The sequence below is a fragment of the Gopherus evgoodei genome, chromosome 4 (genome assembly GCF_007399415.2).
Source record: "Gopherus evgoodei ecotype Sinaloan lineage chromosome 4, rGopEvg1_v1.p, whole genome shotgun sequence".
In the NCBI taxonomy this organism is placed as follows: Eukaryota; Metazoa; Chordata; order Testudines; family Testudinidae; genus Gopherus; species Gopherus evgoodei.
This window is the reverse complement of record NC_044325.1, coordinates 92990954-93063042: the sequence shown is the minus strand read 5'-3', so window position 1 is coordinate 93063042 and position 72089 is coordinate 92990954. Positions and strand designations below refer to the sequence as shown.

Here is a 72089-nt window from a genome sequence, read left to right as displayed (position 1 = left end):
TAAACCAGTGGGGGTTTTGCATGTGAAAGGATTGTGCCCTTAGCAGACAATGACAAGACAGAGATAAAGCCCATTTTGCTTTTTTTACCCTCTCCTACCTTATGCAAATATGCTGATCTGCAGTGCACTAAAACTGGGATCTTTGTTAACACTGCCTCTCCTTGCTTGCAGATTTCAGATTGCTGCTCTCACACTTTATGAGGTGTAAGCATCTGAAAATGAGCATTTCTTGTACTGCTGGTGAGTCAATATTATAAGATGATGATTTCAGTCATTATATAATATTATAACTCTTGTCATGTTGCCTTTTCACAGTGTGAAGTTTTTTAAAGTTACTGGTATTATTTTTTAGTCATCTAAGGCAGGAGAATGTCTCTGTTGTTCTTGAGTCAGATTGGTGTGTGCTGGGGCAGTGCAGGTATGACCATTCCTCCCTCCCAGTCTTTGACTTGGTGGGCTTTTCTCATAGAACCACAACTCCTCCTCCCAGAGCAGCAAATCCAGACTTGATGGACTCCTATCAGTGCAAACATTACTGTCCTCTCCACTGATGCCATCAACACCACTGAGCATCCCATCCCCACCTCTTGTTCGAGGCTCCCTGACCAGAAAACACAGGAGCCAAAGGGAAGCCACTCATGCCCTGCTTTCCACTCCAACAGCAAACTGGAAACTGTGGGAAGCACTGGAGGCTAGTGACAGCTGAAAGTAAACCTGACACCCATGAATGATTCACTTCTAGATAGGACAAAACTGGAATATCTCGTCTGGATCACACCCTGACATTCTGAAGCAGGGTGGGAGTGGAGGGTGGAGCCAGACTAGAGCCCAAGATTTTAATCTGTTCCAGGGAATTGGGGTTTTCTTTGGAAACCAAACCTAGAGACCTGATTCTGCCTACAGGTCAGCTGGGAGCGTAGGTATTATGAGATCTGTTGTTCTTCCCAAAATATTTACATAACATCAAGAAGTGAGGCAGCTGGCTGGCTTGTCACTAGGTGGGCTCAGGAAGTGGCCTGCCCCTGCCCCCATTCACGAGGAAGGAGGAAAATAAAAAGGCTCCTTTCCACAGCTGCCAGAATGAGCCTCCAAGACAAGTAGTGCCTCTTTGTGCTTGGTGAATGGATGTTAAGACATGCTAGCCAATTCCAGTTCATTTCAGGGACTGCTCCCTTTGAACACTGCATAGGTATTTGCCCTGGGAAAAAGTAACTTGAACCCTTATATTTCTGAATTTGTTTATACATTGTTATGGTGCATTCCATTAAAGAGAAATGTGAAATAAAACTTGACACATCATATTTATTTGCTGTGTGTTACAGAAAGTGTGTACCTCTCAGCCACCCCTAGATTTCAGGGCTGGCTGATTTTTTTTTCATCAAAATTCTTCTGTATTACATATTACTAGCTTTTTGTATTAGTGTAATTATATAACATGGAATAATCCTTAATACCTGCTTTGCATAGTGTAAGTCCTTTATAGCAATAAAAATTATTTGGAGACAAAAATAGTTCCTTACCTTCATTGAAATTGTAGATATTCTTTATCAATTTAGACAAGTAAATATTAGAGTGATCAGACAGAAGTGGGAGGGGAGGCTGTTAACAGGACCAAAAAACACAAGACAGGACATGCAGACTGGGGCAAATCAGCATAGTTCCACTAAAGTCAATGGAGCTATGTCGATTGACAACAACTAAGGATCTGGCCAGCACATTTTCAACCCTTATTAATACGGTGATAGGAAGTTTTATGTTGTTAATTAATTAAACCATTTTCTCTGTATCATTTCATCCTACCACTATTTTCCCTGGCTTTGCATTACTCTTATAGAAAATTCTCAAAATCCATGCATAAAAAATGTTTTTAAAAGTAGCTGAGTAATAAAGGAAAGTTTCAGGATAAATTAAGGCAATCTCATAAACTGCTGTTTTGTTTAAGGTCGCTGAAAAGTACCAATAGTCTATTGCTTTCTTCTTTTGGCTTCTCCCCCCACCCCTTTTCCCTCCACAGTATGCCACTCCTTTTAGACTTTTGTCCCAGATGTTTACATCACAGGCTCAATCTTGCACTCTGAAATTAGTCTGAATACAGGATGCAGATTCAATCCTTGTAGAAGTGAGAGAAAGGTAGAGTAAGTGAAATTTGAGACATCTTCACTGCAACTGTATCTTTACTGGTAACAATCAAATAAATTGAAAGCCAGGGAAAACTTAGACCCAGTTACCTTTCAGTCTCCTGTAATTCCACAGCACCGCAGAGATGATTATTATTAATAACCACCTTAATAATCTGCTGCATTTTCCTGTCAAACATTCCTGAAAGATGTTATCTAACTCTTTATACCACACCCATCACAATAGCACCTGGGTTACCTTTAATTGCATGTAAACCAGATAATACAAAGAAAGGTAATAAATAAAATACAAAAAAATTATTGGCCCATTATCTGCATACCAAGCTCGTACATTGTCACAGTTGCCAAGTTATTAAAAAGGCAAGCCCTGCAGCATGCCCTGTTATGCTGGTGGTCTGGCAAAATATCAGGAGAAAGTTCCACAGGTACAGGGTTGCTCCTTGTCACGAATCCTAAATAGTTCAGTTCAAGGAACCAAGAGCAGCACAGTCTACATCACAAATTTGCAGCGCTGGTGAGGGGGTTACAGCGCTGCAACTTAGGAGGTGTACACATCTGCAGGGCATCACCAGCGCTGCAACTCCCTGTTTGCAGCGCTGGCCGTACTCCCGTTTTGTCTCGGGTGTAGAGGATCCAGCGCTGGTGATCCAGCGCTGGTAATCAAGTGTAGACACTTACCAGCGCTTTTCTTGATCTCCGTGGAATAAGCAGGTATCCCAGCATACCTGAGGAAGCGTCTGGTAATCAAGCAGGTCTCCTTCCCCGGTTTGCAGGGGGGTTCGGGGAACGCGAGAGCAAACCGCGGCGAAGCTGGTCTCCTTTCCCGGTTTGCTCTCGCGTTCCCCGAACCCCCGTGCAAGCAGGTCTCCTTCCCTGCGGTTTGCAGTGGGGTTCGGGGAACGCGAGAGCAAACCGCGGCGAAGCTGGTCTCCTTTCCCAGTTTGCTCTCGCATTCCCCGAACCCCCGTGCAAGCAGGTCTCCTTCCCTGCGGTTTGCAGGGGGGTTCGGGGAACGCGAGAGCAAACCGCGGCGAAGCTGGTCTCCTTTCCCAGTTTGCTCTCGCGTTCCCCGAACCCCCGTGCAAGCAGGTCTCCTCCCCTGTGGTTTGCAGGGGGGTTCGGGGAATGCGAGAGCAAACCGCGGCGAAGCTGGTCTCCTTCCCCGGTTTGCTCTCGCGTTCCCCGAACCCCCCTTGAAGCCGCCCAACAGCGCTGCAGTATGGCCACATCTAACACCACTTGCAGCGCTGGTTGCTGTAAGTGTGGCCACTCTGCAGCGCTGGCCCTATACAGCTGTACTAATACAGCTGTAACAACCAGCGCTGCAAAATTGTAGATGTAGACATACCCTCAGCAGATCTTAACATGGCAGTATGTTGGGAGATATGTCAGTCTGTCAGTTAACTACTTAACTACTGTAGATTATGGTAATCAACACCTTGAAATGTGCTCAGATGTGAACAAGGAACAGGCATGGAGCATCACTGTAGTATGCTTGTAGCAATCCACCCACCACTATATCTTCTGCTAGCACCAGAACTGACTTGTCTGTGTGAACTGACTTTAGAATGATATAAAATTAACATGGCACACATTAAATGGTTTAAAAACTGGCTAACTGATAGCTCTCAAAATATAACTATAAATGGGGAATCATCATTGAGTGGATCTATTTCCAGTGGTTCTTGGCCCTGTGCTATTTAACACTTTTATCAATGAGCTGGAAGAAAACAAAAAATCATCACTGATAAAGTTTGCTGATGGCACAAAAACTAGGGGACTGGTAAATAATGAAAAGGACTGGTCACTGATTCACAGGGATCTGGATCACTTGGTAAACTTGGTGCAAGCATCACTATATGTTTTAATATGGCTAAATGTAAATGTATATATCTAGGAACATAGATTGTAGGTCATGCTTACATGATGGGGGACTCTGTCCTGAGAAGCGGTGACTCTGGGAAATATTTGGGGTTCGCCATGGATAATCAGGGGAACATGAGCTCCCAGCGTGGCATCATGGCCAAAAGAGCTAATGCGATCTTACGATACATGAACAGGGGACTCTTGAACAGGACCAGAGAGGATATTGTACCTCTGTATTTCGCACTGGTGAGACCACTGCTGGAATACTGGGCTCAGTTCTGGTGCCTACAATTCAAAAGGGATGTTGATAAATTGGAGATGGTTCAGAGAAGAGGCACAAGAATGGCTAAAGGACTAGAAAACATGCCTTACAAGGATAGACTCAAGAAGCCCAATCTATTTAGCTTAACAAAGAGAGGGTTAAGTGGTGACTTGATTACAGTCTGTAAGTATCTACATGGGAACAAATATTTAATAATGGGCTCTTCAGTCTAGCAGAGAAAAGTATAACGTGCTCCAGTGGCTGGAAATTAAAGCTACACAAATTTAGAGTGGGAATAAGGTATACATTTTTAATGATAAGTACTTAACAAGTGTCATGGTGGATTCTCTACCACCAAACATTTTAAAATCAAGATTGGATGTTTTTCTAAAAGAGATGCTCTAGGAGTTTTTTGGGGAAGTTCTTTGGCTTGTGTTATACAGGAGGTTGGATTAGATTATCATAAGAGCCCCTTCTGGCCTTAGATTCATAGATTCATTCATAGATTCTATGTTCAGTTCTACGCTAATAGGCAGAGGAGAGAAAAGTCAGCCTTGCCTGGTTCCCCCTAGGCAACAAAAAGTGTCTGTCTTCTACATGCTAACCTAAATTCTTCTGTTAGGTATGTTGCTGTCAGGGCTGCACACATGGGAAATGCCTGATAGCCAGTAATGTGAATTGAGTTTTGAGACTGATAGTGACGTGTAGGTAAATATTAACCATTCTACAGATAATATGTCTCAGTCTCATATTGTCTAAGGGCTGGAAGACCTGGCTCAGTCCCCTTCTCTAACCATTAGCCCAGAGACATCTGATTTTCCTAACTCATTTGCTCTGGAGTGTTAGCTGAATAACTAAGGCATTGAATCAAGAATATCAACAATTCCGTAATATCAATGTTTTTATGGATTATATGAACAAGCACTAATAAAAACTCACACTCTGAGCTGTTGTAAATATTTTAAAACATGTTCTTTACTCAATTCCAAAATAATAATATAGTTTCTTATGCTCTCCATGTATTTCTCAACATAATAGTTAACTCACCGAGTGTAGAAGATGGAGTGTTGTCTAGTGATTAGAAAAAGGAGTCAGGACTGTGTCAAATTCTGGTGCAGGTATTGTGGAGTTGTATGACTTTAGGTAAATTGCTTATGGTCCAGTCCTGAAACACTGAATTCATTATGGGTTTTGTCATTGGCTTTAATGGGAATAAGAGAGGAGTAATCTCCCTCTGCCTCAATTTCTCTCCCTATAAAATGGGCATAAAAATAGAAGTACTTCATAGAGAAGGTGGGAGAGCTGATTAATGTTTGTAAAGGGTTTGAGATCTTTGCATGACATGTACTATCCATATTGAAAGTGTCATTACTGTATCACTGAGGGATATATGCAATGTATAACTAAGGAGTTTGCAATTTATAGTGTTATGGAATTAGGCTGACCAGCATAGTTTTCTACGAGTGATCAGAATGGAAAACTGATCCAAGGCACAATTGAGCACGTACTAGGAGTGGCTGGCATGTCACAGTTAAATCAGGTTGGTTTATTTTCACCATAAAAGGTAAGTGTTCCCAACAGTGTATTAAAATCTCTGAGATACTGAGAAAAAATATTGGAATTCAATCTTGGATACTGATGTCAAAATATTTAAATTAGGGCTGTCAAGTGATTAAAATATTAATTGTGATTAATAGCACTGTTTAACAATAATAGAATACTATTTATTTAAATATTTTTGGATGTTTTCTACATTTTCAAATATATTGATTTCAATTACAACACAGAATATGAAGTGTACAGTGCTCACTTTATTTTTTATTATAAACATTTGCACTGTAAAAACCACAAGAAATAGTATATTTTTATTCACCTAATTCAAATACTGTAGTGCAATCTCTTTATCATGAAAGTTGAATTTACAAATTTAGAATTATATACAAAAAAAACCTACATTCAAAAATTAAACAATGTAAAACTTTAGAACCTACAAGTCCACTCAGAGCTACTTCAGCCAATCACTCAGACAAACAAGTTTGGTTACAATTTGCAGGCGATAATGCTGCCCATGTCTTCTTTACAATGTCACCTGAAAGTGAGAACAGGTGTTCGCATGGCATTGCTGTAGCCAGCTTTGCAAGATATTTACCTGCCAGATGCGCTAAAGATTCATATGTCCCTTCATGCTTCAATTACCATTCCAGAATATATGCGTCCATGATGTTGATGGGTTCTACTCGATAACGATCCAAAGCAGAGTGGACTGATTCATGTTCATTTTCATCATCTGAGTCAGATGCCAGCAACAGAAGGCTGATTTTCTTTTTTAGTGGTTCGGGTTCTGTAGTTTCCACATCGGAGTGTTGCTCTTTTAAGATATTTGAAAGCATTCTCCACACCTCATCCCTCTCAGATTTTGGAAGGCACTTCAGATTCTTACTTTGGGTCAAGTGCTGTATCCAGGGCCGGCTCTAACTTTTTTGCCACCCTAAGCGAACAAAAAAGAGCACTGCCCCGCTGTAACACTCTGCCAAGTGCCATGCCGCCAAAGCCCCCGCCTCCCCCGAGCATCATGCAGCACCGCTGAAGCACCCACCCTCCTCGAGCACTGTGCCACCCAAGCCCCTGCCCCCCGAGTGCCATACCACCCAAGCCCCCACCCCCCCCAAGCACCGCACCGCCAAAACACCACCCTCCCCGAGTGCTGCCTGGCTGAAACAAAAACAAACAAACAGAAAAAACCCTCCAGCGCCGCCCCGCTGAACCAAAAAAAACAAACCCCGAGCACTGCCCCCCCCAAGGTGCCTCCCCAAGCACGTGCTTGGTCGGCTGGTGCCTGGAGCCAGCCTGGCTGTATCTATCCTTAGAAATCTCACATCGGTACCTCCTTTGCGTTTTGGCAAGTTTACTGTGAAAGTGTTCTTAAAACTAACATGTGCTGGGTCATCATCTGAGACTGCTATAACATGAAATATATGGCAGAATGCAGGTAAAACAGAAGAGGAGACATACAATTCTCCCCCAAGGAGTTCAGTCACAAATTTAATTAATTCATTATGTTTTTAATGAGCATCATCAGCATGGAATCATTTCCTCTGAAATGGTGGCCGAAGCGTGAAAGGGCATATGAATGATTAGTATATCAGGCACATAAGTACCTTGCAACACTGGCTACAAAAGTGCCATGCAAACACTTGTTCTCACTTTTAAGTGATATAAATAAGAAGCAGTCAGCAGTATCTCCCGTAAATTTAAACAAACTTGTTTGTCTTAGCAATTGGCTGAACAAGAAGTAGGACTGAGTGGACTTGTAAGCTCTAAAGTTTTACATTATTTTTTTTTAAGTGCAGTTATGAAACAAAAAAAATCTACATTTGTAAGTTACATTTTCACAATAAAGAGATTGCACTTCAGTACTCGTATGAGGTGAACTGAAAAAATCTATTTCTTTTATAATTTTTACAGTGAAAATATTTGTAATAAAAAATAATAATATAAAGTGAGCACTGTACAATTTGTATTCTGTGTTGTAAAAGAAATCAATATATTAGAAAATGTAGAAAAACATCCAAAAATATTTAATAAATTTCAATTGGTATTCTATTGTTTAATAGTGTGATTAATTGTGATTCATTCTTTTAATTGCAGTTAATTTTTTTGAGTTAATTGCTTGAGTTAACAGTGATTAATCAACAGCCCTAATTTAAATACACCATAAAATGTACAGATCTAGCCCGGTTCACTGAAGAGTCCTTTATGTTGTGAACATACTTGCAGTTCAATCGGAGACATAAAGGTAGCCATACAGTACACACTGTTCACTGTTAATAGCACTTCTTGTTATAGCCATTCAAGTGTATACTGAATGACGCTTTGGTCACAAACAAAAGTTACATGAAAAGTCATTAGAAGTGTGTCATAGAAGCAAAAGAAAAGGAAAAGTGGGTAGATTATGTTTAACTCAAATCAGATAGCTGATAATATACAAAAAAGACTTAGTGGGATTCACAATGCAATGTCTTCACACTTAAAAGATTCATACTTACTTTGCAGGTGTAGATGATGCTGAGTCATAGAGCCCATGGTGAAGAACACAGCAGTGTTCAATATAGGCAAGCTTAGTTAAGGTGGAAATAAAATGAATATAATCAGGTTTCCTTGCCATACTAGCATTTAACCTTGGAAAAACAAAACCCAGTTTTATAATCTTTGGAATGAAGGAATCACTGATTGCTGCTCAGTGATGAGTTTGGTAAAAATGTATCTTTCTGACCTAATACTTACAGTCTATCTGGTAGCGCAATACTGGAAACTCATTGCACAGATAGGGAAACTGAGGCAAAAAGTTTCATAGCTCTTAAATGGAAATAAGTACATGCTTAAAGTCATGCTTTACTGGATAGTGCAATAAACTCTACAAAATAATGACATTCTTTCTATCCATGGTAAATTATTCATGCTCTGTCAGAAAGGTCTAGTGCTAGGAGTCTGGAACTTCTGACATCTCATCTCTGACCCTGATTACTTCTGTGTTCTTGAGCAGCCCATTTATAAAGCTCTTTGCCTCAGTTTCCTCATCTGTATAATGGGATTCCAGTATTTTGATTATCACTTAGTGAGTTACTTGGATCACGAGTGTTGTGAGGATTATTTAGTGAATGTTTATAAAGTGTCTTGATACTGATGGACCTGATACAGAAATTTTTACCCATTCAGCACTGGACCTGAAAAGTGCTAGATTATAATTACCTGATGGATGTGTCTACCTGTTTCAGAGAGACTGTTTAGTTGGGAAAAGAGTGACACAAAACAGTGTGTGGAAATACTGGTCAAGTATTAGTAAAAAATGGTGGGTTTGGGGGGTTATTTGTGCTGGGCAATTTATTATTATTGTTATTATTTTGTTATCCTTAGTTCAGTATTTGCATCAGAACAACTTTTTCAGATATCTATTTTCTTTTATCTTGTATTTCTTCTTAAATTTTTCTTTTCTCTTTTCTGTCCTCCTCTGTTTTCCATCTTCCTCCTTAGCATAGGAGAGTCAAACAGAAAGTGGATATATTTGGAAGATTATATCACTTGAATACAAAGAAAAAGTAAAGGCTTGAGGTTCTAATAATCTTTTTCTGGTTTTCCTTAATAGCTCTTATATATATACCCCTGCTGTCTATAGCTCTCTGCTGTGTTAGGCTTGGTAGGCACTTAAAACTTATATAGGCACAGCTATGTCAGGCCTTGTTTACGCTATAAAGTTAGGTCAATGTAAGACATCTTGCATTGACTTAGTTGTGCATGTGTCTACACTTACATTTGTCTGGCACCAATGTAAGTACTCCATTACAGTGACACAGTACCAACAACTCCCCAAGCAGCACTGAGCCATAGGTGATGTACAGAGGTCAATGGAGCATGAGTTTAGAAGCTGTGTTATTTTTGTCAACTCTTACAGTCCCACAATGTCTGATACTGACCGCTCTGGTCAGAGTTGTGAACTCCACTGACCACAGGTCACAGATACCAGAAGGCCCCCCTGTACTTTAAAGCTCCTCAAATTTTTGAAATGCCTTTTCCTAATTGTCCAGCTTGGTGAACACACCTAGCAACTCTCCACTCTTGAGTGAAAGTGCCCAGAAGACCATGCCAAATACACACTCCAGACACAAACTTTGACTTGGTATAGACAGGAGATACCTGATATCCTAGCCCTGTGGGGAGAAGAAGCTGTGCAAGCTGTAGAAATGTGGACATCTATGAGAAGACTGCATGAGGGATACAGGAGAGTGGGTATGACACGGACCGGTAGCAGTACCATGTGAAAGCAAAGGAACTGTATCAGGCATATCAGAAGGCCGGGGAAGCCAACAGTCAAGCCAGTGCCAAGTCACAGACCTGCTGCTTTTACAAAGAGCTGCATGCAATAGATTGTGGATACCACCATCTCACACACCAGCCTGGATACCTCTGAGAAACCTGAGACACAGGCTTCTTGTGTGAACATCAAGGATAAAGAGCAGGTGCAGGAGGAAAAGAAGGAGGATGGCCATCACCTATACCATGAGCAAGAACCTATTTGAGACTCCACTACAGTCCAGTCAGTCCTGGCAGTTGAGCTTGGGTGAGCCCGGTGCAGGGGAAGGAACCTCAGGTAAGTGTGTAATTTTCTTCCCATTACCATGATGTACTGATGGTGCCCCCAACTTAACAGGACAAAGCTATCAGCTATTCATTATCTTACTTGTACTAGAAGAGGTTGAAGTACAACCAGAATAACATTGTTATCTGCTTTTCATTCCCCCTCTAGAGTTAGGCAAGAAGGTCCTTGTGGAGCAGTTTGTGTAAGTACACCGGGGTGTCCCTTGAATCCTTCTGAGAGATCTCAATGAAAATGCAGGGCCACTCAGAGGGGGGGCAAGTGGGGCAATTTGCCCCAGGCCCCGGGTCCCGCAGGGGCCCCCACAAGAATATAGTATTCTACAGTATTGCAACTTTTTTTAATGGAAGGGCCCCCAAAGTTGCTTTGCCCCAAGCCCCCTGAAACCTCTGGACAGCCCTGTGAAAATGTCATGGAGATACTGTATAATCCTCTCCCAAAGGTTTTTAGGGATGGCAGCTTTATTTCTTCCTCCATAGTAGGACACTCCCTCATGACAGTTGGTGATAAATTCACCAGGTATCACTGCAGTACATGGGCTAGCAGCATAGGGGCCTGGGCAGCTTTGGGATGCTAGCAACAGCTATGCTCTCTGTGCCTTTGTTACGCTGAGGAGTGAGATATCATCTAAAATCACCATCACTTGTGGTAAATGGTGCTAGAATTCAGTGCCATTGCCCTATTCTCAAAGTTTCATGCAACCCAGCAATTGACTACAGATTTCCCTCACCTCTAGCTGGCCATACTCACCATATCTAGACCTGTGAGTCGTTCCATGCACAAGCACTCTGAAGCAGAAGTGTCAATAAGTGTGTCTTGTTTAAAACTTCAGGGGAGCTAGAAAGACAATTCTGAATCTTAAATTTCATTTTCTGTTGTGACTATGTTGACAATGATATCTTTGTGTGTTGTATCTGCAGTTTCCGCTGTTGTGGCCTTGGGGGGGGGTCCCCTTCCACAGCCACAGAATGCCCAAGCCAGATAAGGAGGAGAAAAAAGAGGACTCAGGATGACATGTTCAGTGAGAGTCTGCAAGCCAGTGCTGGAAGGTGAACATTGTAAACAGCCTGAAAAAGGAAAGAGCAGACAGGAGAAAGACCCAGTAGGAAAAGAAGAGGGAGATTCACCAGGATATAATGGAGTTTCTTTGGCAACAAACACAGATGCTACAGACTCTTGTGGATCTACAGGTTCAACAGTCATGGGCTTGGCTTCCTTTGCAGTACATGGAAAACTCCATTACAGCACCTCCCTATGCCTCCCCATAATTTTCCACTTGGTATGTGGGGATGCAGCTTTACCCCTACCATTCCACCCTTGAGAACATTAAGGACAACCACAGCTTCACGTACACTGACATATTTCTTCCCCTTATTAAGTTCTGTTCCATTAATTTATTAAGGTTTTAATGTATTTGCTTTTAAATGGCAGTTTTCTTTGCACTGATTTTGTTACTTTATAAAATTCCGTCATTTGGAAAATAATTCACTGTTATTAATTCCCAGCATGCTGCTGGATGCTGAAAGTACCCACTTACTTGTTGTTGTCCAGTGCAACAACTCTTAGGATCGCTGACAAATACAGTGCATTAAAAATAAATTTACAGCAAAATTAAGAGGTGCATTGACAGTGTCATATTCACTGACATACACCAAGCACCATACAATTCCTGAAGGCCCCAAAACAGCACAAGTAGAGCACAGTATGCTACAACGCATTACCATGACTCACTGTTAAGTGCTTTTTCAAAACCTTCCTGAGCGGTATAGCTCCACATTGAGGTCTTCTAATAGCCCTTGTGTCTGGCTGTTCAAACTCAGCAGATAGCGACTCCACCCTCCATCATAGTGGCAACTTTCCATGCTTTGCTTCACATATGTTATGCAGGACACAGCAGGCAATTATAACCCTAGTGATGGTCTTTTTTCACAGAGATCCAATCTTGTGAGTAAACAATGCCAGTGTCCCTCCATTCTACCAAAAGCACATTCAACTTTGATTCTGCACCCGCTAAGCCAGTAGTTGAATCTTTCCTTGGTGCTGTTGAGGTGTCCAGTGTACAGCTTCATGAGCCAGGGGAGCAAGGAGGAGATAGGATCACTATGATATTTCAATATCTTCAATGGTAATCCACCTGTCAGTAACGAAAGTCGCTGCTTGTAGGTTTCTGAACAGTCTGGTATTCTTAAAGATATGAGCATCATGCACCCTCCCTGGCCAGCCAACAGTGACGTTGGCGAAGCATCCCTAGTGACCCACCAACACATGAATAACAGTAGAAAAATAGGCCTTTCTGCTGATGTACTCTGTGGCAAGGTGGTCTGGTGCCAAAATAGGGATGTGCATGTTGTCTATTGCTCCAGCGCAGTTCAGAAATCTCATTGCGGCAAATCTATCCACTATGTTTTGCACATTGCTGAGAGTCACAGTCCTGCATAGCAGCTGATGATTAATGGCCCTGCGCACTTGCATGACAATGGCCCTCACAGTGGATTTTCTAACTCCAAAATGATTTCCCACTGACTGGTAGGAATCTGGTATTGGAAGTTTCCACAATGCAATCGCCACTCACATCTCCATGGTCAGTGGAGCTCTCATTTTGATTTCTCTGCTCTGGAGGGCTAGCACAAGCTCAGCACACAGATCCAGGAAGATGGTCTTGCACAGCAGAAATTGCTGAAGCCACTGCTTGTTATCGCAAGCCTATATTACAATGCAATCCCACCAGTCAGTGCTCATTTCTCAGGCCCAGTGTAGCAGCACTCCATCATCTGCAGCTGCTCTGTGAATGCCACCAACAACCTTGAACTGGTTCTTGCTGTGTCCCACAGCAATCTGTCCTCCAAGAAACTATCATGTTCCCCACTGATTCGGTTCTTCTTACAACGCTGCAAATACTAGGGGATCATGCATCCCGTGCTTGCAATGCTTACGACGATAGTGCAGAACTGTGCACATTCTATGCTTCCATCAGACCTCATGGACAGTGAGGAAGGTTCATGGTATTTTTAAAAAGATGACATTATGGGATGGAGATAGTTGCACACTGGGAAGTTGCTCCCACTCACCCCTGTGTGATTCATTTCTGCCCCACTGTGCATTTCCAAAACTTCCAAAAAGACAGTGTGCAGGATGGTGGCCAGTTGCACACTAGGATACCCACCTATAATACACTGCATTGTGCACTCCTGGAGAGTGTGTGCAGCACCCACATGAGCCAAGAATGCATACACACAAGTGATACTAATGGTGGTGGCTTTATGCTGATGTAACTTACATGATCGAAAATGTGTAGTGTAGACAGGGCCGGCTCCAGGCACCAGCGTAGCAAGCAGGTGCTTGGGGCGGCACTCCATCCGGTATCGGGGTGGCACATCCGGGTCCTCAGCAGGAATTCAGCAGTGGGTCCCTCATTCCCTCTCTTCCTCTTTGAGTTGCTGCCAAATTGCCACTGAAGAGGAAGAGAGGGAGGACGCGCCACTGAACTGCCGCAGAAGAAGTGGAGTGCAGTTGAGCTGCTGCTGAAGTGCAGCAGCTCATCTTTTCTTTTTTTTTTTCCCTGCTTGGGGCGGCAGAAAAGCTGGAGCCAGCCCTGAGCATAGACATGGCCTCAGTCAAGGATATGAAGAAAAGCATGTTCCTGACTGACACAGGTATGCCAACAAAACTCCCAGTATAGATGCAGCTATGCCAACAGAAGAGTGCTTGTGTCAGCATAGTTAAGTCACTCAGGGAGATGATGTTCCTACAGTGACAGAAAAACTCCTATCAGTGTATGCTGTGTCTACGGTAAGAGGCTACGCCATCATAGCTGTGCCGACGTAGACTCTGTAATGTAGACATACCTTGACTGTATATCTTCCTTAATGGATATATTTATTCCCAGGTACCACATGCTTCTTTTCTCCCTAATTAAGGGCCCAAACCTACAGTTGTTACTCACTCCGCACTCCCATTGAAGTCAGAGGGGCACTTGACTGTAGGTAGATAGTAGAATCAGGCTGTGTATATCTTCTCTTTTAGACACCAATTCAGCAAAGAACTAAAGCATGTGCTTAACTTTTATGAACATGAATAGTTCCATTGACTTCAATAAGACAACATATGCTTAAAGTTAGCATGTACAGAAATTCTTTACTGAACCAGGGCCTTGCTGAACACTCCTAAAGAAGCTGTCACGGCAGATCAGTTGTTAATTTAATTTCCTATCCCATTTTTCCACATACAAAGAAGCAAATTGAACCAAGCACCAGCTAAAAATGATTGACTCATAGTGATATGATTTTGTATGATTGTCACTGTGGTTACAAGAAGAAAAATATTTACCTTAATACCAAAAGAAAGAGTCCACTATTGTTTCAAAGAGTCCAGTAATCAAGTTGCAATAGTAACAGATTACTGCTGTCATGTTTCTTTTTTCCCCAGGTTCTGATTTCTCTGCCCATCTCTGGTTTTATTCTAGTAAAAGATACCTACTGGCTCATTTTGCTCAGGTCATCTAGGAGAACTTACATGGGCCAATAGTTTCCATTACATTTAGCTCTTCTCTTGTCTTTTGCAGCTAAACGAAATGATATGGTCTGAACTCCACTGGAGTCAGTGAAGTTACACCAGGACAAAATGTGGCCGGTTATTTAAACTGCCTCATAGAAGCCTGCCATCTGAATAACAAAAAAATAGTTTAATCAACAACTTTATAATGGCTGGTAGGCAAATAAATATTTGATATAAAAGTATCAGGCCAGCTCCTAAACCCTCACTCAGGTCCCTTTGTGCTCCAGGAGCAATTCAAAGGAACCTGAAGCCAGTCATAGGTGGGCAGCTGAGGATTCCCCTACTATGAGCAAATTCTCAGCTGATGCTAAGCCAGCAGAGTCGCTTTATACCAACTGCTCTCCCTCTCACTCTAGCATATAGGGCTAGATCTGGAGTGCAACAAGCCTAAGCCAACAGAGCAATCCCTAAGAGACTGTCCCAACCAATCTAGGTTAAAGTGGCCCTGAGGCTACTCTGACATTTGCCAGGGGCTATTTTGGCCCCCGGGCAATCCCAGCATTAGGAGAATTGGAAAGGTAGCCTAACATGAGCCATCTTTGTGTGTCCCCTGGCCAGCTGTGCCAAGTGTCAGCATGAGCTTGGCAGCGGAGAGGAATCAGACCATACAAAATAAAATTTTAAATGAATCATGGAACATATCTCACTTCCATTCTGACACTGAACTCCCTCTTACACCAAGTCCAGCTGAGACTGGCTCAAGCTAAGATCCTGGTTCTCTATTGCTTACTGAAAGTTTTGTCTGGAGAAGGATTACAGAAACAGGCACAAAATACAGCGATTATAAAGTCTTCCTGAAATAGCTGAAGATATATTTTGTTTTTAAATAACAGAACCTAACTTCTCTTCAAACTATGAGTTAATTGTGAGTCCATTAAAAGGTGTTCTCTATGTAACCCAAACTGTCAAAGTAACAAGTGCAGTGCATGAGGCTTGCTAAATACATAATATTTCCTGATATTCAGGGAGACTACAAGAAAACAGAAACATTCTGGTGCTTTGAAGGAAGACTATGCCTTGGTGGGAAGGATAGCTAGTTTCTGAGTGGGATTAGGACTCCTATCTATTTTCATGTTCATGGTACAAGGATGGAATGTACATAAATGAGATTGGTTTTAAGGCTGGTACAAAAAAGAGAAACTACATCAGGGATAAAAGAGGAGCTAGATAATAAAGAGCATAGTAAAGATGAACACAACAGCACAGGATAGACTATGGGGAAAGGCATCATTGAACAAAATCCTGTATGGTGTTGGGCAACTACCCTCATAGTGGAATAGGATACAGAGAACTTAGTCCTCAGAACAGGGCAAGATTCCAAATCTATTACTGAAAAGAAACTAGGTTACCACCCTAATTGGGGCACTGTGACTCCAAGAGGACGTGGTCTTCTACCTTAGATACCTGTCAGGCTCTGATTGTGTGGTGCACATTGAAGAACACACACATGCACACACACAGCTTTACCAAAATGTTAACGTTTTTCATCTTTCAAAATATGTGTTCAGTTTAATCAAAGGTTTAGAAATGGTCTAATTGTGAGATTTAAAGCTGAAAATGTAAAAGCATGAAGATTCTTTATGTATTTGGAGTTACAGGTGAGATCAAATCAGCACTCTAATGGGACTGTAGTTATAACCTTCACTGTGAAAATCTACCTCTCCGTGCCAAACCCTACCCGTTTCAGCCCCAAGATCCTTGTCTTGGTCCAAAGTGCTACAAAGAAGATCTCTGTTAGCTATCAGCTATAGAATGGCACTTTATGTTCTTTCTAAGCTGCAACCAGCCAACAGAGAGTAATATGCTCTCACACACAGAGATAAGTGTCAAAGCCTGCTCCCAAAGAAGTCAATGGCAAAAACAAACTCCCATTGACAAAAATAGGAGCAAAATTGGGCCTATAACTGCAGCTTAAATCAGTCAGAGCATGATTTTGCCCCCAAACTATCCATAACAAAAATGAGTATCTTTGCTTTATTACAGTCTAGTCTCTTGTGATAGCTGCACACGAGTTTTAAAGGAGAAATAACTGTTTGGAAAGTTGAAGAATTAGCAACAAGCTACTTTTGAGCTAGAGGGAGACAAAGAAGGGTTGGCCAATTTCAGACTGTTAAATCAGAGGAATTTCTAGAGACAAATAATTCAAAAACAACTGGAAGTTTCCTCATCTTTGAAGAAACATTTTCTTTTGCCTTCAAAGTAAATGTGGCAATTCTCAGGTGAAACTAATTTTCTAAACCAAAGAGAGGCAAAACGAGGGCTTTCTAATACGGGTAGCGTTTTCCTCATTAACTGTGGAAATGTTGCTGCATATGTGAAGGATGCAAACAAGGAAGGACAGCAGTTTCAAGGAGGTATATGTATGAGCAACTGGATAAAATAAAGAGAAAATTTTCACTGAATAACAGGAGAAATTGGTAAGATATATTAGATCAAGGGGAATTGAGGGAACCCTCATAGCATGGGATATTTAAATTTAGGCTAGACAAATACTAGAAGAAGTGCTGCATGGAACAATATTTCATCAGCATGGGGGACTGGATAAATGTTCAGTGATAGCTGTTTTCTATGTTGAATCTGTGCAATCAAGCAATGTAACTGTAAAGTACTCTTTCCTGGCAAATATGTCGTTAGTCTGCTGGCTTCTAGAAAGTCCTCAAATAAAACCTTTGTTGCAGGGAACTTTCTTAACTTTCTATCAGTGATTCACCTATACCATTTTAACATTTTGAGATAAAGTTGATCTGACCCATATGCCTTACTGATTTCCAGTCACCTGTTCTAATGTGGCCTGAAATTTCTTCACTATCTTTCCTGTGGTAGAAAATGTGTATGTCACAACAATTTTGGCCAATATATGTCCTGTGAACACTAAAGCAAGGAATTTATTGCAATTTTTTGTATTCTCTTGCCTTCTTCCTCCTCCTCCTCTTCCTCCATCACTAAATAATTCCTGTTGCCTCTTACAAGCATTATTGATTCCATCAATGACCTTTTGCTCTTTTATATACTTGAGCAGCATTCTCATTACTGCCTTGATTGTTCTGTGTGATCTGTCCTAATTCTTGGGGGCTGACAGGATTGAAACATTGTAGACCAAATCCTGCCTTCAATTACCCCATGCCTAATTTGGCCCAGAGAGAAAAGACCACACTGTCTGCTAGTGTAGATCAACATATCTCCATTGAAGTCAATGGGACTATGTTGACTTACCATAAATAAAGGCCTGGCTCAGAAACTTTTCTAGATAGCTTTCTAAATGAGTATGTGTGTGTGTTTGTGGCAGCATACCTTATTAATTTGCCTCAGGAAATAAAAAAGTCAATGGCTGAAAAAAACAAGAATATCCAAATACATTCACTCTATGGATTCTTACTGAAAGAGTTGACACTTGGGGTTTTAGTCTATGCTCTAAGGCTGTGTTGGTTTCATCTGTCCCACTCATGGGGCAGGTTTTCTTTCCTTCTCTGCTAATTAGGAATTCTCTCACTTTTAACTTTACTAAACTGATAGAATCATGTGATCCTGACATTCCAAATGACTAAGACCTTAAAGAGGATATGAGGCTACCTACCCATTGATGAGATGAGAACTGAGAACCAAATAGATGGTCGGAAAATGTTGTAGGTGCAATGTGTCCTTACCAGTGGTGTGGCTGGAGCTTGCTTAAATGAGAGACTGGATTTCTAGAGCTGGGAAGTGAGTGGGAAATGGAAAGAATTGCTAAAACTAATACTAATAATATTAATAAAACTAAAACTAATACTAATAAAATCCTCCACCCAAGGGCATGGAGAAATGTATCATGTATCTATAGTTGGGCTAGAACTTTTAGGCCTATACATAGTTGCATGTAACCAAAAATAAGACGTCTTGTGTTTTCATCTCAAATGTAGAAACTACTGAATCAAGATTCCATTGTCTAAAGATATTCTCTTAGTAAACTGAACATCAACACATTCAGTACAATACATCAATTTTCGAAAACTGAAGCTCCCTATCAAATAATCAACACTGCGTATCTTTGAAATATGGCTTGGATTTTTGAAAAATAAATGTTTGGCACTTCAGAGTGCGGTTTACAAGGCAAATGAGAGAAGTGGGTATAGTCATAAATTGACCATAGTTTAATACCAACACAAGATTTTATGCATAATTTCTTCTAGCTGCATACTATGTAAAAATCATAATTGGCTCTTAAGGAAGAAGCTCAACAATGCTATTCTGGACAACTTTGCTAGAGACCCTTGTAGTTTTTCCACAACATCTTGCACCCAGAACAATGGAGGAGGGAAGATGCCAGCTGTACCAGTCTTAGGGCAGCATCTGCTGGTTATTCCATGGATCAACATAAATGGATGTCATGGAAGATGCTGTTTGCTTTGTCTTCCAGACAAAGGTAACTGTTGAATCAATGACTTTCAGAGCTGGGCTGGGGATGGAGGGAGGCACAGGAACAACCAAACAGAATTCATATAACATCCCATGATAATAAATGGGGGGGAGGCCCAATGAACCTTAGATCAAATTAACACCTCTGCATCTTGCATTTGGATATTATTAGAGAATAACAGCCATAAACTTAGAGAGACTGTCTATGGATCTCCAACTTAGTCTGATCACACTGTAGTTTAACTCCAGTACTCCTCCAAATATAGAGAAATATTCACTCAAGCTATCATTTTTAGGAAGACATATATATTTAAAATGGGTTGTTTTTCCCATGCTTTTTGAGAGCTAGGATGGATTGGAAATTACCAAATAAATAAGAAAACAGCTATGGCAGGAAAAATAATGAAACTTTAACACATGCAAGCCTTTGTAGAAATGATAGTTGGGATTTATTTTCTACAGGGGAGAAATTGCACTTTGATCAAGCTGCTATAAAGAGTAATTCATAGCCTTGTATTTTATATGATAATATAATGTAACAAGGTTTCTTTCCTTAAATAAATAAATAAAAATGAAACATAAAAGACAACAAGTTTTCTGTTCTATGTATCCTGGTGTGAATCAAGATGAATATGTAGTTTACTAATCAAGTTAGCTTTGGTTAAAGAGATGTAACAATTTGGTTGTACAGTGGGCACTGGTTGACATGGCAGGCATTGACAGTCACCACAATCTGCAGCTGGATTCCTTTTGCAGTACCAGAGTGACCAATGGCATCATAGTTGAAGTTATGTATTTTTTAGGACCCAACGAGTGAAAAATGAGAAGAAAAGAAACCTATCACCATTTCTGCTGAATTAATAGAATTCCTTAGATTCATGCCAGACACTATGCTGTTCTTAAACTATAGGGGTTTGTCTTGGCATACCTTCATGATGACTTTTTAAATTAATCTAAGGTATCTATCTCTGTATGGGGGGGGGTGTTACATGGAGCAGTGTGAAAGTACCTTGGCATGTATCCACCACATCAGCTGCAATATACATCACTGGAACTGTATCTACGATTGTGTCTTAAGCAACTCTCCACCAGTGAATCCACCTTAGCGTTTGGGGAGGGGTGTATTCATTTCAACTTACTATTCCCGTCGCTTTAAAACTATATTAATGTCATCTATTAGCTTGGATGCTTTTCTACCTTTCTACCTTCTGACTAAAGCTTTTGTAATCTAGCGCTCATTCTGTTCTGAGACAGATAGCCACCAGCCATCCGTGTTCAGACTCACCATGCTTAGTAACCCTTATTTCAAACAATACACATAACTGGATTAACTAAATTGCAGTTAATCAATTTACGGGAAGAGGAGACACTGAATGATGCGAACATGTTTCTCTGGGTAATTCCACGGAGCTAGCTCCGAGCGCCAATTGGGTTATTTCACAGCACAAGACGCCAAGTTGGCTATACCAGTGTCGTTACTCACATTTAAAGCCATTACAGTATCCTAGATGCAGCGATAACTTCATTCAAACTCAGTCACTAGACGGAGGCTGAATTCCCCATACTTTTGGCTGTAACTTTTTTTTTTAATTAAGAAAGCTAAAACACTCAAGATCAAGGAAGAATGTTTCTAGATCAGTTGAAAAACAAATCTAACCGCCCCCCCCCATGCTAAAGTCCTGTAGTCAGAGGTGTCTTATCCAGACGTTCCCAAGGAACATCAGACGCAGATCTTGTTTCACAAAGCCGTGTCAAAAGGAGAGTAGGAAAGAGAAGTTTATTCAGAAGTTCTGCTTTTGTAAATTACAATGGTTTCCAAGTGATCTAGTCTTGACAACTGTACATATTCCTCTTTTGGCTATACTCTGCGGGAACTAGTATGCAACAAGTCCCTGGAGTGCTTTCCGTATTAGCTAGAGTGAACGTGACATTAAAAAGCCAAATGTTTTCTTACCTGTCACCAATGCAAATCTCCAGAGCCAGCTCATCTTGCACAGCCCCAGATGCGAGCCAGGAGGTTGTAGGAAAGTGATTTGGAGGCTGAGTTTATTGTATAGAGAGTGTCCAGAAAAGACTTTCCTCGGGAACTTTCTGTCAAACTCCCAATTTACTGGGAGGCGGTGAGAGTCACGTTTTATACCATGTTAGTTTGTAATCATTGGTAACCTCTCTCATTCATTAAAATCACGTAAGAACTCAAAGGGAAACGTGTCTCTGAGCTAAGGCGTTTGCGTAAATCTTTAGGTTTTTAAAAATCCCTGCCAGTTGCATTCTGTCTTCTGTAGTCACCAAGGTGGTGGAGAGTTTAAGCTTGCGGATATTGCAAAGGGTTATTAAATTCATAAGTCACACCAAGTGGTGGGCGATCCACTGAGCAAAGCAGAAGTTCTCACATGATGACTTCAAACAAGACACATTACCTTCCAGCATCTGTTGGAGAGACTGGATTTTAAGGCACTTCTGTCTCCAGGACAGCAAAGAAACAATGGTGAGTACCAATAAAAAATCTCTTTCTATAACTGCAAAAAATGTTTGATATGTTGCTTAACAACAGTATCTAATCTCATGGCTCAGCTTTCTAGTACCTAATAAGCCAAAGAATACAGCCCACTGAGGCCAGATGAATTCTGTTTTAGACAGTATAACTTTAATTGAAATGCTCTTTGATTTAAGACTGCGATGCAAAGACTGCGTATAACAAACTTGGAGCTGGGGACCTGGAATATCTGAGTGTTCAGTGCTGATGGCTCTGTCAAGTTCTGTCGTTCACTTTTTCTATGTGGGCATAGAGTCTGATATATGTGTGGCATATGTGGGTATTTCCTTGACATTTGTATGCACCATTGGTAGTGGGTTAATACAAGGAAATATAATGGCTACAAGGAGCAGCATCCCAATATTAAGAACCCTGGGTCTATCTACAGATGCTGGGGGGAAGGGGAGGAGAAAGAAACCCATAAGTGAATATAACCGATAAGGAAATTGGAGATTCTCTTTCAAAGCAAAGGGTCCAGTCAACATGTGATCATCTATTAACAGGAGGGTTTTGGCAAGGCAATATTCACGTGACCACGCGTGGGAAATGAAAGGAACTGTCTAAAGCGGTATCAAGTGTCACTTAATTAAAGTATAGGTTTTAGCCCTTTTCCTCCTGGAGCACCCTGTGCAGTCTTGGGAGCGCTGGGGGGAGAGGGGGTTCGATCAGTACCTTGGACAGGGGCACTGGGTTAGGCAGCGGTGGGAGCACCCCAGGTATCTGCTTCAATCCGGAGTGAATCCTGTAGCCCTTAAAAGGCGGCTATCCCTGAACATCAGCTCACACTAAAAGATCAGGCTGAAGGAGACACTCTCGTTTAGGAAGCTGATCGCACTTGTAACCAAGCCCCAGTTCTGTCGTCTCTTTGGAGCTGGCTGAAGTTGAATTCCTAGCGGTGCAGGCTGGAATAGGGGGCAAAAGAGTCTTGCAAGCTCCGGGGGTTGGTATAACGGTGTCAACTTTGGGAAATGCAAGTGTTTATCTCCAAGATCTAGCCACTGCTTGTGGTGTTAGCTGTGACTAAGGTAAGCACAGGGGTGCTAACCCCCTAGCAACAACACCTCTAGCTGCTGTCTATTATGTGGGGATTGTTTCCTGCTCTTTGCCTAGTTTTGTTACCTTTGTTGCTGACCTGTGTGTGGAAAGGAATAGAAAAGGTAGGAGAATCTTTGTGAGATTTCACTGAGACTTAAGTTAACTTATATCTGATTAAATCTAAGAATCTCTTCTCTCTCTCTCTCTCTGTGCATGCTTTAAAGATTAAACTGATCTTTAGATAATGAGATGCCGCTGATCTGTAGATAGAGATGCAACTGATTTTAGCTGGAGATGTAACTGATCTTTAGCTACATAGAGATTAACTGATTTCTAGATAGATCACTGATGCAGCTATGTGTGTTACATAGGATAGTATGCAAGAACTGTGCATGTCGCTTCTAATGTTGCTAAATCAAGATCTGTGTCTACTTTGCTATAATTAAACGGGGAGCTTCTGAAATTAACAACAATGAAGCCTTAACGCAAAAAAACAATTGGAGACCATTCTGGTGAGCCTTCTGCTCATCTCTCGCTCCTTTTTCCCCCTTCAATTCTTCCTACGTAGAAATGTAGCTAATAATATTTAGTCTCCGGGCTAAAAATAAGCTCTGGAAAGTCAGCAGTTTGGAAAAGCAGCAGCAGTAGCAGAAGCTTCTCGCAGGTAGCGAGGCTCCCGGGGTCTCTGGCTCTTTAAGGGGGCTGTTCTCTCTCTCACACACACAGAGTTTATTTGTCTTCCCCCCCCTCGAGCTTCCCCCAGCACTTGCCGGAGCGGAATGGGTGTCATTCCACCAGCGCACGGGGATCGGCTCGGAGGAGGCTCGCCTTCCCTGCCTTCTCTCCCCCTAGCCCAGTTTCAAGTCAGTATGCCCCATTTGGTGCAAAGGGAGTCCTGTTGGTCGGGGCTGGGAGGGTAGATCCTTGGGGGTGGCGTAGGGAGGAAGGCAGTGCAGCTGGGGAGAGAGGGATGCAATGCCCCCTGCCTCCCCCGGAGGATCGAGGTGCTACACATCCAGTAGGCGTGCAATGGCTTTAAATGGGGAGGCAGAGCCTCGCTCGGTGGAAACCTCTCGCCTCGGCTTCCCCCGCGCGGTTGCAGTGCAGGCTCGAGGCGCGGGGCCCTGGGAGCCGGGGGCGGACTGGCGGGCGGGGAGGGGGGTCTCCGGGAGTCACGAATCCGCTGCGCTGCGCGGACGCTGGCGCCCTCCCCAGCCGGAGCAGAGGCGGCTGCCCGGGCCCTGCCCCAGGGGCCGATCTGCTCTCCCTGCAGAGCGGTGATTCCCCTTTGTTCTCGGGGCACCTGCGGGCTCCGGCTAGGTGTGCGCCCACGGGCGGGCCCGCTCTCCCCGTCCGCCCCTCCCCGGGGACTAGACGATTTCCTGCCCCCTCCGGCAGCACCGCGCTCACGTAGCTCGGGGAAGAAGAGAGCAGCCCGCACAGGCTGGGCGATTTCACAACAGGGTGTGGTTACAACAAACAAACACACACACACACTGCAAGGGCAGGGAGGCACGGGGCGCCCGGGTCGGCACGCACACGGGGGGGTGACAGTGATGGACACCCCCCACCCCCCAGGAGCCCTGCAGGAATCGAGCCAGCGAGCCCCGCGGGAAATGACTCCTCTCCTCTCTCCACCGTGTTGGAGGGGTGATTTCTGCTTCAGCTGATGCAATCCCAAAGCGTGCGGCGAAGGAACTCCGAGGCACCAGCATCACCGCCACCTCCCACCTGCCCAGATGGTGCTGCTTTAAATACGGATCTGCAGGGCTTGCAAGCTTAAAGAGGAGACTCATGACGGAGGGGGAGCCATTAAAGGCGCAGCGCTCCCTTTCCTTTCACTCTACCTCTGATTGCCTCCCAAAATCTAATTCACACGCAGGGAAGAGGAGTAAATATTGTGACACTCCGCACTGCCTGGATTGATATGAAAAAAATCAGCTGTCAGTCTAAATTGCAGAGTTCACTTGCCTAGTGTGTTGCAAATCCCTGCCTCAGACTAATACAGTTGCTAAGGTTTCCAGTGAATGCACCGTTAAGGGAGGTATTATCCAGTTAGTGTAGTTGCCAATTTATCTGACAGTTGAACCGAGAAAATTGTAGGGCTGCTGCGGTGTTCTGGGAGGAAGGAAATGTTTTATTCCATCAGGAGACATAGTTTGCCGTTCTTGATGCGATGAACCTCAGGCTAATCCAAAGCAGTGTCATATAACTCTTTACTCAACATCCCTTGTCGCTCGTGATACGGGGACTTGATAAACAACCTCCCTGGAAAAGTACTGTCTACATATTACACCGACTGTTCAATACTGAAACCGAATTCAGCAAATAAAGCTAAAATGGAAATAGCTTGTTCTAATATACATAAGAAAACAACCAGAGTTTAAATGGTTAACACACACACACACACACACACACACACACACCACACACACACACCACTTCCATCTCAGAAAACAAATACAGCAATCACCTCAGATGTCAGGCATATTATTGTTTATTACATTTTCAATCATTAAAGTCTAATAATCTAGCTCCCCTACTGGAGAAACACTTATGAAAATCCTGGACTTGGTTGTAGAGGAGTTAGTCAAAATCTCCATGTTCTTCCATAGCATAATGACACAGGGAACTGGCTGCTGAGGTTACTATGCAGGTTGTGAGTTGAGGATGGGCAAGTGGGGAGATTTGTTGTGATCTGCATGTTTTTCCCCATTTCCTGCACTTACTTCTGAAACTTAACCTTACTTGGAATGCCAGTCAACCCAAAATAAGAAGCGTTTATTAACCAAACACAAGAAGGTGGGAAACCAGACAAGAAGAGAGCAATATCAAAACTGTTCTCTCTTTATCAACTGTTTTTAATGAACTCCCCTAATTTGCAATTTCCTTGAACGTAAAATCATCATCAACCCCCGTTCCCAACTCGAGTTTTTCTTTTGTCACCCAGGGATTGATCTACTATATGATATACTATATGAACACCTCTATTATTAATTAGTTGCTGTGTTTCTTGCTAAAACTCATCTAATTCCAAAAATAAATGATTCTTTCATATGTTATGTTGCCACGGAATTTCTATTGATATGCTGCTTCTACTCGATGGATAATTTTATTTATCTCCATCTATTTTAACTGTACAACTGTTACTTCTAGCTCTTGAATGTTCTTTTTCCCCACATTTCTCTCTTGCTCTCCCTCTCTCTTCTTTTGGCAAATTCTACCCATTCCTGGTAAAGATCAGTGGGCATGGGATATCTAACAAACAGGACTGGGCCAAATTCAGATACCCTTGCTCCCATTGGGCAATATATTACTCTGCAAGTAGGTTTCTCACTCCGTATTGGTTCCAAATGCCCTTCCATCTTGTGGCAGCCCCATCATCACACATACTGAGAAGGCATCATGGGCAAATGGACACCAGACCTTATATGACTGGACATGCCACATGTCTCTGGGACAGGCTCTGACTAATACCAGTGCAGTGAAAAAAACATGAACAACGTCTGTGACTTCCTATACCCACGTGCCAGAGAGATACTTTGCAGTGACTGCTCTGCTTAACTGAAAATATCTCTGAGAAATTCTCTTGCAAATGTATCACCAGAAAAATATACTATCCAGCATGGAATACACATAAAAACTGCCCACCCATTTTCATTATTTCACAAATGTGTGATGCGTGCTTGTGAGTGTCAGCATTAACATTTCCATCTGTTTCTGTATTGTTTCTATTCTTAGTTGATATATATTGGGCGTAGGTGTCTGAAAAGGATTTTTCCTCTCTCTGGGTTTCATGAAAGAATAAATGAGAGCCAAGTGCTAAAATAAATTTATTTGTGAATTTGACTAGGGCAATGTGAAATAGAAAAGATTCTAGACTGAACCTGTGAATTAATAGGAGTCTGCATAAGTAAAGACCTCAGGGTTTGGGGCCTTTGTGTTCTGCTAGGAAGTCCTCTGCTGAGCTCACTGACATAAAGAGTAAATAAGTTAGAAATACCATTCCTGTGCCTGACTTTCTTACACTTGCAGAATGTGCAGTATCAGTTACTAATATTTTGGCCTCCTTCTGCGCTTGCGATTTTCGGGCACAGTTTTGCAAACCATTTATGCACATGACCAACTTTCTTTGTCTGCTTAGTCCCACTCAGCTCCTTAGGGCAATCTCTATGGGACTACTTGCAGGAATAAAGTTACCACATGCTTGTGTGTTTGTAAGATTAAGCCCTTAGCTGCATATATCTTTTCAAATCTTCAGTTGTCCATGTACTCATAACTTCAGCAAGCAGAAGACTCTACATACTATATATAACTTAAACTCTGTATGGGTCTTCCTCTGTGGCAAAATTGAACATGGCTCTGTTGCCACTAAAGTTAATAGAAGTTTTGCAATTGTCTGCAACAGGAGTACAGCCTGATCCCATTGACTGTATATTGCAATTTCTATGTCTCCTTGAACATAGTAGCAAAGGACAGAATCTTCTAGGCTACTTGGGAAAAACTCCTCTTATTGACGTCACTGACAGACATAGGCCTGATTCTCACCTTTGAGCTATAGCTGGGCTCCCCTGCTTCCCAAGGCAGCTAGGGGTCATTTCTGTCTGTGGCAGACCTTAAAGCAGCCTCCTGGCTGCTTCTTTGAATAGGGCTGATTTCTTATGGTCCCACACTGGCTGACAATCACCCTAATGCAGTGCACTCTGGCTATGCCCCTTCCAACCACAATACACTTGCTGTGTGCCAGGGGCTAAAAGAAATTTCTGTAGAACTAGCTTTATGGTAACTGTTGGGCTCCCTGCATTTCATGAAGCTTTATAGCCCCTTTGTGCCCCTGGAGCATTAGTGTGGGACATTAGCAAAGGGGCATTAATGGCATAGGATCTCTCCCTATGAATTTGCATTTATAATTCCTCCCCAGCCCCCCTCACCCATTCTCCTCCCCCACATTTTATGTGGTTGTTGGAGAGGTCCAGTCTTTCTGACTTTCTTCAGACATAGCACACAGAAACAGAATTTAACAAGCTGGATATTTAAGCCATATATTGTAGCCTCCAAGTTATTTTGACATTCAATAAGAAGGCTTAAGTAACATGTTCATTAAGTTATAACTTTCTCACTAGTTTGCCATTTAAAATCCTTATTGAATGTACCACATGTGGAAAGAATGAATTCCCTCTTGAAACAGTTAGTAAACTACAAACATCTGAAGTGAACGCATTGGTTAGTGATGCTGGAAATACAGAGACTTTTAAAGACATAGATCTAACTATGATTGTAAAAAAATAATGGTTCATTTTTGGAAGGAGCAGAGAGTCTGTATCAACTACAACATTCATATGTTTTGTGCCACAAAGGAGGTCTAATTATGCAAGTTGTTTCCTTTTTAAAATAGAAGGCATTATATCTTGAAATTCACTGTGTGTTATGAATAATGCATTAAACAGCCATGGCACTAGATAATTAGATGGACCAACTAAGAGGAATATGAAAGGGGACTGGTAGCCCAAGAATTACAGGTGTGTGGATATTTTGAGATCCAGGAAACACTAAAGATCTGGCCTTAGCTGCCTTAGCCTCATGAAGATAATTATGAGGAAATGTGGGTGGAGAAACCTAGATGATTGCAGCTGTTCAGAACACAATTGGCACAGACGCCCACATTGGACATGATTACCCTTTGAGGAGGCAGTTATTGACTTTTTACAGATGCCATAGTTAAAATGATGTCTTAAGTTTATTGGATGACAGGCTTCTGTCTAGAAAGCTGTCGTTGTCATTACAATAAATGTCAAAATACATGCTGAAGTATTCAAGAAACCTTTAAATCTTGGTTCCCTTCATCAAGAGTTGAATAGCAAATGACCTCTAAAGTCACCATAAATGTGAATATATCTGAGAATGTACCTTTGTTACAGAGCCCCTGTGCAATGTGAACCTGTGCAGTTTGTAAGAAGTTTGTTTGGGCTGCTTTAAAGGAAGAATGGAAGGAAAAGCAGGCAGTATGGTCACGGGACTGGGCATGATAATATCTCAGTATATTGCTACTTGAACTGCTGTTGACTCTGGGCACATCACAGCATCTCTGTGTGCCTCTGTTTCCCCATCAACAGTCCCCATAACAATACTTCCCGTCCTTTGCAAAGCATTTTCATATATAAGTTGAGAAGTGATACATGAGCCAAGTATCTGTCAGATTCTTTTTTTAAATGAGGATTTATTAAGAAACATTCATGAATGTTGAGATTGGTGACACTGGAAACTTATATCATCTAGTCACAGAGCAAATAGGATGTAACAATGTAGGTTTATTTATTACCTTTTCTAGTGTGTTGCCCTAATATTATAAAGCTTTGGGAACTTCAGCATATCCACATCAGACCCGATCCTGCATACAGATGTCTATGTGGAATTATTCCTTGCACATCCTGTTAAAACAATACTCTGGAACACTGTCCAATGCGCAAGCAAGTGGAGCAGTGGCTAGTAAATATTCTTACTTGTGCTAGTCTAGGATCACTTACCCCTTACCCAACTCTTATCCAGCCCCTCCCTAAGGAGTTGAAAAAGTGGGTGTTGAGGAGGGATTGGCTCAACCCTACTTATGCCACATACATAGTGGGCATGCAAAACCTGAACTGTTACTCCACTCCCATAACAGGAATAAACTGCCCCTTAGGCAGTTACTTCTGTTGAGGATCTGGTGTCAGGGTGTAATGTACCTGAAGATATACAAGTACATTATAGCTGCAGAACTTGAAGCCTGTCTCAACCAGTCCTGTGGGTTAGAGCTTTTTGTCTAATATTTATAAAGTTTGTTATGCTTAGCTTGTTATGTGCTACAGTTTCCTTTCCAGCACGCGGTAAATATCCTTTACCAAATGGTGTGGGAGGGTGGGGGAATCCCAGGTGTGCAGTTACAACAAAACACTCAGAAAAAAATAAATTTACAACAAAACATGTTCACCTGCTACATCCCCACAATGTAACAGTTAACTATTGGTGCAAATGTACCTCATGCATGCATAGTGCATAATATCTCCCTTTGCCTGGGAAGTTTTCCCAATTTCTTCCACAGACAATTACACTGTTTCCATTTTAGAGTCTTTTTTTAAAGAAGGCCAAAGTCTGCATGCAAAAATTCAATAACAATTTATATCCTATATTTGTGTGTGCAATTAATACAACTGTATGTGCAAATGGCTTGTTACACATCTCAATAAGAATGAATCTGATTTCTGCGTATAATCAGTTATAGTTTACATCTGTGCTTGCATTTGTGTACACAGCCCATGGACTTACAGACTTCTTTGCAAATTTGGCCCTTAAAGTTGAGGATTAGAGCTGGTCAGGAAATAGTTCTTATTTGCCAAAAGATTTTAAATTTCAAAGTTATTTTTGTTTAGAAGAGCTCACAACAGACCCATTATTCATTTTTTAAATATTTTTCCATATCTCCATTGAAAACATTATAGAAAATGCTATAAAAATGTTGACAAACAAATGTTATCAAATTTTCAAAATAAAATACTACAAACCTGTTAAATGAAGAATGTCATATTTAAATAATATTAATTAAAAAGTATTTAATTAAAAAAACACAGCTGTTTGTTTGAAAAATCTGACCAGCTCTATTGAGAAGGTGATGCTAGGCTGAGATAAATTCTAGCACTGGTATTTTCCTGTGGATGTAAGGCTGACCAGATCTCTCAACTAGCCTTCATTTCAAGGGATGTCACTCATTGTAATCCAGGGGGTACCTGTGTTACACACACATGATGTCTCCTCATTTTTAATTGTTGAAAATTAATTACATCTGAAATAATGAAACCAAGGTTACAGAAAGAGTCATTCATACTAAAGGAATGCACCCTACAGCATTTTATGTTTTCTTCATAAATAATTTTGTGTCCCTCATTTTGGGTCTTTGTCACATTGTGTGTACATTTGGGCCATGGCGTGGTGAGAGAGATGAGCCCAGCCATGAATCTCTGTCTGTCGCCTCCTTTTCCCCTCCCACTCCATATCAAATCCATTTGTTTCTTATCCCTCAATAGTTGCCTTACATACAATAGTTCTTCCCAATCCCCAGTTACATCTGATATGCAGTGACAATAGCACTTTCAACCCACCATCTGCTTTTCTGTTCTCCAATCCTTACACCTAGTCTCAATCATCAATCTCGCACCCATGGACATTTTCCAGAAGCCTCATGGCTTATCTTGGTGGTAGCAGAGCTCTCTCCTAGATTATCATTCTCTTAAATGTACAGAGGTTTCCCCTAAACTACTGTTCTTGGCACCAAATAATCATTCTGTGCTACCTACCTACCTTCCTACTGAAGATTTCGTGCAGGGCTCACAAACATGTATCAAACAGCTCTAAAATTTTAGTGAGCCTACAAGACATGAAGAGAAGACCAAGCCTCAATTTTTGAGGCATAGCCAGAAAAATGTGTTTGATACAGCCAGTATTGTGTATGCATTTAGCTGTAGACCTTTATCTTAGAGGATGGGAAGAAAATGGGATCCAGTTTGAGGCATGGAACTCAGGGCATCAAGAAAACTAAAGGAAGTGAACATTACCAAATTTCTTTTCTTCTAGGTTCATACCAATCTCTGACAATATGAAATTGGCAAGCCAGCCTGACAGAGAGTAATAGGAATGTGATGATATGCCTCCCTGCCCACAAGTGGCTATTTCACCAGATGCTATTTCTGTATGAGAGCTGCCTGGCACATTGATTAACAAAATAACTTCTTGGCTTTCTTCTGCCAGTGCTGTTCACATGGTGATTGTGTGTTACGCCTATTCCCTCTTGAAAACTGGAGGTCAGCTAGAGTTCAGTACATGTTCCCTTAGGAAACTATTGGGGATGCTACAGCCACAAAGCAGAAACTCCTTCAGCTCAGTTTGCCCATGTTTCCTGATCCTTCAGGGTCACTGTCTCAAGCTAGGCTTCCCAAATTGTTTTTGCAGGCCAAAATGGCAACAATGTGTCCATTCTCAGCAACTGCAAGGTTCTACAATCAACTTGATGATAACTTTTGAATGCTATGCTACGTTTGATGGCAGCAATTAACACCCTCCCTCCCATTACAGATCTGCCCACTGTCTCCAATAGAGTTTAAAATATTGTCACCTGAATGACTTGTCTCGCAGACAGAAAGAAAAAGAGGGGGGAGCAGGAAGGAATAGGGTGCTAGCACTGGGGGAATGGGGAACAATGATGTGTGGTGAAGGGAACAAACAGAACCCTGGACAAGTAATGGATGTGGGAATGAGGAGATACAAAGAGCTTCAACAAGGATGGGGAAAAGGGAAATGAGGCAGAACACAGACATCCTGGCATGTGAGTGGGGACAAGTATATGGAGGAGGGTGATGTACAGAGCTCATGACATGGGGATGAAAGGAGAAGTAGGGAGGTAAGGGGGAGTCTAGGGCACGCAGAGTCGCTGGCATGGGGAGAAGTTGGAATGGGAGATAAATAGAACCCCTGACATGAGGAAGGAAGGGAGTAGGGGATTGCAGAGTCCCTGAAAGATGGGAATGCGAAGGTGGCACACAAGTGTCTTGTGGGATGGAATGGAGGAATGCAAAGAGCCCCTGGTGCATGCAATGCACTCGGCCTACAGAAGCAACAGAGTGTGCAAAATTTCTAATAGCCTTAATTCAAACTTTGGAATGCAAATCAGCCCATTCTTAAACTTCTTCTAGAAAGAGGCTGCCTAATCTCTAGTACAAAGAATGACAAAAAACAAAAATAGCACAACAAAAAATACCCTCCGTGCAGCTACAAATATTCCTTAACCTTACAGTTTATAGTCCCAGAACATAGACACCAGCATTGCTGTGAAACAATCCAGCTGTGAGGTAGAAGCACCATGCAAATGACTACTTCCAGCACTTCAGAATGTATACACCTAATGCAGCAGTAAGGTGTAGATTATAAACTGGAACAGGACTTATCTAGGCCACAACCACTGACGAGCTTGTTTCACTCCACTAATTTTCATAAGTGCCATTGCAACTTGGCATGACAGAGAGTGTGATACACCCAAGCAGAACATAGGTATAGATGATAAAAGAAGGGACATCATTCCAAAATATGACTTTCCGCACATAGTGAAAAGAGTGCCATATACTCATAAGCATTCCCAAACCTTTCACATTTCCATACACTAGTATTACTACAAACAAGCTTTGGGTGGGAAGAGCATTTTGACTATTTGCAAGTTATTTAATTCGAGTGCCATTGGGAGATGGAGATGGGGTAAAGCAGGGTGATTAAGAGGATTTTTGTGGATGGGAACACCGGGATGTGACCAGCAAACTGACAGTATTTAAAATGGGCCCTCACCTACAGAGGCCCTCATCTTGCAGTCAATACATGAGGAGTCCCACTGATGTTAAAAAGAATCCTGGTGTGAGGGAAAAGCTGAGAATTGGGCCCAATATAAGGTGAACAAACCCCCAACAAGTAAAAAGTCAATGGTTTTTTGGTAACTGTACTATCCAGGTCTTTGATGATGTGTGAGTCTCTTGTGCAATTCAATAGCAAATAACTTGGTGAGAGCAGTTGTCTGCATTTTTATGAGTCAAAGCTTCTTCTGGGCTATCAATAAACAGTATCCAAAAATTCATGGGCCAATTTGGCTGGTGCAGCAGCTACTTATACCAAGTTTATCTTTTAACCAGCGAGTATATTTTTTCTCATAAATAAGTCACATTTGTTACAACTTTACTTTATTGATATTTAAATTAGACCCTCTTCACAATGCTCTTTCTTTAAATTAATAAAATCATTAACAAAGTGTTAAGAGCATGCAAGTTAGGGCTCCTAAGAACAGTACTTCCAGCTCGCTCGAGTAATATTTATTGACAGTTAAACTTCCTAAAAGAAAAAAATGGTGCAATTTTATTTTTAATTGCATTAAAATAAGGGCCTCTAGTTAGGAAACTAATTGAAAATATACCTTTAAATTATATTAGTTCTCATTTAGTTTATTTGACAATGACATAACTACTTATAAGGTGCTTATTTAACACAGCTATTAAACATTAATAACAAGAAGCAATAGTCAAAATGTCATAATTTACATATGAAGAGATTTCCCTCAGTTCAACTCCTATCTAAAAATGACATAGTCTGAGAGTCAAAGTAACATGTTCTGTTGCAATGAGTTTTGCAACAAAACTATTTTTTTTAATATTTAAAATCCAATGAAAAAATGTTGAATATTTAACATTCTGTATCCTGTGATGGGAATTAAAATAAAAAAGAAGAGATCTTTAGGCCTCATCAATGTGCTCTAGGTACAGTATCAGAGTATATTATTCATATTATGAGATGTAACCCAAATTAGTAAACCGAAGGGGAAAAAGCTATACATGCCTAGAAGGGTAAAGGCTCATGCTTAGAAAATACAGCATGGCAAAGCAATGAACGGAAATAAAAATACATCCATAATTGTCTACAGTCTCTGTAGAAGAAAGTAATGTTTAAAATAAAATGCTCAGTTCTGCCCCAATTTACACTCCATGCATCCCTGTTGACTTCAGTGGTGGTTACATTAATGTAACTATGGACACAATGAGGACAGTGTATTGCATGTAGCAAAAATAAATTATAGGTAAAAAGAAAGCAAAAGCTAACAAAAATCACAAATGCAATACGAGGAAAGAGTATAAAACCAAAACCCAGTTCTTGAAGGCATTCACATTACAGCAGTATAACAACAGAACGGAAAAGAAACGGTGTCCATGGAATAACCGTGCAAGATATTATTTACATATTTGCACTTCCTGGGTATTAACCCTTGAACCAGCAAACAAAATGCCTGGTCCAATGTCCCCTCAAGTCAATGGGTGCATTTCTAGTCTCTTCTGTGGGCTTTGGATCACACCCCAAACTCAGACTAAAAGAGTTAACTGAAGTTGCACTGAAATGCACATCAGGGCTGAAGAAGGGAATCAGATGTTCCAGGGCCAGGGTAACTGTTGCAAGTTTCAGATGGGCATGGGATTATGAGGAGTAGTATAATAGATGTGCTTTAATGCCTTGGTTCTGTGTGGAGTGGTGGTCATGTGGTTCCATACTACATGTAAGCACACTGGCCACCCCTGATTGGCAGATCACATGCTTACTTCCCCTTACACATACTCATCGCCCTGCTGAGAACCGACACAGAAGGTACTTCCATGGTGCAGCTTCCTCCTGTGAGGCTCTCCATGGTGAAAAAATGCACAGTTTAGGCCTTGCACGCCCAAGCAGGGCATGTCAGAGTTTGGTGCACAGAAGTGAACAGGTTTCATCCAGGAAATGGTATACAGCACAGGGAAAATTATTTTAAAATATATCTTAACAAACATATATTGGTTTTTAAATAGAAATCATATGGTAGTTACATCTGAGAGTTACTGATTGGGGTCTACAACCTGCATTAGCAGAGGGGTGGGCTAGACTACATCTAACACATCTTTTCATTTCTGATTTCTATTAATCTAATCTAGCTCAAGGAATATACTTGTCATGAAGTGCCACATCCAGAGAGTTATTTGGTGGCCCATACAATTAATTTATGCACTAAAGTTTGAAAGTTTGAAGCATGATATATTCAAGCTTGTGGGGGGTGGGGGGAACTAATGAGAGCTTCACAATTACAATTAATAAAACAATGAATTATACAAATTGCTCTCCCAGTGCAAAGCTGCCCATAAATCAATTTACCCAGAGAATCTCCCCAGTATCCTCACTAGGCATAGTGCTGCCATAGTGGCTCCTACACCAACTACCCCACTCTGTGGCCAGCACTGGAGGTGTAGCTGGAGGAAAGAGGTTATAGATAGACTATCCCCTACCTCCCAGCTAACACCAGCTGCTGCAAGGACCCCATGGAACCCTACAAGGATATGGATACCCATTGCAGAGACATTGGCATCCTTCTGGCTGTGGTAACATGCACCAGGGAATGGACTGACACAAAACATACCAAGGATCAGGAGTAGGGGTGGGAATGCGTAGACCATTTACAGTCATCTGTGCACACACAGCATCCCCTCACGTGTACCAACTATTCTTCAGCCTCAGTTGAGGGCTCAACTCATTTTATCAAGAAGAAAAAGTTAAAAAGATTGGAAGACTGACACCTGTCTCTCTGTTGAGCTCAAATGACGAATGTTTTAAGTCTACATACACAGTGGTGCCAGTTATTCAGTTAATGGTAGATTTACAATCCCAAATATTTGATAAAATGAAAGACAGCAAACAAAAGTGTTTTAAGGACTATCTTAGTCCTATCCACAACTCATTCAATAAAGGTCCGTCTCACCACAAGCCATAGGTATTGAATGAGAAGAACAAAGTGTGGTTTGGGGTTAGTTTCTAGTACAATATTTAATTTGTCTCAATGCATTGACATTTATGTTCCAAAACTAAACCATCTTCCACAGTTTTTCAGATGTTTCATTTTCTGACACTTGAACATGAACAATGTTCTTCATGCACAGAAGTACCTCTCTGATGAGCTATTTGAATATGCTATTCAAAAAAACACTGACTAGTTAAAACTGAAAGGACTGTGCATCATAGATGTACCTGTGCTTTAAAGAGGTGAGCCAAACCCCTGGAATTCATTAGAAAAAAAGATCAAGACTCATTGCTGTGCATGGTATTGGATGCCTCAATCTGGAAATGGTGAAAGGAAGGATTACTGGAAATAATTATAATAGCTGACAGCTATACACGCTCTTCATTCTCAAGAATCTCAAGATGCTGTATAAACATTTACATGTACAGGAATCCCCTAACTCACTTCTGAGCCTGGAATGTGGCAGCTGTTTAAAAGTGCACAGCAGCAGTATAAAACTAATGGCATGACATCCTACAAAGGAAAATCTAGTGGCAAATTCTGCTCTCAGACACACACATCGATGCTACCCCTCACACACATAACCCCAACTCTGACCCCCCCTTAATATCAGTGGGACTCCCACACCTGCAGGATGTGTGTGTTTGTTTTTTAAATACAAATAACATTAGCCCGTAGAAGAGTTTTCTAAGGTCTGTTACAGATGTTTCATCCAATGGTTTGCAGCGTTATTTTTAAGATATCAAAAAGACAAACTATGAGTAGATGATTAACTGGTTAAGTTTTGGTAAGAAACATACATGCTGCAGGGGCTGACTAGATGCTTGGTTTAGTTTATGATACTGCTATAATCAGATCCTTTTAAAAATTAAAAATAATTCATTATAACACGTCTAATTGAAATACTCTGAACACTTACAGGAAAGGGGAGATGAGTCAATCCCAACACCTTTCACCCTCACGTGCAGCAGCAGTTTTCTGATCTCCCTTAACCATAGAGCTCCAATAGCAGGATTCATCTCAGAAGTACGTCTCTCTCTGTCTAGCTAATCTACCTAACTATGGCTCATGTTTCCCCAGCCCTGAGGAATCACATACAGCCTCTTTTGGAGGGGGGAGGGGGAGGGATTTTCTTTTTTCTTTACCGTGTCTGCAACTGCTTTTGATTCTCCTTTTTGTTATTTCATCCACTCTTCCCCGTCATCGCCAAGAGCTATGCATTCAGGACCTCTCTTTGTTAGTCATGAGGGTCATGCAGTGAACATTAGAATTGCTCAGGTACTGCACAGTAGTCACCGGATACTCCGATGCACAACCCAGATACTTTGCTCTCTGCTCAGACACTAATTTTTTAATGCCTGCAAGAGCACATGAGAGTAATGCAGTGACACCGATTAAACTAATTCCCATTTTCTATGTGTATTGTGAGTGCAAGACAGGTATAGATACAACTTTGAATTTTCCTTCTGGAGGGGGCTTGCTGTATATCCTCCTTTCTCTGTGCATTGCCATTCGAGTGTTGTGCTGCTATATTCAGTTGTGGCCTTTGTTCCTGCTCTTCTGCTGACTCCCAGTCCTTGCCTCCTAAATCATGCCTTCCTTATCTTGCATTACACTGTACTGGTGTCTTTGACTGTTGTCCTCTCATGTCAATCCTTGTACAGAGCAGATGCAGTACTACAAAACTACTCTAACTTCAGTAGTACAGTACCGCAGGAGTCAATACGGACAATATATTTATTATATTGGATACCGTGCCAGTACTTTCTGCATATTGTAAAGTGATTTCATGCCCTCCTTAGAAGTTACCAAGTACATTCTTGCAATTGCCTAAGCAGTAAATTAGATTATTTTAAAATACCAAAAAGGAGACCAAGAAACCTTTATATACACACTGGACCACATTCTAGTCCAGACTCTGGCCACTTTCCACACTTTTAACAGGGCAGCTACTGATGCCTCTGCCATGGCAATCTCTAGTTGGCATAGAGCTGGTACAGCCAACTTTATGCTTCTTTCTCCTGGCATCCCAGCCATATAGGGTGTGCCGAAGATGTGAACAGAGCACAACAATCCCTGGCTACTGTAATGGATCCCAGGGATACTTACAAGCTGGCACTAAGCAGCTCTAACTTGCTTTACCTACCAAACCAACTCCCAGCAGCCCCAGGGGTGGAGAAATGCAAATATGGCATGCTGCCAACTCTCCCCACCCTTGTTTTCTATACTGAGTACAGCTTGGTCATTTCATTTGCATGAAGTCTGGTTGCTCGGAATTTATATAGCTGAAACAAATGTAGGCTCAGTCCTGCAGGGTGCTGTGCATGTGCAAAGTGCAAAATAAGGGCGCTTAGAACCCTCTCAAGCTTTCAGGATCAAGCTTTGGAACCCTAAATTGCTGCGTTTTCTGTGCACTGATTGACACGTAGTCATACAACAGAGTCAATATTCAGTCATTCGATGACAAATGTGGTTTGTCTGCGAACTCAAACTATGTCTATAGCCCATTGTGATTTTTAGCATCACTTGAGTTGATTTCGATCAACTTTCCATTCCTTTATTCTGAAAAAAAGTAGCAAAGATAGTTAACTAGGAGACGAGAATAAACATAATTAAACATAAAATACTTGTAGTGATATTAGTACTGACCTTAGCCAATTAAAATTATTAATAGAAAAAAATACTTTGGTGTCAAAACCTGAGTACATTGCCATCATTCTCATTTGTATAATCAGGATTAGTTTATGTTTCCTGACAACAAGGAGAGATGGGAATCCAAATGGTTGCTTCTTGACCTTTTTCTCTTGGAAAAACAGGTTGGGATAATGTTATGCTAATAAAACAGATGGTATAAAGATAGCAAGAAAAGTTTTGTTACAAAAAAAGACTCAAAAACCTACTGTGTTGGTTAAATACAGAATGTTTGGAAAAAGATTATTCCTTTTAAATATTGGAGTTTTGCTACTTCCATTAGCATTGTGAAGGGGAAGTTTAAGAACCCTGCAAACTACTGTATCATATAATTACAGTCTTTTAGGGTTTGGTCCTGATAGATCAATCAGTTTAATTCAGAACCCCAGCAGAGACAGAAACCAGAAGTGTATGCTTCTGCTTCTTCTGTGTGGTATCTACTGCATCATTAGTGCCTATGGTATAGTTTAAATTTAAGTCAGCAAGACAGCACTGATCTTTGCAATCTCCTGTTGCTGCAGGGATAAATCAACATTACATTGATTGACAACCCTTATTTGTACTTTCTTTCTCGTTTGTTGAATTAAAAAAAAAAGTTTATATCATGTACACAAAAAACCAGTTCAATTATTTAGGGGGCAAAAGACTGGCAGTTTCAAAATAAACTTTATATCTGTTGATGTGCCATGATAATGATTCCAAGAGCCTTGGAGAACACTAAGAGATGGCAAATTGATTGAAAGTGAAGTTTATCTGATATGGAAATAATTTCTTATCGCTTTGTTCCTTTCCATACAGCCTGCATTTTTGCTTTTTGTTTGAAATACCCTCTGTATGCTGTTGCCTATAAAACCCCACTAGGGAAAAATGTATTCACCTAACACTGTTAGGTTATGAGACATCATTTTTCAGATGATAGTGAGGTGAGAATGCAATAAGAGCTTTCTTTATGGGTTCACCTGGGAGTCAGTGGGAAATCTCAGGAGGTATAATCCTTGCAACAGGAATTTTGTAGGCAGTAGGCTATATATCTCATAAAGCTGACAGAACATCTAAGAATGATGGCTAGATTTGCCAATGGGACTGCCTTTGTATTCTGAGTGTTGTTTCAAAAAAAATCTAATAAATTATGGCCCGATCCTTTCATGCTTGCTCATGCAAAGCTCACTTTGAAGGCAATGTCAAAGCCTGGAAAATCAGGAACATAGATTGTATGGTAAACTTTAATATTGAAACCCAGATGAAGCATTATTTTCATTTCCCCATTGGGCCTCCAAAGACTGGCTGGTAATGATCCCCAAGGGGCTGGTTATGCTAGATAAGCATTGTCAGAGCACAGTGGTACTCTGACCATGCCTTGTCCCCCAGGTATGTCCCTACACCATGGCAGAAGGCTGAGCGGGGGTGGCAGAGCCACCTGGAGATTCCCGCATGCAGGAGAATCCTCGGATGCCTGGTTAAATCAACTTTATGGTCCTTTTTCACCACCAGAGCACAGTTCAAATTAATTTATCATGATTAATGATCCCATGGTTTTTAAATGGCTGTAACATGGTTCATTACCCAGGTTAAAAACACTGGTCCTACCTATAAAGACAAGGCCAAAACATGTTATAACAGCTGGGAATCTATAGTGTCCTATCAAACCAGTTACACAACATAGAAAAATTGCTGTGCAGATGAGCCCTTGAACTGTTTTCAAAAATTGTTTGACTTAACATAATTTAGCCCCTCAATGTTAATGTAGGGCAGTCACCATTTTCACAAATGTATGCCTGCTACCACCACCACTTCCAGACAACAGTTAATAGATGCTTCAGTGTCCCTAACCTAAGATTCTTGATACTGTTCATGTGCACGTGTATTGCATTTAAAGGAAGGGATCTCACTATAGAAATAAAATAGATGAATTAAATTATCACTAATATAACCTTTCAATAGCCTGCTGCCATTACATTTGAATGGTAGATCATTCAGATTTGTTGCTCTGAATGTGCAGTATAAAAGAATGGGTGTCCTGTTCAAACCATTATTAAAAACAACTAAGTATGAATGTCCCTAATTGCAGGAGACAACCATACTAGTGTGGTTATATTTGTAAATGTGAATGGTCCCATAAAAGTGTGATCAAAATTAAAAAATAAAGTAAATGTGTTAACTGATGACTAATTTAAACAAGTTCCAATAGAAGGTCACCTGTGCAATCCTCTTGTCTGCAGATTCTGCCCTCAGTTATACCTGTGTAACACCACTGAGAAAAATATGGTTGTACAAGTGTGGCAAAGATATCCTTGAGGACAGAAATGAAGGGTGGGTTTGTACAGGTGTGGATGAGGGCAGTATTTGACCAGTGAAATTGGTATTATTGATGATTATATACCAGACGGAAAGAACAGAGCATGATTTTTAGAGCCCGGGCTGAGTTTGCAGGGCTGGCAGTTTGAAAGGCCATCCTTTTTATTTGTAGGCTGAGTTAGTCTGATCTGGAAATCATTGAGACAGTAAATGTGGAACCCTTTTCAGTATGCTACTAGATTTTTAGCCAAACCACATTTAAAAAAAAAAGTCCAAGAAGTCTTGTAATGTGGTACTTTACTAAGGTTTTTTAAACAATTTTAAAAGCCGTAGCAGGGAAATAAACTAAGTTAACCACATGTAAGCCATGTTGGTCCTCTTAACATACATCAAACATTGTTTTATGTAGAAGGCCTTAGGTATCCTCAAATTTCAAAAGCCTGGAATAGTCATGACTTTTCTGATCTAATAAATGCAGGTGTTTCATAGTAAAGGCGCACAGATTGTCTGAAGGCAAAAATGACTTACATATATTTGTTAAAGCAAAACCTTGCAGTGCAGGCTAAGAGCCTGAGCCTACTGAAGTTAATGGGACTTTTGTCATTGACTGCAGTGAAAACAGGTTCAGGCCTTAAGGTTTAAGGTATTTGCCTCATGGGAGAGATGATAATCCCCCCTTTTAAAATAAACTAACTCACCCTATGCCTGTTTTGGGGGAAATGGGAACAACTAAAGTGAGACCATCATAAACATGTGTAAGGCACTGAAACGAAACCCTGTTAATAAAAGATGCATCATTCTCAATGCATGGTATTTTGATTCTTGTAATCCATGCAGTAGTGTGTCTATTAGAGCCAGCCAGGGTATCATATGACATACACGTCAAGAGTGTAGAGCAAGCGCTAGTGTGGCTTCCCACCCACACTCCCATTCAGAGCGCTAGAGGTCTGATGAAGCTTGAGCTAACCCTAGCGAGCGAGCGAGCATGAAATCTTTCTGTCTTTACCAAGATCAAATGGAGCTACTCGGTCAGGGGATGCCATTATTACCTCCACTATGCAATTTCCACTATCAATAATTTAATCTATTTGCTGCATAAACAGAAGGGGAAACCAGCAAGACAGATTTTTGAAGGGGGAAGAAAACCATCCCCCAAACCAGACCCAATTTGGGAGTTTCGTCAGAGGTCCCACATGCAGCGCTATCGATATTGACTTGTACAAGTAGCCACTAAAAACAAAAGGTGGGTTTTGGATTTCTGTCTGTTGTTATGCCTCAGAGAAAGTCTTTAGGCTGTCTAGATTGTGCAAATATGCCCCTGCGTGCCTCCAGAAAGTGACTAACGTAACGTTATCTGGAGCGTTCATTAATAAAAAATGCTTGTTATTATCTTGATTGCATTCTTAAAAGCAAACTATGAAGGGGTCAGTGAGGGAGCTATATTTAAATTGATCTGGTTTGTTTAACATACTGACAAGTAAACTAATATTCTCCCGCTTTTAAGAGATGTAAGTGCAGGCGCAGGCTCCTGGTGGGTTTTATTTTTATGTGATTCTTCGTTGTCGTTACTCGATTTCTCAGCGTTTCTTTAGTGAAGTCAAACAGGACTTTTGCCTTGTAGCGGGGACATAGAAGTTGCAAGCTAAGAAGCTGGCAGTAGAGCTGCATGAGCAGCTGGGAAAACCGAAATGTGTGAATCAGAATAATAACCGGGGGAGGGAAATTCTGGGTGTTCCCCCCCGGTATTAACTGATAGGAGAGTGTGTTACTAAGGAGCGTAGAATAAAGGGGCAGGGGGTTGTTGATCAGACCCCTTCAGGGCAAGAAGTTTAGGGAGAGGGTGGTTGAGAGCGAGGGGCTGGCGGTGCTCTGCTGAGTGAGGGGCTTGTCCCACTAGGCTGCGATGGAAGGGAAAAGGCGCGCGGTTCCTTTAAGCCAAGCAACCCGGTGCTGGTGTCTCGGGCTTGCTGAAGCTGCTTGCTGGAGACAGTTTGACCAATAGAAGCCCAAACGGAGATCTAAATAATTCCTGAGTGAGAAGAAGCCAAGGCAGAGGCGTGTGTGAGAGGCTCCTGCACCAGCCAGAGGGGAGGGGGGGGGGGATCTGAGCCTCACAACAACTCTGCTGCCCTCCCACCCTTCATAAAGCTTTGATGAGACACTTGAGCTGCCTCCTGTGTTGCTGGGGCTGCAGGAGGCGGCTGGTGGGACTGGGCGGCTGGGAGAGGATGTGACTTTCCGGAGGGACCCGAGCAGGCTTTGTGTGGACAACAAGGTACGAGGCGTCTCCTGGCCCGAACTAACTAACTCCTCCGCCAGCGCGGCCGGCTGGCCGGGAAAGTTGAGTGTCAGGGGCTGGGCACGGGCGGGGGGCAGCCAGGGCAACTTCTGGCTGGGCTTCCCCTTCCCCTGAGCCAGCTCCTGGCGCAGCGTGAGCCCGGGGAAGGGGAACGGAGGGGATCCCGTGCAGAGGGGAGTACCTGGAGGGGGGAGGATGGGCAGCAAGGGGGACTGAGGGCGCGGCTAGGGGGGATCTAAAGCTGGGGGAAGAGGAGATGGGGGTCCAGGGCTCTAGGAAGCCGCGGGGGGTGGGGTCCGGAGCTGGGCGGCCATGCGTGGAGCGGGTGGGGGATCCGAGCCAGGGCTGCGGAGCGAGGCTTAGTTAGGGGGTCCTGGGACTGGGGGTCCTTCTCTCCTCCCCGCTCAGGAGCCCCCCAGCCGCCTTTGTTCCCTGCAGGATCAGCTGGGCTGGGGAGCGCCCCGCCGGCGCGCGCAGACACCTGTCTGCCCCGTGCGCCCGGCAGTGACTGGCAGGTAACAGGCAGCGCCCCTGCGCTTGCTGGGAGGTGGGGGTGGCGCGGTTCCCAGCCTGTCCCCTGCCCTGCCCCCACGGGATGAAATCTCCTCTCCCAGCGGCTGATTGGAGCTAGGTCCCGAGCAAAGGGGGGACCCGAGAAGAGTGTCTGGTCGCCAGGGCTTCCCCGTCGCTCCAACCCCTGGGAGAGCCGGACTGGCATGTGGCACAGAGCCCCGTGCGCTGCAATGGAGACGGGAATTGCGCAGGCAGGCTGGCTGGCTGGCTGGGGGTGGACTGGGGACGGGGATTCCCCTGCCCAAAAGCGCTGCTCCCGGGGGGCGCAGCCACGGGCAGGCTCAGTGACCCAGCCTGCAGTAGCGCGGCTGCAGGGGCTGGGGCAAGGAGCCTGTGACGGGGCGGCGGCGGCAGCCACGCCGGAGTTCAGGCTGCAATACAAAACAGCCCTGTGAACACACACTGTACGTGCGCTGCTGCGAAGGCTGGAAGCGAGCGAGCGAGGAGAGTTTTGATGGGAAATGTGGCCCTCTGCCGGCCGGTAGTTGAACAGCAGCTTGCAGCCGAAGGAAGCGGGGAGTGAGGCTAGCTGTCACCACCTATCTCAATTCCCTGCTGGAGACTGGAAGGTCTTCCATGGATCTTCGCGAGCTACGAGCCCCTTCAGCCCGCTTGTATTCTACTAAAGCGTGGTAGTTAGCAAACGATGCACCCCTAATGAACGAGGGACGTATAGCTGCATCTGGACAGCAGGAGTGAGATGTGCAGAGTATGAAAGATCTGTCAACATTGTTAACTTAGGTGTATGGTCTTAACTGAACTTGCTGTGAGGTCTTTCCCCCAGTCGGTATCTGCAATAACTAGTGAACACTTTCTGAGGAGAGTAAAGGCACGTACTTGGACAGGAATAAAGGCAAAGTGGATTTAAGTGTCAGAGTAATCTTCCCAGTACTGTATCTCTTTCAGCAATAATAATTTGCTGATTACACTGATGTAATTCTGTGAACTAGAGTTGTATTGCTAAACACTGTTTACAGTAGAACATACTGCAGGAAAAGCTGTAAAACAGCGTAGTAAATACATTTGTATTCAAACTTTTTAAATCTTTTCTTCATTGTTAAAATTTGATACTTTGCATTCTCACCTTCAGGACTGGTTTTTTATACAGCCATAAAAGTAATGCATGAGTTCTCGTTGTTTGCTTTATGCAACATTAGATTTCCTCCAGATTTAATTAAGGTTATTAGGCTATGACATGGACAGTTTCAAGCTATGATAGCTGTAAGGAATTAAGCAGTGCAGTTTTGGCAGTGGGCATACACAAGTGTATGTGTAACATATTGCCTGAAATTATAAATGGAGTGTTTGAGTATAACGAGAAGAAACTCATTGACCGCAGCTCAGAGTAATGTATCTATACTATCAACTGAGGTACAGTAAGTGAATGGAAAGATACATTTGTTGAAATGTAACCTTTACTGGAATTTAAAACATGTTGGTTTCCATAACTGGAATTCCAGTGCCATAAAGTCTTTGTCCTTTTCCTCAACTTTGTGTAAAACTGAAGAAAGAATATGACAGTGTTCAGTAAATAATTAAACTGATTATACACTGTGCATTCAATGAAGAAGAGAACTCTTCAGAGTGTAAAAGTTTCTGACTTTGAGTAAATTAGGTAATAGCTATGTGTTCTTTCTTTTAAGAATTGGGAAGAGGGTAAAATAATCGTGGTTTTTTTTTCCTGTCTTCGTTTTAATTTCATGGCTAGATTGAAAATAGTTCTCTTTCCTCTGAAAAGGAATTAGCATTAAATGGTAAGTGGTTTTGGATGGTCAGAACTGAATTAATCATTTGGAATATCCTACTGATTTTCTTTTAAATATAATTTTACAAGATTAAAAGAGTAATGTGTTATAATCATGGACATCATTCTTTTTAATTCCGGAGATGCTATTAGTGTCTTCACTTGAACATTAAAGTTTTTTACAATGTACATTTTACTTTCACTTTATTATAGGTTGCTGTTTTGAGGTTATTACCATTGTGAGATCAATAGTCATTACTTATTTATGCTTCTAGTAACTGAGTTTTAATATATGCAGGGAATCTATCCTGGGGATATAGTCTCCTCAGCAAGTATTTGTGTATCTGTAATTCATGGTTTGATAAAAATACATATACATGAAAAATCTATGGTATTTCATATATATCCACACATACAGGGGCAGGCTGTGAACCTCTTGCTTATACACATGAACAGTTAGTCATCCAGCTAGTCCCACTGATTTGGGGTGGGTAGTTGTTCACCAGCTTGAGTAAGAAGTTTGTAATCTGGTCCTTTATTTGTATGTGTTTAATCAGTCACCTCACAGTAAAAGGTCATAATATTGATTTAGGGCCACTTTCTCATCCCTTAATCACATTGAGTAGTAGTTTAGTTCTTGAATAGTCTGACTGGAATCCATGGATCTACTTGCAGAGTAAGATACCACTTAATGTGAGTATGGGTATCAAAACCGACCCCATAGCGTTTGCATTACTATGGGCCCAGTGGTGGCCTGGTTTGTGTAGCTGTGCATGATGTAAGTGGGTATAAGGCTCCCTGCAGCCATGTGCTAGTTATTCGAACCATGGGTAGATGTAATGCCTCTGTGAAGACTGTCTCCTTCTGCACGTCTCCTCCCATTGCACGTGTGGTGCTTTAGCTGTGCAGATAGACCAGATGCAAGATACCTGTCCCGCAGACTATGGGGAACCTCTGAGGCACATTGAGACTCTCTTCTGGTCCATTCTTGGGGCAGCACAATAGCATGCTACCCCTTACTCAGGGCAAAGCCACAACTTGGCCTCAAATACAAAATCACTTGAAAAGTGCTAATAGTCACTGTTAGTTAACACGCCCAAGAAGAGCCTTTCTACAAGGCTCCATAACATGAACCAATTTTCTGGCATAGTACTACCACCTACCACTTAATGTTCAACTTCACTGAACCACAACTGGGAAAACCCTTTTATAAATATTATGTCTTCTGTTCAGACCCACAGTATTCTTTGCTTTCTAACACTGCAGAGAGGATGCTGTCATTATAAGGTGGTAATTTCAGCTTAAAGCAAGCTGAAAGGATCAACAACATTTTAATTCTTATCTGAATAACCCTGCTGGAATAGGGGAGTGGGGTAGAGGGGTGAAGGGGAGGGCAAGAAGTGTATATCGTATTTTGTAAGGGGATGAGGAGGCTAAACTGAAAAGGCTGGCTCTCATCAATATACTTTCAAACATAAAACACATTAGTTTATATGTTGCCACAGGAGGACTGCACGACCCAGCTGAAAACACAGTACAGAGTTACATTTTTAAAATTCATCTTTCTAATGTGCAGTCAAGACACACATAGGAAAATAAACATCCAATAAATCTTTTTTAAAGTCGCACACATAATGAAGATCCAGAGCTGAAAGTAGCCTGCAGTTTTAACTTATTATCTCTACAGTACTTTCTCACTATAAACAATAGAACATAATAGCTGAAGAAGTGGAAGAAGTTGCACTGCTAGCTCAGTTAATAGGTCCTCAAGGGTGCACATAGAAAAGCAGAAGTCAAGGAGAAGTTATGGGCAGAAGAATCTCAAATTTTGTGTGTGTAAACCTGAGAGTGGATATCAGTGAGCTTTCACACTGCTATAGTGAGTACTGCTTTAAAAATAAAAGGCCCTCAAATTTAAGTATCTGCCTTATAGATTTATATAAATGGCTGAAATGTAGTTTTAAGCATGTGTCGTCGGCCTACAGTGAAAATCTCATGTTATGCACTGTGTGGGGTAGTGGAGGCTCTGATGTAAGCAGATATATCCTTTTAGTAGAGTAATTATTAACTTGTCTTGACTTGTTTTCAGATGATTGTTATGCACACTCCTAACTGCAAAATTGCTGTTTAAGTGAAAGGCTCTCTCAATCATCTCTTAAATCAGTTCATATGCTGGCACTGCAGTGAACTGCATTTTAAATAGGTGTTTTTAAAAATAGTTAAAGTTGAGTACTAACTTTTTAATTAATTTTTTTAAATATTACTGAAATGAGAAGTAGTGGAATAAATTACAGTCTCTGGTTCCAAAAAAGGAAAAAGGTGAGTAGTATCCCCTTGATGCCTCTTATCGCAATGAACAAGGAGTACAGGTGTGTTTTTAAACAAGCTGACTGATGTGCAGCTGGAACTGAGACTAACAGCTGGTAAGCTGTGACCACTGTGTTATCATGCTGACCACTATTGTCTCATTGTTGCCTTGTGCTCCCCTATCTAACTGTTTCCATCTGTCTCTTGTCTCAGAGCTGGATTTGTAAACTCTTTGGGGTAGGGTGCTGATTTTTTTGTACTGTGTTTGTACAGCACCTAGCACTATGGGATCCTGGCCATGATTGGACTCCTAGATGCTGCCACAGTAATAATGTACATTAACTACACAGTGTATTCAAACAACTTGCTCTTATACTGACTAAATTGTGTAATTGATGATGTTGCCAGATTAAATCCTTATGCCACTTGGAGGCAGACTTCTTTAAATACTAGAAGAGACAGCATCAGAGGGAATAAAATACTTTAGTTTTTGGACTAGACAAGTGTGTTTATAGGGCAGCTGTTCTGTTGGAATACCATGTAGCATTATTTTATGTTAGGCACCTATTGCTATAATTTTAGGTCCTGATCCTTCAAACATGTATCTGGGTAACTATGCTCAAATGAGAAGTCTCACTGACATCTCTGCAAATATTCACATGAATAAATGTATGCAAAAGTGTGTTTGCTGGTTCAGAGTCTTAATTTTTCACTTTCTTCACAATATTGGGGCAGATTCTCAGCTGGTGTAAAATAGCTGTATTGATTTCAGCTGAGCCAGATTGATTTAAACTAGCTGAGGATCTGCTAACATTTGAAGATCTGATTACATTAACCACATATTTGTTAGTCATGCTATATCAATTTTGTTAAACTATGTGTGTAAAATAAAAAGAGTCCTAATTTCAGTCACAGTAAGTATTAATTCCAATTCTTTATAAATCACTCAAGTATACAAAGTGAAAAGGAAGGGAGGAGAAAACAAGTTGTTTTTGTTTTGTAGTATAAACAAAGGATTTGCTAGGATGATACTAAGTAGATGAATTGTAATCCCTTAGTTACTGTGACATTACCAGTTCCAAAATGTCCCATTACTGCATAATCTAGGCATCACTAATTGCTACAGCTGTCTGAAGATGAGTTCCATTGGGCAACTAGGAAAAGCAAAATTGACTTCATGTAGTAACTTTTCTTTTGCTTGTGACAGCTGTCATCGTGCTGCAGTAGTTGTATATTTACTTCATTAGGAATGTAGTGTCTTTCCATGAAGTAATTCTCTTTTCAACTAGTTAATTAAGACTTTGTAATTTCCTACCATGGTAATTGCACACAGAATTGAAAGCATGACAATCCATATGATTTTTTTTCTGCTAAGTCCTCTAAAATACTTGAAATTTAATGGCTCTTTATTCCATAAAGGTGCCTTAATTTTGGGTCCATTAAATCTATTTTCCTTTTTCTGTATACTCTGACAGCAAAATGCAGAAATCATATTACTTACTTTCATACTGTATTATAAATTTAAAGAAAAATAGGGATGTTGCTTTAATTTCAGAGTAGAATAATTACAAGAGGTAATTCTAGGGGTGAAAAAGAATACTTATTGCTAAATTCTAGAGAAGTATTTGGAGATCTGAGTAGCTCAAAATCTGAACTACTACCGCCACCTAGAGATAAATTCCCACATTTGCCAGATATGCCAACAACTTTTTGTGCATGCAACTCTTGAAAACTGAAATTAGTGATGAGGATATTAATCTTGACTGCTCTGAGTAGACAGAAACTAGGTTTAGCGGTGCATGGTGTCTTTGCTTTTAAAATATTTACATATTAATATTGTGTCTATGACTTTTCTGATGAGGCAGATAACTAATCTTCACACAGTCCTCTTTATGCGGTGTAAACAAATAAACAAGAAGGATCAGTTTCAGTAAATCAGATGCCTACTTAACTTTATATTATTACTAGGGAAATATTTGCAAATTAAATTTCTCTGGGTTTGTTACAGGGGTCATTAAGACTTGATTGCATGTTCAAAGTGTGCGCCAAATATATGATTGCAAAATCCCTTTAAGGATTTGATTTTTCGTTTATGTGAAAACTCATTTAAAATAATTTTATTGCGCATAAAAGTTTTTTTTAATAGGAACTTTAAGAATTTTTTGAGGCCGTGACTCTGCACTGAAGTAAATTGCAAACCTCCCATTGATCTGAAAGTGGCTAAAATTCTGAACCCAGTCTTTAAATACAGTATTGAAGTTGAACTGGGGGAGGGATATACAGATGTCTGTTTACCTCCTCCATACATTGGACAATGAAGAGTGGATTTTTCCATTCTATGTGTGGCTGGCTCAAAGAAACCCAGAATAAAGGAGGGCAATCATAATTTCCCCTCTTAAATGTTTCATATTTCCTTCTGGCTGGTGGAAATTATAGTAGTTGCCTTCCATTTGGGAGTATGTGCTTCCCTGGTACAGCCATCAGGAGTTGTTTATACAAAATATTAGAGTATCTTTCTGCACTCCCTACCTCCCAGAACCCATATAATCTTTTTTCTGAATATTTCTCCCTGACCACACATAGAAGACTGGTTTCAGAGACTTAGAAGTAGACTTAAGATAGCCAATATACAGCCATTAAGCTAGGGTTTTCAAAGATGTCTAAGAGATTGAGGCTCCCAACTCCCACTGGATTCCAATGGAGGTTAAGAATCTAACTCTTAGGCTTGGTCTACATGAGGGTGGGGGGGAAAGGAGGAATCGATCTAAGTTACGCAACTTCAGCTACGTGAATAACATCGCTGAAGTTGACGTAATTAGATCTACTTACCGCAGTGTCTTCACTACGGTGAGTCAACTGCCTCCGCTCCCCCATCAACTCTGCCTGCGCCTCTTGTTGAGCTGGAATACAGGAGGCAACAGGAGAGCGCTTGGGGATCAATTTATCTAGTCTAGACACGATAAATCGATCCTCGCTGGATCGATCGCTGCCCGCCGATCCGGCTGTAGTGAAGACATACCCTCAAGCAACTTTGAATGTCCCAGCCATTAGTCTATAATATTTACTTAGCATCTTGTCTTTCTAAATGATTATTCTGGTTATTTCTTAGTATCTTTAGAACCTATGATTACAGTCACACACTATATTATCGTGGATGACTTATCTATGTTTCCTAAGTTTCTCTGGGGATTCAAGGAGTGATTGTGATTAAAGAGAATCCTTTATATTCAAGTTAGGAGCACAGATGCAGGAGTCTTAAACTATGCTATGCTACATTATAGAGAGTTATATGGTGAGTGTTCACTGTATCAGATTATGATCTCATATATCTGAGAGGCTCTCATTGATTGCAATTTGAGCTTTGCATGCATATTTGAGAGCAGAAGTTGGTCTGTTACAGTAAAGGTAGCCATATAGGCACACACATGTATGCAGTGTTGTGTAAGAGTAGGCTGCTGGCAAAAAACGTATGTCTAAATTGTAGGGAGAACTCTTGATCAAAAATATTGTTATACAAACATATGGGTTTAAAAGACCTCAAAACATGCTTTTTTTTATCATGATAATTTATATAGCAGCAAGCATTGGACTAAAATCCTTTTCCTCTCACCCTAACCAATGTGCATGGGATCTTATATTAAGTGTCTAAAGGAGATGGTAGAATCAAATGTACAACCTCCTGTCAACCCTACTATGTGTTAGGTTTTATCCAACATGACTAAAACATGGCTTTATTTGAACATAAGAGCTCCTGAAGAAATACAGCATTGTTTAGAGCAAGGGAGTAAACATCATAATCTCTGGATTCTTTAACCAGCTTTGTCAATGACTGTTTGAATTTGGGTACATCCTTAATCTCAGTGGGGCTGACAAATCTCACTGTTTGTCCATCTCTAAAATGGTCATATATCCTGTAAGGCAGTTCAGTGCTTGAAATTCTAAGATGAAAAGTAATTAATTATATATATTTAGCTTTATTCAAGGGTTGAATTAATGAAACCAGTCACTCCCTCCCTCTTAAGAACAACTATGTCCCCAAAATATAGTTTCTAGTGTGGATATTCTTGGCAAGGGCTCCTAATCATCAGTAGGACTTGATTTTTGGTGTTCTCAAATAAATGAGAGTCTGCTGGCTTCCTGCTGTCATACTTGTATCTTCAACTGATATTTGTGCTCCTCATGAGTTGATCATCTGATCTGATTAGGACATAAATGCCAAAAGACAAATGGTTGTGATAGGCTTCACTCTGAATGCTGACAACGGAATCCAAGGGGGAAGAAAAAACACAGACAAGTCCAAGTTGGCAATGAGTCTAAACCAGTGCCCAAGATCCAAACACAGATGAATATGGTAAAGTCCTGAACTTCATGGCTCCCCTTTATCCTTACTGTCCTTCAGCCCTAGTGGGCTGAATCAAAACCAGATCTGAACACCTCTGAACTTCTGTAGGATTTGGATCCAGATCTAAACTTTACGGCTTGTGACAAAGTCACAGATTATCTTTTCAGTGCAAAATATTGGCAGCTCACCACAGGTGCATCCATGCAGATTGGTCCGCAAGGAGATCCTTGTCTTTTGTTTTGTTTTGTTTTATGAGAGGCAAAGAGAAGTTATGCGAAGTTTATTTCTGTATGAGGGAAACAACCTGGAATATGCAGGATACTTAAAGGAAACAGTAGAAAGGTGAGCTAAGCAATTGTTTATCCACATGCACTCATGTGCATGTGATGGGGAAAACATCAAGGCAATACAACTGCATGTAACAGCGCAGAAACATCCAGCCCCATAATAGTGGTACTCATAAACAAAGATATCTAGTTTCTCTTGACAGAATCTGGTTTGTTAAAGAGCCCTGTCCCATATCTCGATGACATGTTTTCCTTGGAGCACAAGCCAAATGATGCAGTGTTTTTAAGTCCCTCTTAAAGTTGCCCTATAAAATTGTCATAACATTTACCGACCTTGGCACAAAATTTACTTTTCCAGCTTTACAATGATAAAGATCAATGACAAAAAAACTAATGATGATTTATTTGCCCATTCAAAACCAAAAGTTCACACAGGACCTGTGAGAGAATAAGATTCTGAAAGACAACATTGAATAATAATATTATATAAGGCTATAAGAGAGCTGAGCGCTAAATCTCTATGAAGTCTCTGCCTGTGGTTTTCGGAAATCTATGGGTGACAGTTCCACAGAAGTAGTGCAGAAAGCTTAATCACCCAGATGTGTTTTAGCTTGGTTCAACACTGATCTTTTGCTGAACAGAGCCCATGTTGTATGAGAATATTAAAATCATGCACTTGGAAAATTCTTCTATAACCTCCTTGCTAATGGGCCAGTAGCCATTATATGAGAAATGGAAAACACGACAGAGTAAAGCCATGAAGGAGTTTAAACAAAGGCTGCTCTGAAGCGAACAGATTTAGGGTCAAATTCTGATGGGCGCAGAGCACCTGCAGTTTACTTCTGTAATCAACTTCAGCTCACTGGGAATTGATTTTGCACGGAATTGCAAGTTCTTAGCACTTCTGATGATTGGTAGTCTTCAAGTGTACCCCAAAATTCGATCCGTTGAGTTCTGTGATATGACCCAGGGCCCTCTTACCTTGAATAGAGAGATGTGGCCTTGGAAATGATGGAATCCAATATATTTTGATTTTTTTTTCCATTGCTTGGATCAAGATGGAGCTCTGCATACTGGATCTCATCCTCTCCCCAGGCAATGTATCTGTATTACAGATATGGCAACTCTATTCTTCTCCATTTTAAACAAATTAAGGTGTGATCCTCACATTCCTGGCAAAATATTATGCAGTCCTCCTAGGGCAATGTTTTTTGCAGCCTTTGCTATCCGCTACTTGTGCAGTAGTTGTTCTACATGTGAATAGTTATCTCCGGCTTTTCTTAAGCTGCTTTCACTTGGAGCATAATCATTGTGTATGAGCCACGGAAGCTGTGATGTGTCTCAAATCAATACTCTGGAAGAGCTGCCTCAGCATGGGAGAGCATGTTTCTACATTAGCATGTCATTTCAATTTTAACAATATATATTTTTTTATTTTGTTGTTGAACCCTCATATTAGAAGCACAGAGATCAGGTTAAAAACTGAAGTGTTCAGGGGGGAGAGGGAAAAAAGCCATATGGCAAGAGCAGGCGGTCTGGCCACCCCACCTTGGGCTTGTGACAACATGCCCTACATTTAACCTACAGTCAGGAACTAATTAACAACACAGATGGGAGTGAGCTAGCATATGTATTCAAAATAATACCCCTAAGGTTTTAATCAGCAGCCATGCCTCTTGCTGAGTAAGAAACAGAGTGAATCTAGTGTTGCTAAAGAGAGCTTTGCAAAATGGATGAGTAATATGTATGGGTTGGCTATGTTCTGTAGTGGCTAGAGTGCTTCCCTCCATTTGGAGCTTGAAGAGTCTTGCAACAAGAGCTGTACCTTGGCAACAAGACCATTTTCCCTCTTCCCCCAGCTGTGTTTGTGTGTGGATTTCCCAGAAGCGAAGCATTTCTAAGTGGAGAATGGAGTGTTAGTTTGGGACAGGCTATCTTTTATGTATCACTGCTTATAGCAGGGGTAGGCAACCTATGGCACGTGTGCCAAAGGCGGCATGCAAGCTGATTTTCAGTGGCACTCTCATTGCCGGGGTCCTGGCCACCGGTCTGGAGGGCTCTGCATTTTAATTTAATTTTAAGTGAAGCTTCTTAAACATTTTAAAAACTGTATTTACCTTACAAACAACCGTAGTTTAGTTATATATTATGCACTTATAGAAAGAGACCGTCTAAAAATGTTAAAATGTATTACTGACACGTGAAACCTTAAATTAGAGTGAATAAATGAAGACTTGGCATACCACTTCTGAAAGGTTGCAGACCCCTGGCTTACAGAGTAAGTTAGCGCTACTTGTACACTTCTGCAAATAGTTATAGGATACATTTTGGGGGGAGATTCATGTTTGGGAAGCCATCTACACTCCAATCAGCCACCTTTGTTGCATAGTTGTACTGAAAATATAATCATTCACAAATATGCATCTGCCCCTGAGGAGTCTTGAGTGTGAGGAGTCTGTCTCACTGGAATCTGTCTTCTGTCTGGCAAAAGATTGTGCTGCTCTGATGCAGATGTTCAGGTGGTAACCTTATTTAATTTCATTCCCATGAGATCAGTCCATGGAAATACTGGGCCATAGTCTCAGCTGGTGTAAATCAGCATAGCTTCATTTACCAGTATACACTAGCTAAGGATTTGGCCCCCTATGCCCTTCTGGGATTTACCAGAGCAGTGAACCTTTTAATTCTGATGGAAATAATGTCTCAGGGTAGTAGGGAGCCTGTCATTGGATCTAGTGACAAGTATGAAATAAACCTGTGTTACCACTTGCTGAATTAATTATCATGGAAAACTGGGAGGAAAAATATAAGTTTATTAGTAAACTATAAAAAAAACAGTTGCTCAGACAAGGGGCAAACACACATTTTTTTTTATTTGTAGGGAAAGAAATAATTTAAATGTTCCAGAAATACAAAACAGCGGAACATTCCTTCAAGAAAAGAAGTCATTCCATTTACATTTGGGAGCAAGGACAGGGGCCTGACAAAAGAGTTATCTTACTCTTGCCCTATATTTTCTGTAAGGCTACTGTTTTGTATTCACTAGAATATATTTAAACAAACAAACAAAAAACCACCTTGATTTACCACAATGATACTGTGGATTCTACTGCATGATGCTTGTAATCAGAAATTATAAATCATCATTATCAATTTTTTTTAAAAAAGATTGTGCTCCATATCCAAATATCTGTATTGTATTTCTGGTAATATTTTAATATTGCTACTGGTGAGTAACATGTTATCTTCAAAGATTCAAAGCATGGAATCAAAGGGTGGAACACATGCAGCAATTCCTAGGATGCTGCTTTAGTGCCGTGACAAAGGTGGTTTAGCTTTCTAATGAGTATGTCTGTGTTCAACAAAAATTCCCTACCATGGCGTAGACGATGGAGGCTTTTCAAACTTCCTGAGCTCAACCACTAACCAGTTAGATTGTTACTAACAAACCAATATTGTCCTTTACATTCCATGGAATTTTGGACTCCTGCCTTTATTGGACTTCCTGAGGCCACTCTGGAACCTGAATGTAAGCTTTAACCCTTGCCCATATATGGAAAGTATCCCTACAGAGATGCCATGCTGATGAATGGACCGAGCATGTTCTGAGAGAAGTCCAAATGTGGGATGAATGGATAGAAGATGGCTCTGAACACCACTAACAAATACAGGCACAGTTTACGTTAATACCCGTCAGAGCTCTGGTAACAGGCATTTCCAGTTTTTGGATCATGATCATCACAGCAAACTGTTGATTTACTCAGGACCGGCGCCAGGGTTTCTCGCGCCCTAGACGCACGGCCATTTTGCCGGCCCCCGTGCCAATCCCGCGGTTCTGGTGGAGCTGCCGCAGGCATTCCTGCAGAGGGTCCGTTGGTCCGTGGCTCTGGTAGACCTGCCGCAGGCATGCCTGCGGGAGGTCCACCGCAGCCGCGGGAGCAGCCGACCGTCCGCAGGCACCACTGCGGCAGCTCCACCGGAGCCGGGGACCAAGGGACCCTCCTCAGGAATGCCTGTGGCAGGTCAGCCGGAGCCGCCTGCCTCCCCCCTGGCAAAATGCCACCCCCTCAATAATCCTGGCGCCCTAGGCGGTTGCCTAGGCTACCTAAATGGTAGCGCCGGCCCTGGATTTACTTCATTTTGAGGACTGACTATGGCTAACAGCAAGATATCCAGTCAGGTATTCTGTCACCTAGATCAAGGCCGCACACAGTCAAGACCTCAACACAGGTAAGTATCTTGCATAGAACAAATGTGTGTAGTGTCCCTATTGCTTTCTTCCTATCTAGAAAGCACACAGGGCCAGTTGAGGCTGTACAGCTTTGTCTGTCTACCCATATCATGGGGCAAATGTGTCACCTGAGCATTATACTTCTTAATCTTTAGTCCTCCTAGCAACCTGAGCCGTGCATTGTCTATTGCTTACATCTGATCCAAACTGCCACCTATGTGGCCCCCTGTAGGTGGCCAGAAAGGAATTAGTGCTTGCAGCAATGTTCTTATATGGGAGGTTCTGCAAGTTTTCCCGTTGCTGATAGGCGACCTAAGCACCAAACAAAACTGGTATGACAACTCATGTGCTGGCATGCTCATGGCTGCAGTCCAGCTAGGCATGAGTTTCAGTACTAATGGCTCTTAGGGTTGCCAATTTTGGTTGGATGTATTCTTGGAGATTTCATCACAACATAATCTTTAATTAAAGATTAATCTTTAATTCCTGGAGACTCCTGGACAATCCTGGAGGGTTGGCAACCCTAATTTGACTATTGAAGGAGAGCAAATCATGGCTTGTTCATTTATTGAGAAGATAAAAATACCCTCATTGTGGAACTGGCTAACTTATTGACATAGATTGGTTATATATATTTCACTGCAGAGTTAAAAGGAGTGATCAGTTCCATAAAGGAATCTGTCTCGTCAGGAAAGAACTGTTCAATGTTTCTGCTGAATCAATCCTTTGATGTAATATCGCAAGTGTAAGTGGTGCTAAGATTGTTGCATGCAGTTTTCAGAGCTTACCTACGTTTGGAAATCAAGGTTACTTCCAGTGATCAGTCTTTGCTGATGCTTGGACCTCACTCCTGGAAGTCATGGCTTTTCTGTATAGTTCTGATAGAATGGTGCAAGAAATATGGCATCCCTCCCCACCCCTCCTCCTACCCCCCCCCCCCCGTACTCAGCTACTGGTAAGTAAAATGAACCTGTTGGTAGCTAAGATATTTGAGTGATGCTTCTTCCACATTGTTAGGTATTTCAGTTTTAAGCTATTTTCTGGTTAGTGCATTATCCTGTATTAGTGGATGCTCATTAGCACTTTCTGTAGCTCAGTCTGCAGAACTTCTTCAGTGATAGTCCCATATTCACATGCTCACAAGTTTCTGAAAATTATTCCCATTTTGAGTGGAGTGTCCCACTCATGGCCTCTATCGGAAGGTGAACTCCTTTTTGGAAAGCTGCTGTTGTTTTTATTCACTGTGGTAGTGCTCAGAGGCCCCAGTCCTAGGGTGACCATATTTCCCAAAGAGAAAACAGGACTCTCCCAGCTGCTCACCTGAGGCCCCCCCATCCCTCTCGCATGAGACTGTTGCCCATGGCTAGAACCCTGTAGGGGGGACCCCTCAGGAGTCTGTCAACCCATCATTGGAACCCTGCTGCCCCTCCTATTATGGAATGCTTCCTCCCCAACCCTGCCTTCCCTGCTGCAGGGGGCTGGCATCTGCACTCTCCCCCTCCCCAGTTCTGCCACACTACACCCCACTTTTCTGACAAAAGTATTCATTTGTCCTGTTTGCTCTTGCCAACTGATCAAGTCAGCAAGAGCAAACAGGACAAATGCCTCCTTTTGAGGAAAAAAAAAAAAGTCGGGATGGCCGGAACAGAGTTTTAAAAAGGGACTGTCCCAGCCAAAACTGGACATATGGTCACCCTACCCAATCCAGATCAGGTCTCCAAAGTGCTGGGTATCATACAAACATCTAGGAAGGCTGTGTGTGTGGTGAGCTAAACAACCATTTCCCATTGTAGAAGTATTAAAATAATAAGAACATTAGAAAGGCCAAAGGTCCTCTAGCCCCATAGCCTGTCTTCTGACAGTGGCCAATGCCAGGTGCCCCAGAGGCAATGAACAGAGCAGGTAATCACCAAGTGATCCATCCCCTGTCACCCATTCCCAGCTAGCGAACAGTGTGGCCATGAACACACACACCCGCACCCCCATCCAATGGACATCACCACTCTGCTGACATGAAGGTGAACAAGAGTTGTGACATCACTGAGCTGCTAGGCTTGAAAGGCTGTCCTGCCTTTTCCTCACCTGCCTATGCTGCCATCTTCTGCATTGTCTGCACCTCTCAGAGTGGGTACAGTGGGCCTCTCTTAGGTCAGCCTAATGAAGGTGCTACCAGGAGCTCATGCCTCAAGTATTTTGGGGGGTCAAGAAGACCTTGGGTATGAGATGGAGAGAGGAGTTCATTTTGGAACAGCTGGGCATGCTTCGCTGAAATTTGGGGGAACCATCTCCCCATCCTTGCCCCATAGCTTTCCCAGTCCCAAGAATTTATAGGACTAGTGCTACCAGCAGCACCACCAAGCTATTTCAATGCAGGGCCGTCCTTAGGCATAGGCATCATAGGCAGCTGCGTAGGGCACCTGAAAATTTGGGGCACCACTGGGTCTTAGTGCCACCCTCTTGTTTTCCTATCCCTGTTCTGACCCTTCCTGCAGGCTCCCACAGATGGCTGCTCTAGCCTGGTGAGTCTTCCTTGGGAGGGAATCTAGTAGTTAAAAGTGAAGAAACCTCCAGCCTGCCAGACTTATTAGCACAACATTGAAACTGTTAAAGAGACATTCAAGGGGTAATAAAGCCATTTAACAGGCATTTGCCAACCCCAAGGTATATACTGACAGGTGTCCACAAAAGCTTATGCCCAAATAAATTTTTATACTGTCAGTTTCTGACTTTACTGACAAAAACAGTTGTGCATTAATGTAATATTTACACAGAACATGTCAGTCTACAGGATCTTAGTTTAAAAATTGCTTTAAAAATATTTCATTAGTGAGCTGGTGAAGATTATAAAATCACATTTCTAAAAAATGCTTGCATAGAGTTTTAGATGCACAATCATCTTTAGCCATAAATGTGTGGATCTTCAGACATACAGTTTTTTAAATAAATCCTTCAAAAGACCTCCCTTATCTAAAATACACATTTTAATTACTATAGTAAAAACAAAAAGTGCTTCCAAGTCTTTCTGTGTCCTTTCTGTCCATCCCTTCACCACCTCTACCCTCACTCCCCACTGAAGAGAGCCCTTAAAGGGACAACAGTCCTTCCCTTCCAGATAGCTGGACAAAGAGTTTCCCTTTCTTTACTTCTGACTATCCGACGAACTAGTTTTAAAAGAACTCTCCAGCAAAATCAGTACCTTAGTAAGACAAAATCCTTGTTATACCTAAAATCTTTGGAAACATATTTTTTTTAAGTTGGTGAAATTTCATAACCATGTCTCTTGTTATGGAGATCACACAAAGTAAATTACTGTTCCCTTTTTCTAAAAGCAATGAACATTGTTATGAACACACTAAACCTCTCTGATTAATTTAAAAGAATGTCTTTGTTTCAGTGAGTTAAATATGTAGTAATCTGGAACGCTGGTTTAAGATTTGAGTACATTTAAAATATAAATTCAGTTTAGAAATACTGATTAAGAAAATATAAAACAGAGAAGAGCTGCATCATGTATTCCATTATATGTAATGTTGTATTCAGCAGGACAGCTGACTCACCCTTACTATGAAGTTTTTGCAAATAAATCTCTGACAAACTTCAGGGCATATCAAAAAACCTGTGACTGTCATTTTTTATTCCCAAATTTTAGTGCTTTTAATTAGGTACTTTCTTCATGTCCATTCTGCATGAGGGAGAGGGCATGGAATTCTCTGCAGGGAACTGTGACTCTCTGCCACCATGAGGCAGGCCGGGCATCTCATTAACCTTTGCTGTCAAGTCCCTCCTCCCCCTCCCCCACCAGGCTGTGAGCTTGGGCTGCCATCCGGCATAGGGGCACCAGTTTAATAATACTGTCTAGGGCCCCATAAATCCTAAGGATGGCCCTGTTTCAATGTAATGTTAGGACATCATGGCACAATTGTTTTGTGGCTTTCTGAAACTCAGTTTGCCTCTTTCCTTTCCCCTCCCCTGATTACTGTTTGGTATCTCTCCTCTTTCTTGGGTGCAAGAGCTCTGGTCAAACTTAGGGACTTCACAAAAACCCCATAAGGTATCCTGCATAGATATACACTTCCCCAGAGCCACAGGCTGGCTATCACAGTCATACAGTGTATTATTGTTGTATAGCAGCTGTGATACACTCTTGTGAGACAATAAGAATGTCTCATTTTCACAAGACGTAGTTTGCAACAAACTCAGACTTTCTTGCAGCTTTACTTCCAAATAGCAGCTAGCTTGTGTAGTTCTGTCGCTGCCATCTCTGGCAACATAGCTGGTTGGTATTATTACCTGAAGAAGCAATAAGCACCAGCATGAGCAGGGAATAATTCTTCCCTCACATCATGCAACAATTTATGAACACGCTAATTCATTAGATTGTGTCTTGTGTATGTGTTTTTTTTCCTTCGTTTTCAGTAATAAAAAATAATTATAAAGTTGGATGTATAAATAGCCCTAAGGATAACCTACATGCATCAAACATCATGCATGCGTTAAAGGTTAATCTTGTTTGTTCTCAGTACATTTAGTCTTTGCAAATCATGTGCTGACATGCATTTCATTTTGGTATCTGTTCACACGCTTCTGTAATGATACAAAGAGCAGGAACTCATGCCTATGCCATTCACTAAAATTTAGCAAATTGAACTTAAAAAAAGGCTTAGAAAATGGCAAGACAGAAATTGAATAGTTTCTTGCTGCTAATTATATCTTCCACCTGGGGTTCCATTCTGATGAATTTAAAGGTCTAATGTACCATTCACTGCCTAATTTGTTCCCTTTATTTTAACTTTCAAAACCATGTGGCTTTAGTGTCAAGATCCAGTGGAGAAATGTACTTATGCATAGCTATTGACTAGGTTTCTCTGTTGGAAATAGAACCTGTTAATCTTTTTATAATCTGCTTAAATTACGTATCTATATAATTATACTATTTTATATTTCAATGAAGTCTCATTAAATGCAAATATTTGTTTTATTGGAGGGATTATACAGATATGTAATTAAATTCAGATGTAAACTAGTCCTGGCAAGGCCTGCATTTAATCAGTTGCCTTCCCATTGTTACAGTTATGTGGCCTGCTTCAGACTTCACTTACACCAATATAATTCCATTGACTTCAGTGGCGTTACACCAGTCCAGACCAGGATAGGTTTATCTGAGTTTAGGACCATGTGGTGTATGACCTGACTTGTTGCTGGTTTTGCTCTGCCAAGCTGTATTAGGGAAGAAGGATGTTTCTGAGGTCAAAACACTGGGCTGAGACTCAAGGGATCTCATTTCAATTCCAAAGCTCTGCCACAGGCTTCCTGAGTGATCTCGGAGAATTCTCTTAATTTCTCTGTGCCCCAGTTCTCCCTGTGCCAAAATAATACATCCTTTATCTTGGCTATTTATACTGTAAACTCTTTGGGCCAGGGGCCATCCCTTACAATGTGCACGTAGAGTGCCTAGCACAACAGGGCTTTGTTCTCAGTCAGGACTTCTAGCTGCTACCACAGTACAAACTAATAATAAAACATGTATTGTGTCAAGCTTGTGTTGAAGCCTAACACATCATCCAAATGCATAAACGATGGAAAGATGTTGCAGCCCCCATAGAGAACATGCAGGATCAGGTCCTGGTCTGTGTTTTGAGTTGAAAGGGGAGATTTTGCCCTGGTTGACCAAAAGGAAAAAGCAGTGTCAGGAAGGCTGTGGCAGGGAGGAAAACTGAGTTACTATATCATTGCAGGAAGTTGGCCACCACCCTCTCCCTAGCAAAATAGGCAGAGGTTCTGTCCCCGAATCCTGGAATATCCCAGAGATCCCCATGGATCTGCTACAGAAAAAGGATGATCCGCACAGGGCTCCTGTGCATCTGTACTGGCTTAGTGGTCCCGTTTCACATCTTTTGGCTCTGTGCCCTGGGGCCCTCTCGGGAAAGTGAAAGGGCATGCATGCTGCGTTAACTTCTAGGTATATTTGTCACTGTTCCCCATGTGGGAGAGGGACAATTGTCATAGCCCAGCCTGTGTGCAGACTCCTGGAATTGCTGAGGCACCTCCATGCAAGGTTTCATTGAGGTTGTCTTTCCACACATGGAAAGGGAAAGTACCATGCACTGATTCTGGACAGATGCTCTCCCCCCTGTCCCCACCCCCCCGCCCCTGATACAATAGTAAAGGGTATTTAGAAATTCTGCTAGTAAAGCAGATTGGAAGATAGGCAAATACAGCTCTCTTCTCTTTTTCCCTCCTCTGGCTCATATAACACAGTAGCTAAGCAGCAAACAGGAGTGCATCCATAAGGCTGAAGGAATTGGGTTTGTTTAGTTTGGAAAAGAAAAGACTGAGAGGGGACATGATAGCAGTTTTCAGGTATCTAAAAAGGTGTCATCAGGAGGAGGGAGAAAACTTGTTCACCTTAGCCTCCAATGATAGAACAAGAAGCAATGGGCTTAAACTGCCGCAAGGGAGATTTAGGTTGGACATTAGGAAAAAGTTCCTAACTGTCAGGGTAGTTAAACACTGGAATAGATTGTCTAGGGAAGTTGTGGAATCTCCATCTCTGGAGATATTTAAGAGTAGGTTAGATAAATGTCTATTAGGGATGGTCTAGACAGTATTTGGTCCTGCCATGAGGGCAGGGGACTGGACTCGATGACCTCTCGAGGTCCCTTCCAGTCCTAGAGTCTATGAATCTGCATTGGTATTTGGATTTACAAGACATTTACTGTAATGGAACAGGCAGTAACTCTTATTGATCTGGGAGTAGAAGGGAAAAAATTGAAAACTCACATTCTAACTGTTTTCAGTGACTCTTTTGATATGGATATTACAATATTAAGGATCTGGTACCAATTCATTAAGTGAGATATGAAACTTGCATTCATCGTAAATTTGCAGTGCCTGGGGTAATACTTTTAACGTAACAAAGAAAAAGTCTCCAGCTTTTGAAAGTGGCTGAAAGATTTTTATCTGTGCACTGAGATTTAAAACACTCTCAATCCATTGTGACCTCATTATTACAAGATTAGCAGACCTTGTGTGACTGCATCTGTGCTTCCAATATGAGCGCACTGTTGCCTATGAAATGAAAAGGTTTTGTGTGTGTTAAAAGGATTTCCCACCACATTAGCACATTTGGACATCATTCTTTGCCAGAGATAATGAATGTGCCCAATGCACAAGTTACTAGCAGTCTCTTTTCTCTATAAAGCAATACAGACCAACCAATCTTTTGAGATGTTACATATCCATTGGTACTTGACGCATAACTCATTTAAAGGGGAGGCTGTTGAAATTTTAGGTTTCAAAAGTCACTTCTCAGAAATGTGTGTTTATGGTGCCTTAATGGTGGATTCCAGATATAGTTTTTTTGTTTGCTGCCAGGCTAAATTGCTAAAAGGGAAAAAAAGCCATGGTATGCTGACCTGTTATATCAACAAATCTACATGTGTGCTATTGTTATGCAACTCTGGCAATGTAAAAGATGGCTGAGAGAATTGTTAATAGGATTCAAAGCCTAATTGGACTTCAGCCCCTATCCCTCCAGATTACTTACGTGTGATAAAGATAATCCCATGTCATGCTCTGGGGGTAAATTGATCAGGATTAGGGTGGATTCTTTTCTACCAGTTCTTACTGGTTAGGTGTACTGTGGGTGGTAACTGACTGAAGCAGTGGGTATTGAGCACTGACAGACTGGATGGACCAATGGCCAGCTGGCAGAGGATATCTGTGGACTAATGGATTGAACCTTTTTTTTTTTTTTTGGTCTCCCACAAGCATTGTCATGTCTCTGTTTCATGCTATCTCTTATAGCTGACTCTGGGGGAGAAAGGGGAGTGTAGGGCAATCACCTGGATGCCAACTTCCAGAGGCGCTGAACTGCTGTGCCACTCAGTTTTGGCTGGCTTTCCCCCTGCCCCTCAGCCACTCTTAGGGATGGGAGCCGCCAAAAACATTTTCCATCTTGACCAGCAAAACAGCTACAGCCACTACTGGTGAAATGTATAACCTAAATCATTTTTCAGAGCCACTGGTCTCTTCTCCTCTAAATCCCTTCTTAAAACCCATTGCTATCATGATGCCCACTATAAACTGCCTAGGTAGGTAGTTTGTTAGTGATTTATTCTGTCACTCATTTACTTACCTAATTTTAAAACAAACTTTGAGGCCTCCAAACTGAACACCTAGCTCATATGTGTGTCCCTATTGCACTTACCTTTGTCTCTCCCCTCCGCATCCTGTTGTGTTTTACACTCACTTGGCATGTTTAATCCTTATTTAGACTGTAAGGTTTTTGGCATAGGGACTGTCTTTTATTTTATGATTGTACAGCTCCCTGCACAATGGAACTTTGATATTGGCTGGGGCCTCTGGGCACTATTGTAATATAAATAATAACAACAGCAATGTGTACTTGAATGGAAGCCATAAGATCTTGGTTCTGTTCCTAGCTCTGCTGTTAACTTATTGTGTGACCTTGGGCAAACCACTGAGGGCAGGATTTTCAAAATGTTTACAGATTTTTCAGTGTCTCAGTTCTTGGGTGCAGCTGTACCAATGGGAGCATAATCTCTCAGTGCCATAGGTGCCCTGTCTGCCAGTAAGATAAATCTATGTTTATATTAATAATGATACCCAGTCTGTAAGATGCTTTGAGATCCAAAGGATGAAAAACACCATTTATGTACAAAAGATTATTGTTCCTCATCATTAGAAGAAATACTATGTTCCTGTGAGTCACAGCCATCAGGTTTGTTTAATTTCAGTTTGTCTATGCCACAATGACATACTTAAACAGGAAGGATGACTTGGACATGAGGATCTCCCCAGCTCAACTCACCCCTCAAGTAAATTCTTCTTGTAAGAAATAACCCTAAACTAAGTGAATGTTGGGCCCTAAAACCTGGGCAGTGTCCCTCTAGCATGTGAGCTTTTTTGTTTGGTCTTTTCCTCTTGCAAATTTGGGAGTACTGGTTTCCCACAGAATATTTGTAGGAGATGAAGTAAGATTTCTACAGAGCACCCTGTTGCCAGACAAATACAGCATTTACTCCAGTATGCATGCCAAGTATGAGGTACTTCCGAATGAACTTCAAAAGCACTGAAATGAACATTAGCTGCTGCTTCAAAAATGTGAACAATGCCATTGCTTTCTAGCAAGCAGTGAACTGGCATGAGCAGGGATCGGAAGGGGGAAAAAGTAACAAGTGGACTTAGAAGATGTTGTAGCAGCAATTTCAGATCAGCAAACACAGATCTCTTTGTCACTGAGGGGTTTCAAGGATTGTATGGATTTCTTATTAAAGGAGCACCTAAAATGTGCAATGTAGCATCTAAAATGTGCACTGCACAGACAGACATAGCAAGAGACAGTTCCTGCTCTGAAGCGCTTATAAACTGAAAAGACAAAACAAAGGGGAGGTGGATAGACATCCTATCAGATTCTGAAGTGCTGATAGGAACAAATTCTGTTAATTCTACTGGGTGTGTGTTGTGGGTTTTGATAATATATAAACCACTCCCTCACTCTTCCTCTTCCATACTGCATGCTGTTTCTCTTATCACACACTTTGCCCGCCTCACACCCCAGATTGTGGGCTGAATGTGAGAGACAAAAGGCAAACCAGACAGTCATGATATTTAAAACATCTGAGGTGGTGGCAGGGCCCTAATGGCTGGTTCATGCTATCTCTGCTGTGCTCAAGCACTGGAACCAAATGTTGCCATTCTTAGGGTACGTCTTCACTACTGGCCGTATCAGCGGGTGGCAATCGATTTCTCGGGGATTGATATATTGCGTCTCATCTAGATGCGATATATCGATCCCTGAATGTGCTCCTGTTGACTCCGGAACTCCACTAACGTGAACGGCGGTAGCAGAGTCAACAGGGGGAGCTGCGGACATCGATCCCACGCCGTGAGGACAGTAGGTAACTCGATCTAAGATACTTCGACTTCAGCTACGCTATTCACGTAGCTGAAGTTGCGTATCTTAGATCGATCCCCTCCCCTAGTGTAGACCAGCCCTTACTCAGGAAAACTTTCATTGAAATCAATGCTGAGTTTGACAGCTAGCTTGCCTGAATAAAGACTGTAGGATTTGGCCCTTCCTAGTTACCTTACAGCGGTTTTATTATTGTCCTTTCAATATAACGTGTGTTGAAATATTTCCATCACATTCAGGTGATACAAACAATTTATTTACTTAGGCTGCATTTTAAGTGTTTATTATAGTATTAACTCTGTGACGGTTTGTCTGGTTGCATAGTCAATTTCTGTACACACTTACTCTTAGGCAAGAAGTAAGCCTGCAAACACCCAGTAATTGTATAGCTTCTATTGGTGATTGAAAGTATTTTTCAAACCATAGTTACAGCTTATGGTGGTTGTGTCCACATGTGCTACAGACAACCTCAGGCAGACAGTCTGTGACATGGTTTGGGCCACAACACTCCTCAGAATAAAATACCTGTGGAGCACTCAGAATGGAAATCTTGTTTGACCCACATGAGCAACAACCGCACAGGAAAACAGCTGCTGGAGCGGGTTCTGGCAGAGCAACTTTTATTTCATATGGCTGTTGCTAGCACAGTTCAAACTGCAGTATGGACAGGGACTAAATGCATAGCTAATTACTTTTTGCCCAGAATATTTATGTTGTGATGTACACAACCTCAAATTTGTTTTAGTAGCACAAGAGAAGGTAGCCCAACTTTACATCTCAGCTTCAAGGTTAAAATACGTTGTCTGTTACAAGTACACAGCTATCTCTGACACTCTTCAAATTCTTACTTGTTCTGTAGATGTTTAGTGCCATTTCTAATCTGCTGTTACACTCGCACCACAAATGGTAGATCATTAAATCGTAAACTGATATAGTATCTGAAGTGTGGCATTTATTAGTGAAGGACCTTGGGCAGGGTTGCCCATTCGTTGCCCTATGTGTTAGCTGAAGATATAAATCAAAGGACAAATGTTGAGTGTCTCTTGATAAAATGGAAACAATAATGCACCATTGATATTAATCTGCACCTTTGTGCAACTGATGTTCATAACAGCTGTTACATGAGTAACAGGTCAACTAAATGGATATGGATTTGTTTTGGCCCCTATGACATTTTAAATCTCTGTTTTTCGTCTTGTCCTTAACAGTTCCACCAAGTAAGAAGAGTGATGACCATCCTTTTCCTTACTATGGTTATTTCATACTTCAGTTGCATGAAAGCTGCCCCTATGAAAGAAGCAAGTGTCAGAGGACTAGGCAGCTTGGCTTACCCAGGTCTTCGGACCCATGGGACTCTGGAGAGCCTAAGTGGGCCCAACACTGGTTCAAGAGGACTGACATCATTGGCAGACACTTTTGAACATGTCATAGAGGAGCTTCTAGATGAGGAACAGGACGTCCAGCCCAGTGAGGAAAACAAGGATGCCGACTTGTACACATCTCGGGTTATGCTAAGCAGTCAAGTGCCTTTGGAGCCCCCATTGCTCTTTCTGCTTGAGGAGTACAAAAATTACTTGGATGCTGCAAATATGTCCATGAGGGTCCGGCGCCACTCTGACCCTGCTCGCCGAGGGGAGCTGAGCGTGTGTGACAGTACTAGTGAGTGGGTAACAGCAGCAGAGAAAAAGACTGCAGTGGACATGTCTGGGGCAACGGTTACGGTCCTTGAAAAAGTCCCAGTACCCAAAGGCCAACTGAAGCAATACTTCTATGAGACCAAATGCAATCCCAAAGGTTACACAAAAGAGGGTTGCAGGGGCATAGACAAGAGGCACTGGAATTCCCAGTGCCGAACTACCCAGTCTTATGTGCGAGCTCTCACCATGGATAACAAAAAGAGAGTTGGCTGGCGGTTTATAAGAATAGACACTTCCTGTGTATGTACATTGACCATTAAAAGGGGAAGATAGTGGATTCATGTTGTATAGATTATATTGAGACAAAATTATCTATTTGTATATATACATAACAGGGTAAATTATTCAGTAAAATAATAATTTTATGGACTGCATGTATAACTGAAGTTTATACAGTACAGTGGTTCCACAGTCTATTTATTGAACATATCCATGACCTGAAGGGGGAACAAATGTCATTTGCGCACAACTAAAACAAATAAGTCTCTGCATTACATTCCTTGATAACATTGTGGTTTGTTGCCGTTGCCAAGAATTGAAAACGTAAAAAGTTTAAAAAAATAATAAAATTGCATGCTGCTTCAATTGTGAATTGATGATAAACTGTCCTCTTTCAGAAAAAAAATTTGAACCAAAACATTCCGTTTACATTTTAGACAGTAAGTATCTTTATTCCTGTTCGTATTATATCTGTTTACTGCTTTTAACTTCTGATAGCGTTGGAATTAAAACAATGTCAAGGTGCTGTTGTCATAGTTTTACTGTTTTTTTTACTTTTAAATTCCCTCGAGGTTGGAAAAGGAAAAAAAATCATTATGATATATGTTCTGGATAAAACAAATTTGGGGGTTTTTTTTGTATGTTGTGAAGGTGTTTGCAATATTGAATCAGGCTACTGACAAAATAAATAAAAAAAAAAGAGGCAACTGAAAAAGAATGCTGATGTTCTGCTTCACATTGCTGAACTGCAGGCTTAAGGACATACTTGTGTAACTGTCTGGCCCCATGCTTTTTTTTTTTTAAAAATATATATATATATATATTGGAAAAAACTGCATTTGCTTATATCACATTGGTTTGTGTGGGGGATAAGGTCTGGGGGAGGGGTTGTTTGGAGTCCCCCACCCCTCCTGTCTTGGGCAGGAAATTGATTGCAATCTCTAAAATATTTCACTCCTCACCATATGACTAAGCTTGTCATATTGAAAATATCATCTAGAGTGTTGAGAGCAATTACTTAAAATGTAATAAAAGCCTTTTTGTGCTTGGATCAAACATTTTGTTGAAGCACAGTAAAATTTCACGATAATGTGGTCTGAACAGAGTACAGTAAACGTAGATCAGAGCAGCTACAGGGTTGGACAGTGTGGGCCCAATTCAATTATGAGTTACAACGCATTGGTTTGAGTGGGGCTGCATGAGTGTAAATCTGCAATGAATTTGGCACCATGTGTTCAGCAGCAGAACAATGCCATTGCCCTGCATACTGATGTATGTACTATAGCCTAATTCTCCACTGATGACAAAGGAAACATCTAATATGCTCTGTCCCTTTTGTTTCTGGGAAATATAGCACTTGAGAAATTGAGAGAATTGAGGCCTGAAAGACTCTGGAGGGGTGGCTCTGGAATGAAGTAGAAAGAGGGCTCTACCTCTACCTTTAAGTAGCGAATATATTTGAATACGTTCAAGAGGTTCTATATCTTAAGGCGCAGTACATGGCAGCTTTAATCTATTAAACAAATAGCGACAAAAATGGTAGGTGTGATAGTCACTCTTGGGATAACTAACACCAAATCTAGTTAGATGTGAATATCCAATTGCAGCAATGTCCTAGTAGTCCAATAGCATGAAATCCGTATTTTTGAGTTAGAAACTCAAAAACAGAGCAAAGGTGATTAAACAAAGGATAAATGTAGGTAAGGACTAAGTACAGCAATTGCAGTGAATACAGTGAGGGAAACACGCATTCTAGAGTGAGGGAAAGTAGCTCACCCTCTGCTCAAGTAACCAGTAGTTAATGAGTCCATTAGCCCAATATTTCAGCTTTGTAGGCAATTCAGGTAGGTGTGAGAAAAGAGATAAGAGAAAAAATAGGTAAAACAAGAACACTTAAGTTTTGCTATACTTCATCCGGAATTTAATATTAGCAAAATTTGTGCCCTATTTTGCATCTCTATTTTAATGCACCAGTGATCAGGCTTATTGTAAAATGTACTCCTTTCTCCCAAATTATCCCTGGACATATGTTCAACACCCAATAACCCACCTATTTGATCAATATACAAATAGACATTATCCCCTAAATTAACCCAATTATCCTTGTCAGCCAAGATTGACTAAATAAATGGTCCTTATACTAAAGGTAAACAGACTCTGGATCTGTCAGTTCAGCAGAAGAAATGACTACCAGAATTTAGCTGCCCCACCTGCTCAATGACAACTCTTCCTCCATCCTCAATATGTTTAAGCTTAGGGACTGCTAGCAGGAGTGTGCTGCTGCAACTGTGGAAATCCACAGGGATAAAGAGAGAGACATTTATCTGAACCTCTTGAAGCTTCAAACTTCAGGCTTTATGGAGAGATTTCAGGCATGCTGCTCCCAGAGGGAAACTAGAAATAAAGTACTTACCTTTTTGAAGATCTGAAAGCTCCAGTTTGAGTTTGCTTTATACAGACTGAAGGGTTGGGTGGAAGAGGATTTGATTTTGTTCAAAATCAGTTTTGTGTATGTTAAATATCCTTATTTTTCATAGCCCTGATAATACTGTATGAAGCAATTGCAACCTCAATAATATTTCCATACTCTTTCTGTAGACAGAAGGGGTTTTGCCATTTACTTTAATGAAGCTGGAATTTCAGCCAAGAAGAGTAATTGACTCTACTGAGATCTAACTTTAGATGTGACAATGATTTTATTTTGTCATATTTTTCAAACCACAAAAATTAAAAAAGGCAGCCAAGTAGAAAACAGGAAGGGGTGAAATTAAGCAGAGTATAGGTGTATTACCTATTTCTTAACTTAGCAGTAGAAGGACAGATAGAACATGAAAGGAATCTAATTTGGACATAAGATTAAAAATAATAAATTCTATAATAAGTTTCTATGAGAGAAGTGACTTTCTTTAAATATAATTTATACTAGAAAGAACAAAGATAGTGAACTTGCGAAATTATCTATAGATATGTCTTTACTTAAAACTCAGCCAGGATTGGGCCAGATGTGGGGACTATATGTTGTAGAGTCTTAAAAATACTGTACATTGATCTATGTCCAAATTCTGCCACTCTTACTCTTGAGTAATTGAAATTAATGGGTCTACTCATGGAGTAGTTTATTAAACAAAGTGAGTAAAGGTTGAAGAATCTGACTTCTATTT

General features: G+C 41.4%; 1 protein-coding gene across 4 annotated transcripts; it reads left to right on the top strand.

The window, feature by feature from the left end:
* The first annotated feature begins 21740 nt into the window (after window positions 1-21740).
* BDNF (brain derived neurotrophic factor) lies at window positions 21741-71657 on the top strand. Of its 4 annotated transcripts, none has more exons than XM_030560212.1 (2): window positions 21741-21851; window positions 68221-71657. In XM_030560212.1, exons 1-2 carry the CDS (start codon window positions 21849-21851, stop codon window positions 68980-68982), a joined length of 765 nt encoding a protein of 254 aa, XP_030416072.1. In that variant the 5' UTR covers window positions 21741-21848; the 3' UTR covers window positions 68983-71657. The 4 variants fall into 4 exon arrangements, with proteins under 4 accessions (XP_030416072.1, XP_030416074.1, XP_030416073.1 ...); XM_030560214.1 differs by lacking the exon at window positions 21741-21851 and adding an exon at window positions 22745-22924; XM_030560213.1 differs by lacking the exon at window positions 21741-21851 and adding an exon at window positions 42260-42535.
* The last annotated feature ends 432 nt before the right edge of the window (window positions 71658-72089 follow it).